A 72,089-nucleotide genomic window follows, 5' to 3' on the forward strand; every position below is an offset into this window, starting at 1 on the left:
TGTTGAATATATTCACAAGCAAAATCAGAATACTTTTAAAGGTAAAAACATACAACTTCAGAGAAACTACAGGGTGACGTTCTGGGCTGTATGCCCTCATACCGTGTCCCGTGAGGAGGCTTTCAGTAGTGACATCTGTGAAGCAACGGCCCAAGGGACTGATTTCTCAAAGTAGCCAGGTCCTTACTGACAGGAAATACAAATAAAACTTAAGGTCTTGACTCATTCTCTCGCGTTCTATCTTCAAAAATAAAGTAATTCTCTGGTTATATGTAGTCCTGTCTACTGACCAGAAGAATGTCAAGGCAGGAACTGGCCTGGTGTTTTGGGGGCAATGTTTAATGGTTAGAGGACAGCTGTGGCCAGAGAAGACCGCCGACTCACAGCTGAATGTGCGCCACATGCCGCAGAAACAGCGGAACTTCACCCAGAAGGTCAGAACCGACCCGCGGAAAACAACATGACGGTGACTGTGCGCGGCTCCCCCTTCCTCCAGTCGTGTGGTTATATCGTCCCCGCTCCTCGTCTCCTGTCTGTGGGCAGGACGGCGTATATGGTACCTTTCTGAGTTGCCTGCCAGTAATTACACCCCCCTTTAGAATCCCAGATCCACTAGGGACGCCTTCGCGACTCCAAAGGGGTCCCCTCATTCCATCCTGGGGGTAAACCCAAACTGCCTGCCGGCAGCAGCTACTTGTCAAATAGAAGTCAAGGGTCATTCCCTGAACAAACATCATCTGTGAAGAATAAAACAAAGCTGGCAATGAAATTATATGAGCCAAATTTCCAAAACTTTTTTTTAAACAATGGGCTAACCTCACAAGGTCATGTAAGAAATCATAATTTGTAAATCGAGTTGTCACTCAAACACATTTAATAATTAAATATAGTTAAATAGGATATGGGATCAAAAATGATCCTAGATGTTTAAGGATTAATCTCACTAATCCCACAGCTTGATGAGCCCGTCCCAGCCGCATGTGATGACTTTGGACGTCTCGTGAGGGTGCCACACTGCACCCACGCACACTTTATCGTGGGCTTTGAACCGACTGTAGAGCTTGGTAGTCTTCCAGTCCCAGATGTTTAATTTTCCATTTCCATCTCCTGAAATCACATAGCTACAAGGGAAAGAAAAATGAATTCAAATTATTCAAACACCTTAAACTAGTAGTGGATACGGCACAGAGAACGGAAACATAAAAAAGGCAATGTGAGCATCCCACGCTCGGAGCGAGGCTGAGCATAAAGCAGTCTATACACATCTATGGAGAAGGCCCCCTGCACTACCAACCCAAGTAAAAAATCACCTTTAACTTAGAAAACGGGGAGACCCAGAGCCACAACGAATGCTGTATCACAATCACTCTCTAGATGGTCAGAGCAGTATAGGGGGACCAGCACCAGACAGAGCCAGTGAACATACTGGGACCCATCCTACTGTAGTAGACTCGGCCACTTTAGAATCACTTTCTGGCTCCAGGGTCTTTTGAATATGTCTAAGCCTGACTCAGAAGTAGGAGCCTGAGGCCCAATTATCAAGCAAAACACACCTGGTCACAGGGATTTCTGAATCACCTGCACCCGTACAGTCTAGCTAAGAATGGGGGAATGAATGCAGAGGTTCACTCACAAAAAGGCTCCAGGTCTCACAAACCTGGTGTTGCCCAGAAATACTCTGCACCTGGATTTGAGGCCTCAGCACCGGAAAGCTGTAGTGAAGCCATGAACTTCAACAGCGCGGCCCAGAAGGAGTTCCTCTGGTGGTCACCCAGTCACATCGTACGGGGACCACAGCCCTCCCAGCCTGCTTGCTAGAGAGGCAGAGGAGAAACAGGGCCCCGACTATACACACAGGGACTCACCATCTGTTAAAGGCCACAGAAGGAGAGCTACTGAAGGACTCAGAAAGCAAATGTAGTTTTCATGACTTGTCCTGCTTTTTTACCTGGCATTTTGACAATCTGCACATTCTCATACAATCACTGCACACAGGAAAGTGACTTTAAAAGTGGAGTTATTTGCACAGCAGTTTATGTCATCACGTGTGACTGTGAAAATACATGAGAATCAAACTTACCTCATGTCTGGGGAGAAGTCCACCTGACAAGCATAGCCTGCTACCATATGGCCCTTAAAGATTTTTTTCTTATTTAATCTAAATCTGTTTTGTGCTCCAAAAATCAAGATTTGATTGTCCATTGATTGGCATGCTAGCCATTTCCCTGTAAATTCAATAAGTAAGATATTTTAGAGAAAGGCTGAAAAGCTTAAAAGACCTTTTATTTCAAATACATTCTTTTGTTCTCAACTACTATATAATAAAAGGAAAATGAACTCAACATACCAGTAAAGTGTTACAAATTTGCCACTGGCAAGAGGCATTTACATATAAAGTAATGGATTTTTCTCATACAATCCTATACCATCGAGCACTCTCCATATAAAAGCTATTTTTATTTAAGGATAAAAAGAAATTCTGAGTTCAGCGTTAATAGCCCTAAACTAAAATTTTATGAAATGCAATTGGTTTGTAGAATGGAAGACAGAAGAACCATAGGGAGGAAGAGATGCACCTACGTTAATTATGGAAAAAAGAAAGATTGACTCTAGGTAAGAAAACCTAGGATTATTCAGAAAAAAAGATATGATTAAAAAAAGATAGTAACTGTTTTTGAAAGGCCGCAGCGCCTCTATCTACCCGGGATTCCCCAGAGCCCTGGCGCCCCCACTGCAGCGTCTTCCCTTCCCACACCTGATGAACCGCAGACCCTGTGAGCTGAGCGAATGGCCCTACCGGTGCCCACAGGCCGTGCGGCTCAACGGCCGTGCTCAGCAGAGGCTTGCTGCTTGTGACGCGTGGTCTGAGGCACACTCCCCGAGCTGCAGATGCACAGGGACGCGTGACAGAGTACACACTATGGCGACTACCAAACCAGGACCCAGTGAGGGCGCTCTTCTTGACAAGACGCATCACGGTTCGCCCGTGGCAGATGTCTCCACAGAAGAGCCAGCTCTGTCCCTTCTGTGCTCCACACTCCCAGGGGCTGTGTACAGAGCTGCCACACACCAGACCCTCCTCGGTAACCCTCACGTGGAGCTGTGCCTATGTCCACAGGCTGCCGTCAGTGTCTGCAGCACAAACTACCTTGTGCTTACAAGGCAAGCGTCACTGCACAGAAAACAGCTTTAAATAGAGCTTTCTTATTTTTGTCTGAGAAAATCCTGTGCCATGCACTGGGGAGGTGTGCTCAGCATGGTGAGTCGGATGGAGATTTCCCATCCCCTGAAAGGAGTTCACAGGAAATCACTAAATGACTTGTTGAACACATTCTGTTGGAAGGAGAATTATTAAAACAAAACCAGTTCTCAGATGGAAGTAGATTCTTAGCTAACGTCAGTTGCAAATCAGTTTCTTTTTTTACTTTTTTAAAAAGCAAGAGAAAGGGTGTTGTGACTCACATAGGAAAACCAGTGGTTATTTCTGACGCTGGGAAGGTTGCCTTATACAAGCGTGGGACTGCGAGGCCCCCAGGAGGGAAAGGGCCGGAGCCCCTCCGGGCACAGAACTCGCCCGGGTGGCAGAGGCGCATCTGAGGCACCGTCCGTCCGCCGACTCACCGTTTGGAGACAAGGTCACCGCAGGCATCGAGTGCATGCTGGGCTCCGCTATGTACTTGAAATCCACAGGGATATCCCTGAAAACGAGACCAGGCATCAGGAGCGAGTCTGAAGAGACCTTCAGAGGAACCACCTCTGAAACAAGAGATACTCGTGACATTCTCAACTTGAATCTTCCACGGGACTTCCTGGAGGAGGGAGACCAGAGCGGCGTCCCGCTCCTTATTATGAATCCTTTGCTTCAAAAGAAACTTCCTGACGATTGTCGGTGGCACTGCTTTGGGTTTCTAACTCTATTTAAACTTTGGCATTTATGTTAAAAAAAGTCCTGCTACTAAAGTTCTTCAATAGTGAAGTCATCTGACTATGTACCGAGGTAGGCGGACGGCGTCTGAGGCAAGCTCCCGGGAGTGCCCTCGTCCTACCTGCCAGGCCGCCCTGGCTGGTCGGTCTGCCGTGGGCGGGTCTGGAGAGCCCCCAGCGGCACCAGGGGCGCCGGCGAGGCTGCGGGATCCGAGGGCAGGGCGGCTTCTGACGGGCGGGGGAGAGTAAGCGCTCGTACCTGGGCACCTTTTATTTTTTGTTTATGTGCAAAGTATTCCAAATGTGTATGGTGTGGAAGAAAAAGCACTTAAAAAACTCTCAAGTGAATGATACAAAGGATAAAACAAAAACAACAAAAACCTGCAACTGGTCACCTAAATCTAGATCCGTCAAAAGTTCTAAGTGCCTTCTCATTTTTAATATTCTCTGTGATAAAAAAATTCTTGAGTAATTCTGAAGGATTTCGGGCTTGTGGTATTTCATGAGAGGACAGAAGTATTTTTTACAGGGTGATGGGTAGGAAATGTAACCTGATGAATAACATAATATAATGGAGCACTTTCAATTTCAAACTATGGTTCAAGTTCCAAGACTTTGAATAACTGGAAAACAGTAATAGCAATAATAGTAACAACTCCAATAATAATGTGCTTTTAAGTAGAGATTTTTCTCTATCCATCTTACGAATCCATGCATTTTAAAAAACTACCAGGGTCTTGGTCAGAGGAAAACATTTTCAGGAACAACCTGGGGACAGTATCATTTATTAAATTCCCAGCCCTAGCTACCTCCACAGTATCGATGAGGCTGACATTCAGAATGACCCAAATGTACTGAAAAGAGCCTCAATCTGAAAAAGGTTCAACATTTTCTTCCTCCTCGTAATTATTATTAGTGGCTAATAATTTTACAACATGGATTAAAATCTAAGAGCATTTGCTAAATTAAATTAACCATAGTCCAGGGGCACATCAGTCAATGTTTTACTGCAAGGAAAACAAAAAGATTTAAACAGATCCCTTCTTTGAACAATTCCTGGCATAGTGAGTCTGGAACAGAAATGAGTCCCAACACTTTGTGAAATTCACTACTGCTCGTAAAAACGTCTGCTAGGCATCACTGATAAACACAACAGTATTTTCTAATTACAAATTGTAATTCAATATAATAAGCTAGTAACTATATCTTACAAATAATTTTCATTCGGGAATTAAAAAATCATTGGCAAAACAAACAAAAGCCTGTAAGATTTAAAGATAAAATGTAAACGGTAGTGTCAACCTGTAAAAATAAATAAATACTTTTGGGAAAAAACATGTCTATGACATCTCATGAATTTAGCTGATAGAATGCCCAGACCTCTCAGTGCCTAACTGGATTCTCATTCTCCTCTACAACTGCCTTAGTTTGCACAGCTTCCTTCGGTGTGTGTCCTCTCTCTGGGCAGGCACAGGGCACAGAGGTGGGCCGAGGCCCTGCTGGGAGGCCCCGGGGGCGACGACCCTCCTCCTGCCGGGGTGGGCTCCACGGGGTGCGCAGGGCCTCCCTCCCGCTCCCAGGCCAGCTGCCAGGATCCCGAGAACTGCTTTCAAGGATGGCGGGGGCGGCGGGGGGCCGGAGATGTTCCGCCCCCTACTCTTCTTTGCAGCAAGACCCCGCCTCCCATTCATTGCTTTCGGACAATCAAAGTGGCTACAAGTTGTCTTCTCTCCCCACCGGACCCTTCATTCACAGGACAAGGCACCCATGTGACTAAGAACTCAAGCTCCGGATGTTCCATGTAAGCCTGTTGGTACCTACATAGCAAAAACCTGTGGCACATACAGAGAGAGAAAGATAGAAACTGAAGCATGTACAACCTTTCTTAGTCTCCTCACCTACAAAATGGGAGGGTAAACATGCCTGTCTCCAAAGCCTGCTTTTGCACATTAAATTGAGAGAGTTCATGTAAGATGCTGAGCACGCCCCGCACACAGAGCAAGTTCCATAAACACAGCATCATTAATGACTATGACAATCATGACCTCCTGAGACATTGAGTGTGTGCTACGTGCAGGGCGCTGTACGGGTGCTGGGGACAGAGGGAGAGCCCAACCCTCAGTTCCTTCTCCTAAGTTTAGGAGCCTGCCAGGAAGAGGGGCACTAAGAAGCTGAGGGCGTGACGGAGAAGAGGCGCCTCACGTGAGGGCTGGTGGGAAGGCGCCAATGGCAGGCGAGGACTGATCTGAAGGGTAAAGGGTGCCGTCATTTACGAGACAGCACTGTGGCTCTTAAGACTATTTCTTACGCTCTGAAACGGAAAAACAACATGCTAACATCACCCCTTAATTTAATCAAAATACTTTGCAGACCGATGCTCTAATTTAGAAAACACACATATTTTCTTAAAGCCCTGTAACTGATGCATAATTTACGTTTCTTTTATTCCACATTTTAAAATGGAGCTGGAATATCATAAGATAGAAACATCCAAAAATTGAAGTATAATCAATCTGTCAAACATATGTAAACAAAACAAGTATATGTGTATTTATTTTCTGGAGTATTATGCAAATGGTCTAAGGGGGCTCATGTAAAATTTGGTGCCCGTATCAGATTCTCTGCGTGTAACATTTCTGAGGTAAGAAAGACCTTAGTTATAAGATGGTTTCAAATCATGGTCTTTTGGGGTGACATTAAGACTACATATAAGGTATAGTCAACTCTGTTAACTGGGGGCAACCTGAAGGGATGACGTGCTAAGTGTGGGAGAAACTGTGGTTAAGTCACCCAAATCTTCAATGGCCCACGTTTCCTGACCATGGTCAGGGACCTGCCCGGCTCCCCAAAGGGGCTCAAATGCAGGAGGAAACTACTGGCCGCAGCTCAAGGCTCCCCCCTCAGGACGGCTTCAGGGGTGGGGGACACACTTTCCCGGACAGGCCGCAGCTGCGGCTGAGCTTGGCCTCAGAAATGCCTGTAAGAACAGGCTGGGCTCCAGCCAAACATTCGTTTTAACCAAAACATTATTATGCATTTCTTTGTGGATAAATTATAAAATATGATCTATGGTAATGAGGTGAAACTAGCACTAGTATTTCTTGACTTACAAAAGTGTTTTTTTTTCTCTCTGTGAAAACAAGATTAGCCAACATATTCCAATTACATTTGTTTTCTACCACTATGGGCTACAGATGGCAGGCTACAAACGTGATGACATGGGGTGGTTTTCAGTATTAAATAATCATAATGTAGACATTTAAAAAGTTACGGGATTTTTCAGTCTTCTTTGGGCCGGCTCTGAGTTCGGGATCGCATACTCAACCCCGAGGGTGACTGACACAGTCTGTACATTTGTGCCTCCTGCTTCTCACCAGTGACTTTGAAAAGATGAGCAAAAAATACAATAAAATAATGCAAGACAGCATGATATAAACTTTTCACCATGGATGACAAATAACTCAACAAACATGTCCTTTAGAAAGGCCATCCAAAGCCCAAGAAAGGCAGCATGTTTAAATTTTTATTCCCATATTCTGGGCACTTCAAGAGTTAAAACAGTTCAGTGGGCAAGCCAGACATCAGAGATGCGAGAATATTCCGGTGGCCACATACGATCAGGCTTCTTTCAATGGCTTGCTTTATATAAACCAGACTTTCTGCTGACAGAAACTCACCATTCCCACACTCGGAGGCTCTTGTCGTCAGACGTGCTCACGAACCTCCTGTTCTCATCGACAAAGACGATGGTGTTGACAGCCCCCAAATGCCGGTCATATTCCTGCACGATTTCTCCACTTCGGATGTCCCACTGTTCATCAAACAAGAGAAAAGGTAAAGATAGAAATGGAGCAGTTTATGCAAACAAAGGTCATAATCACAGGAGGTGGAGAAGCACGAGATCCCCAACATCATGTTTTTATGAATTTGCTGCTTTCCACTAAGAACAGACCACCAACAGTCCCTAAGAGCAGCAACATCAGAGACATCACTGCTTATTCCATTCTGATGCAACCAGGCCACGTAATTCCACTGGACTTCCCTGAAAAGCCTTACCTGCACTATCTTCTTGTCAGACATTCCAGCCACAAAGAGATTTTGCTTGTCTTCATCGGGATTGAACTTGACACAGTAAGGCACTTTTCGGTTTGTAAATCTGGATACACATTGTCCTAGAACCAGACACCCAAGTTAAAGTAGGTGAAATGAATCTGACCACTTAAAGACGACCCTGGGATTAAGATCTAGAGGTCATCTGCTAGTAAATTTTGAGGAAAGAAAACCTGCTTATTTTTTACCGTTGACACTATTGTTCCTTTTCACATATTTTTAGTGATTTATAATGAAAGCTTTTTCAGAAGTAAGTCTGTGTCATCAGCTGCAGAACAGATAAAGCTCTCCAGGTGATTAGGACACGCAGCCAGGGAAGAGAACCACTGTTCAAGAGGTGAAGAGCTCGGCTCTGGCATTACAGAGACCCTGGTTCGAACCCAGTGTGGCCACTGACCGGCTGAATGACCCTGGAAAAGTGTCCTCTGTAAGCCTCAGGTTCCTCTATCGTAACAACAGTACTTATCTTACAGGGATATTTTAAGGATTGAATGAGATAACCATTTAAGCACTAATTATTAGTACAATGCCTGGTAAACAGCAGGTGTTTAATAAATACTAGCTATTATCTTTACCCTTATAACTCAGTAAAATGCAAGATGGTTCTCTATTAAATAAAATACTAGCCACAATGTACTCATGCAATTAACATGTCTGAATATATGAAACCAACTGGCCCATGGAAGTTTAGACCTACGTTTGAGTCAACTGGGCAATAAAATTCAATTCAGTCCATCAGACATTCACGGTGCTATCATGTGCAATGCAGTTTGACAGGGGACGTAGGGGAACAAGAAGACCAACTGAACAGTCTATGGAATATTTCGAATGTGCTTGTCTATCGGTGTGTTTGCTTTATGAATTGTGTTTATTGGGAACAAATGTGAACAAGCTACCTACCTAGCTGTGTGCCAACTTAAGACACTTCGTGACACCAGCTCGTAGTCAGTGGCGTGACCACCCGCAGCTGCAGGAGGCGCCTCTGGCCCAGAAGGCCACCCACACTTTTCCACTTGCAAGAGCCCATTCGTGCAACAGACACGTGCAGGATGCTCACCTGTCTCAGTGTCCCAGAGCTTCAGGTACCTGTCATAAGCTGCACTGAGGAACTGCGTCCCTGCTGTGCTAAAGCAGATGTCCCTGACAGCTTTGCTGTGGCCTAGGGGCGGAGACAACAGAAATGCAAATGAGGGCAGGCGTCTTCCCACAAAGCCTCGCCACCCTGAGAAAATCACTGAGCAGTGGGTTTCAAACTGCGCAGGGAGTTGGAGGGACTGCAGCCCCACCCCAACTTACTGGCTCAGAATCTGCACAACGTGTGGGCCTGGGAATGCAGGTGCATTCCCCCCACTGCCCCGTCAAAAAGTTCCTCAGGTGATTCTGATGCATGACATTTATGTAGGAACCCAGAATAGAGATCCAGCATTAAAAACGAAGCTTTGTCATGGCAACTCTTCGCAGTCACACACACGGCTGGCAGCCACCCCGCCAAGGGCCCGAGGAGAACAACGGGCCGGGTGTTGCCGGTGAGCTAGAAGCAACTGGTGACATGTAGGGAAACCAAAGCGGCCCTCACCTAAGGCTCGGAGGTGACAGCTCTTGTTCAATAACTGCACGTTTTTGTGATCACATTGCCAAATTTCATGGAAGTGGATTAAGAATCACAGAGACTAAGTCTTTTCGAAACAAACATTAACTTCTCTTTTAAGGTATCATTTTGACAATACATCAATTTTAAGTGCTTTACTTGGAAATTAGTCCTACCAGACCAAACAATTCCTCAGAAAGTCACGGAGACAAGACGTGGCTACATGGAAGCAGAAACTTTCCTATTTCCTACCACCCCACCATGACCGAGCCCAGAGAGCCCAAGGGTGCCAGCTGCACACAGCAGCCCTGATGCCCACCCCAGAGCTCGAGTCAGGCAGCAGGGGCCACGGCAGGTGTCCCAGGCAGAGCTGCCCCTTCTGAGGCAGGACATGCCACGTTTGCCATGGAAAAGCCACCTGCCAGTGCAGGGCAAAGGGCAGGGACCCCCCACACACTGCTGAGAGCCCGGGCAGCAAGGCCCTAAAATTGTAACAAAGCACAGAACACACTCCCACTTCAATCTATAAACAGAGCTACTACTAGTCACACAAATAGTGTCTCAATGTGGTACAGTCAGATCTGGAGAAGTAACGAGCCTTCACATGAAACCTGGCAAACACAAGAAACTATTCTCTACCAAAAGGGCAGTCTTCCAAAAAGCCATTCTCCTTTTGGCCTTCTTCCCTTGGAGGGGCTCGCGCCATCTCATCCTTTACAGGCTTCAGTTGCCGACCCCCAACCTCTCCTCGAGGCCCACCATCCGGACATTTTCATCTCACCAGCCTCAGCGGCTCCGGCTCCACAAGTCTGACCTCGCCGTCCCGTCAGTTCCCTCTCTGGCCCCACTGCCCATCCAGCCGGGAAATCACCCTGCACTCCTGCCTCACTCTTATCCCTCACATCCAGTCACCGAGTCCCGCTGACCTTAACCCTGTTCCTTTCCTCTCTGTTTCCACAGCTTGAGTCCAGGCTCTCGGTATCTTTAGTGCAGAGCAACGAAACAACCCCGTACTTCATTCCTGCCACGCTCAGTCCACGACGGCATCCTCCACGCTGCCGCCGTGACCTCTGCAAGCTTCCATTTGACATGCTGCTTTCCTGCCCTCCCAAGTCTCCAGGCAGCTTCGGCTCCATCCTGGCACGGCCAGAGCGGCCTTGACAGCAGAACAAGGGCCTCTGCACTGGCCTGCGCCTGCGTCCCTCCGCTGCCACCTCCCCGCACCTCCCCACCAGGGATTCTTAAGCGCACGTGGCCCCCAGGGCAGCGTGTCTCCACCGGCCCTGCCTCTGCTTCTGGTGCTCCCCTCCTGGCCCGCTCTCGGTCTGCACGGGGAGACTCGGTCCCTCCTGACCCAGCTGCAGTCTAGGAAGACGTTCCTTCATGTCAGTGTAGGAAGATTACTGTCAATGTTTTAGTTTAAAAGTCTTTTCAAACAGATTTATAGCCAGAGAGAAAAGAAGTATTACCAATAAATGTTCGCAGACAGCGCCTGTCTCCATAAACCTCCCACAGCTGGGGAAAAAACAACACAAAGAAATTTTAAGTTTAATACAAGACAAGACTGACATAATGGCAACTTCTGATTCACCAAAGCAGTCACATACCAGCTGTGTGTGTACACGGCTGTGTGTCAGGGAAACCGGCCGAAGGCACCACATATCACGACACACTGCTTGGTGCTGGTCTCTGTGTGCTACTATTTGGCGTGCATGCACACACACACACACACACACACACACACACACACTCAACTTTGAAATCGGATACTAATATCAAGAGAACTTACACAAGTGATTTTCATTTTCTTCTTGTTCTTTTCTATAGTTGACATATTTTCTACTATGGAAAGCTAATTATATAATATTATGAACTACTTTAAAATAATTAAATGTTATTAAAACTGCCATGTTTATAACATTTTGGTACTGGAAGGTTTTTTTGAACTTCCTGAAGTAGTAAGCATTATAGAAGCTATATGAAATGATGAGCTAGACTAAAAAATCAACAGGCTATTAATTCTCAACACGTTAGTGAATCAATACAATAGCTTCAAAGCTCCCTATGTTCTTGCCTGCGGCAAATATAGTCGTTGCCCTGTTGCCGGTGCTCTAAATTGGAAGCATTTCCTGGCCACCCAGGGCCAACAGGGTGGGGTCTCAGGCCCACAGCGTACCAGGAGGCCCCCCAGGGCCTGGTCCTTCGCCTGGACTATGTAGGCATGCTGTGCCTCTCAGATTCTAGAGTCCAAAAACCACAGACTTTAATTCTCAGCATATACGATGCCGATTCATTCTGTTCACTCTTCTCAGACACACTCTCCTCCCTCGGAGCCCCCACCGCCTCCTTCCTATGGAGGTTTGCTTTCTCCTGGAAAGCACGCACCTGTGCCTCTATGTAACCACTCCCGTCACAGTGACACGACCACCCTAGGGCAGGGGCAGCACCTTCATTATTTTTTATTCTCAACTCCTTGTTCATAATAGGACCTAATAAATGTTTATAGGAATGAACTAAAGTGAGTTCTACAGTTTCATAATTGGTCAAAGAATCTCAATTAGCACAGACTGGATACAGTGAAGGTCAAAGGAAACAGTTTTTACTCCAAACCGTTGGCTGTCATTTAAGCAGAGACGGATGCCTAAACGGTCTCATCAGAGAAGCTGCCTTTACAGACTGTCACACCCGTGAATTATTCACAGAGAACAGTCTTAATGACTCAACTTTTCGAGCCCCAAGAGTGCTGCAGGGTTGATGATCATGGGCCACCCTGACGGTCCCGGCACGGAGGACCCACGGAAGGTGAGAGCTCTTCTTTCAGGTGTTTAAAGGCTTTCCCCAGATTCAAGTGGACATGCAATGGCACCTGAGCTCTTTCTATCATGCTCCATAGCTGGACGTCATCTAAAAGGGGAGCTTCCCAAGACTATGAAGTAGGGGAAGAGGCTGGGAGCATTTCTGCCACTTGGTGCCTACTAACAGTTACAGGAAAAGGATGAATCATGTGATCTACTCTCTAAAAATGAGGTTTGCATCACAGGTCCGCCCCACTTCCTAAGGTTCTGAGGAACACACAAACTCCATCACGTGCCCAAAACCTCTATGAAAACACACTATTGCGAGTAAATATTTAAGTATCTAAAGCCGATGTGATTGATTACATTCTCATCAGCTCTCTAAGCTTACAAAGGGCCTGGCTGACGGGATCACAGGACCGTGTCTGAACCAGCGTGTTTGGGAGCAGCTCATAAACTGGACACTCCTGGGGCCTAAGAAAACAAAGAGCCTCTAATTGCCTAAGGAGGCCGAACTGCCTTAGCACCACGCAGGCAGACCGGGCGGAGCCTCTGGCTCTGCAGCCCTGCTCTGGGGCGGACAGACGGCTCACCTTGATCTTACAGTCCATGGAGCAGGAGAGCAGCAGATGGCCAGAGAGAGGAAACAGTCTGACGGCGCTGACGCCCTGTAAGAAGGTGTCAGTCAACAGTCAGAAGCAGTCTATGAATCAGCTAGAATGAAAGTCAGCTAACTAGGAAAGGACAGTTTTTTAAACAACCTAATTCACTGTTTTTCTTCATTCCAAAATCATGCCCCAGAAGAACCTTCACTAGCATTCCAAGAGCAGCCTACAGACTCTAAGCTTGTGATGGTCTATCTCTGAACCTCAGCACTGACCTCCTCGCCCAAGGGAAGCCTGGGTCCCGGCTGCTAGCACCCCGCCCCGGCTACTCCCTTGGCTCTTGACTAAGAGCCACGAATCTTCAGTTGGAATTGTGCGGATGACAAAGGACATCAACATGAAAAGTATTCAATATCTTGCCTCTGCAAAGGTTTAAGTATCACCACAGCTGTAAGCCAGGGACCATCTCATCTTCTCTGGGAGCCCCAAGAGCTCAGGCAAAATTACTGAGGCTCTGGAACCCATGAGAAGTCAACTGTGGCAGGAACCACCTTACGGGGTGAGGAAGCAAATTGTGAATGCCCCATCAGGGCCGATCCAGGGGACCTTCGTGGCTGGTCAGCCCACGACCGCGTGTGGGCAGAGCCAAAGCCCACCCCAGCTCATCACCAGCCTGCCCCCTGCTCTAACCTGCCCTCCCTGCACCTCTCCCAGACCTTCCCAGTGCCCCGCTCCGGCAGCTCGATCTTTATGTCGGCTTCACTACCACACAACGCGCAGGAACAGCCCATGGGCTACCTTTGTGTGTCCGGACCACACGTGGATCTGCTTTTTGGGAAGGTAGCACTTCTCGGGTGGCACAGACGAGCGCAGGTTCACACCAACGTCCTGAGGAATGTGGAGATAGGACCTGCCTTGATAGTCATACATTTCTTTAACTGAAACAAGGAAGCAAAGGGAAGCAGTGAACGACTCATGCTATGGTCGTGAAATTCTATCCTTAAAAGGATGACAGATGTTTTATTCATAGAGAGAGACATCATTCCACATCGAGGGTCAGACAATGACACTGATGGTGTTCAGAGCAAGACTGCGCTCGAGGTTCATGCCTGAAGTCACTGCTATTATTTACAATTAGAGGTAGTATTTTGGAATTCCTAAATACCCAGACGACATCGGACCCTTTAATAAGATCTGTACTTCTTTCGCTCAGCTACACATTTCAGTGATACATAAAAGAGCCTTCATGTGGTGGAATCACAGCGAGGGAAGAAAAAATTATACATGGGCTTAGTGAGTCACTGTCAAAGATCAGAAGCAGAATAGGGCAAGGGGGAGAGTTAGACAGAAATGTCAACTATCCTTCTCCCTCTTTCCTCTTCTATGCGCTTCTGGGCTCCTTCTCTTTTCCACTTTCAAGGCTAATTTTACAATGAAGTCACTTGTGGGAAGTAAATGACACGGTGCATATACAGCATTTAGCAGCAAGCCTGGCACAAAGTACGTGACAAATGTTGGCTGTTACCCTTGGCATGGCTGCAAGTCCCACGGTACCCAGGAGACTGGAGAGCCAACCTGAATACTTGATATGTGATATAACATCAGAACAAGCAATACTACCAAGACTGAATTATTTGATAATCACTAAATAATTTCACAGTTACAACTATTAATGAACCATGTACATTCGAGAATATTTATAACTTATTTTGGAATGTATTTCCTAAATAAGCATTTCCTTCCACATAGCAAAATTATGATAATCTTCTCCAATCTATTCATGAGAAAAACAAAGTTTAAAGAATAATTTAGTAACAGTTATGAACCGTGAGGATATCTGGAGAATATTTGGCTTGGGTTAAAAACAAAAGGTTAAAATAACTAGGGCCGTATTAATATACCACAAAGAGTCTGTTTTGCAGAAAGAACAGATTGTGGAACATTCTGGTTTCTTCTTTATCTACCTTTTTTTTATTCATTGGCACTTCAAAAAATTATCTGGGGCTATGTTTAATCCTGCTGTTTTCTCTCCTTTATTAGAACAGAGAAGAATTTGCTCTCCTTTCTTTGGGATGCAAACTGCCCAATATAATTATTCCTAATAAATGAATTATAACAACCGATTAATAAAGGCAGTTGATACTGTATGAATAGAAGAGAACACAGTAAATATCTGAAAGCTTATCAGAAAAGTAAAGAAGCATAAAAAATACATCACCATGTAAGATCGTCTTCTCGTCCCCAGGTCTCTCGTCTTCCTGTTTGCCTTTCTTCTGCCTCTTGGCTGTGATTTCATCCAATTCTCTTTGTTCTTCCTGAGGAAGTCAAGGAGTGAACACTGGAATGGGTGCCCCAGAACACTATCATGCCCAAAGTTGGTTATGAATTCTTTAGAACGAGTTCTATTTTTTGGTGAAGCAATAACTGCAAGTATGTGGCCCTGGATAACAACCTCAGCTATTTGACAGAGTACAAAATGGCACATAAACATACGCATACACTAGTTAATACTTTTAAAGGTATTTTATACAAAACCCATCCTTCTGGAAACCTAGAAATAAATCTAACATATTATGCTAATTATGCACATAAAAAGATGAAGCAGTTAGAAAATCTAATACCAGAAAGGAAAATGAATTTTAGTATAAATGTTCAGTAAACGGCTTCTACATAGTCATAAGGACAGAAGTGACGACTACAGATTTGTGACATCGCTTTTATAGGAGAAGCACCGCAGGGAAGGTGGGTATTGGTAAATCTTTATGATGACACAGAGGTCAGCAGATGACGTCTAAAGTGTAAGTAAAGTGCAGCACATGCATATAAGCTGAGACACAGCCAGCATGCCAGCCCCACGAAGACAGGAGTGTCTCGACCCTGCCCCCTGCTGTACCCCTCAGACCCGGAAGAGTGAGTGGCGGACCAGATGGCAGCGAGGGGCAGGGCAGGACTGTACAGGTTTCTTTATAAACTTCATGGTATTATTTTTTACAAAACAATACAGATATATTACCTTGTTAAAATCCTTAAGTAAATGAATAAATAAAATACACCATCAATCCTAAAAGGCTGATTTTATAGTCACTATCTGAATATCTGGTATCAGAAGGACAGCTCTATGGTAACTTAACAGCATTATCAAGGTGATTTTTATTAAAAATTGTTCAATATTGTATTTTAATAGAAAAGTATGAAAGAAAATAAATAAGAAAAAATATAAATAAAAACATCTGAAAGAAAAACAAAGAAATCTTTCTGTATTTTCTCAATCAACCAAGGGAGAGAAATTTTCTTAGTCATCTGGTTGTCCTAGAAAACCTCAAGATCAGTCACACAGCCTCCTTTCACGGTAACGGGGCTGCCCCCAACGGCCAGGGGGTGGCCAAGGCTTACTTCTGAAGGTCTGGCTGCATCTTTTTCATCCACGTATTTTGCCCATGGTCCCAAGAAGCCGTCAATATTAGAAGCATCATTTTCTTTGAACTTTTTCCTCTTTTCTGTTTTCTTCTGACCAGTTTCGAACACAGTTAAACCTATATTAAATATAAAAAAATTTCACAAATATGGATATTAAAAAAAAATAGCAGCATATATGAAATTTTACTTCATGTGGTTAAAAAACAGTGATTGTTCAAGTGACCAGAGGTTCACAAAAAACACAGAATAAAATCTAAGTGAATTTGTCAGATACATCAAGTCATGCTACACAAAAGCAGGGACTCAACCTTCTGCTCACAGTACCTTTCTATCACTGTAAATTTTGCAAATTATAGTATGTTTACAGAAAAGACCTAGCTATGTAATCCTAAAGTAGTATACAATCCTTTTAATGAATCATACACTTACATCACTGGATTTTACCACTTTCTGAAAGAAACCCAGCAATTTAATATTGCTAAATAATGATAAAGCTACCTTTGAAGCAAGAAAAAACTAAAATTTATCATTTAAAAACTAAATTAAATTAAATTACATTAAGTAATTGATATCCTTGATTCACTTGTCACAAAACAATAGAAATTAAACAAGGTTTCACAAGAATCTGGTATTTTTTCCAAGTGATCTCAATCCAAACTTCACCTGTAATATCATAAATCTTAAAGAGCAGACGCTGTCTGAGATTTGATTAGTTAGGAGGTGCCTCACAACGTGTGGGTGTTAAAAGAAGGGTTTATGGGAGTATGTAACATCATGATACGGCTTGCAGAGGTGTGGCTTACAGGTAAGTGCTTATCTATATTAATTCAGCTCAGTTTCGTTTAGACTGTGTTACAACAAAAGCTGGCTAAAATTCTATTTGAATAATAATCTAGCTCATATGCCAAAGGCAACTTGATAATATAGGGTCCACAGCTACTAAGTAGAAATGGGGGTTCCTTGTACAACCAGCCTTATTTTTTTTTTTTAGTTTTATCTGTTACTTGTTTTTTATTTCTTAAGTAGTAACTACATGTTCCTTGAAGAAATATATGAAAATACATAGGGCAAAAAAATTACTTGAAGGAAACCACAGTGTTTATGAATCCAGATTTATGTTGTGTATATCACTCCAATACATACACACAAATTTTGCACACACACATATGCATACAGTTCTAACTTTTTTTATACTAGGCTACATATATATTCATACTATGCATATTTCTGGGGAAGCTGCTGTCTACTAATAGGATTTAATGGATACCTCCTCATTATGGTAAAAATATTTACATTAATAATGTCTGCAGAAAATTTCATTAAGCCCATCTTATATTGTTGGACAGACTTTTTAAACTACTTAGTATTATTTTTTTAAATGTCCTGGCTTGAATATCCTAACACATACATCTTTGTGCATCTGTGCAACCCCTGCCTTAGGGTGGGCTCCTAGATGCGGCTCTGCAGGACCCGAACATGTACATTTTCAGAGCAACTGGCATATTGCTTCTCTAATGAGCATTTTATGGGTAAGTTTCCCAGGGGCTCATGAGCTTTGTGACAAGTCAGTACTTAAGAGTATGATGCTTTGTCTTATAAGCACAAACATCTTTTAACACATATCAAACTCAGCCTTCAAGGCAACCTTTCAATGACAAATCTCCACAGACATGCACAATGAAATTCTTTTTTGCTCTATAAAAGTGTAGCTTGACATTAGTGCTGAGAAATAAACTGCTAAAATTAGCTGTACATTAATCATAACCTGAGGGATCTCTACAAGGTTGGCATCATGCCAAGTACTCATAACAACTCACAATAAGAAGTGCCATGATTTTTTCCCCACAAGGTTGTCACCTAGTTAGGTCGCAAAAGCAAATTCTAAACCATAATAGTTCTAAACTATACTGCTTTGAACTTTTTCCCTTTATTGTCTCAACTAAAAAAAAAAAAAAAATCAGGTTAAAAAAATACTAGTTTTTTCCTACTGTCTAAAGTCAGTCTGTAATACAATTATAGGCATATTTATTTGATATTAAGTATTTCAAATAAATTACCTTGATTTTTTTCAGCTTCCTCTACAGAACCAATATATTTAGTAGACACCTGATGATTATCTAACGAAGGGTCTAATGCATAACCTGGAAGGAAAAAAGTACATATTAGTGACTCTATTTCTGCCACTTACATTTTATTATATAAATATATTCATTTCATATTTTCCTTCCCAGATGTTGAAAGTGTTTCTTTAATTTAGGACCAATCCTTCTTTCCTGAGTTATGTTTCTATTTAGAACAATTAACCCAGCTCCCAAGCTGGACCATGAAGGATTTCAGCAGAATTGGACGTGTCTTACAGGATTAATCCAGTGTGTTGACATTACATATAAGAGACTCTGTGGCCAAGGTATCACATTTTAGTCTTAAATTTTCTAAGAGCTTAAAAATGTATGTACATTACACATTTGGAAGTTTAAAAACTTTTCTTTTTGGTAAGAGATAATACATGGCAATATCAAATTATAATTTATCAATTATGTAAATAAATAATAAGAAAAAGAGAGTAAATTATATTAAAATGTAGCTACTATTATTTTGAAAGTACCTTTCTCAGTAAAGACAGTCTTCCCTCCTGATTTTAAAATGACTTATTTCTACTTCATATGCCACTATCTCCTTGGTACAAGAACTGACTGATACCTACTAGCACATACATACACTCCTTCAACCAGTGACAGCAGCTGCAGCTACACAGAACGAGGGCTCAGTGGCCTATTTGGGGGGGCTCAAGGAAAGAAAGTCTGTATTAACTTAAATCAGTTCTTCCTCAAGTGGGAGTGCCAGCCTGGTAAATGTTCGGTAAAGTCGGTTTTAGTAATACTTCAGGATATTCACAAAAGATAGCTAGTTCATTAATCGGTCTATGGCCTATGACCCACATGAGCAATCACAGAATATAGAAAAGTACTAGCCCATTTTTTCAAAGGGTACATCCTGGTGGATATAGTTAACATTTTAATTTTCTAGCTAAAGACTAATGGGAACTTCTTTTGGGGAACAGAAAAAGACTTGTCACAAAACATACTTTTCAAACAAGCTGAAGATGTAGACGCACAGCTCACCCTCATGATACGCTACAGAGAAACCACCTACTGGCTATTAGCTCCCTTGCATATAGGTGTTTCCAGTATTAAATCACGTTACTTGTCACAAGGGAGCTTGATCACCGAAAGGCAGCTTTGGACTAAGGTCTCTGAGATCACAGGTTCGAATCCCATGAGTTACTTTTATTTTTCACCTCTGATGTACAGAATAGTTTTCTGTAAAGGATCTTTTGAGAGTTCTTATAAGGCTCATACAAAACTGAAACCAACATACCCTAAGTTAAAGATCCCCATCTTACCCTAAAAATGTATGCAGAATGTACCTCCATCTGGAAGGTGATTTATAGCTATATAAATGGTGTTGCATTGTGTGTGCGGAGCGATGGAGTGGGGCGTGGGGAGGGAAGGGAGGGGGACCCCGGTCAGCACCACACCCAGTCCGGCCTGCCAGCCAGCCTTGTTTCTGAGGAGAGGAGCTAGTGCCGTCTTCCTTTCCGCATCCTCGGTGGTGAAATCTCTCCTGTCACTGTCACCATTACCACTGCTGGCCCCACCCCAGGTAGCTAGTGGGTAACAGCACTTTTTCCTTTTACAAAGTTAAAGAAGTTAACATTGAGCTCTACGCCCTACGGGAAGTCAGACAATGACAGAACAAGACACACCTCAGAATTCCAGTCCACTTAGTTTCCTACTATCCTACATCTCAGGTAAGTCAATAGATATGCATTTTAGTTCTGAAATTATCTCATCTAGCTTTCTGAAGCTTATTTCCCATTTTATCTTTTTAATGGAGTTAATGTCTACTTTATTTCTTTTTAGTCTTATTTGTCATGGCTCTGTATCAACTTTCTAATTAGGTCCTTAAGATTATTAACACTAATATCCCAGTAGGTAAATGAGATGAGATTATAAGCAATTTGCAAAAGAACAGTCACAAACATGGAAAAGCTTTCAGCCCCACTAGTAGTCCAAAATAATAAAATTAAAATAAAGAGGTACAGTATTTTATCAAAAAAACAGAGGAAAACCGATCATATGGATCCAGGACTTTCGTATGTGGTGGTGGCAGTGTAAGCTGAGAGAGTTCTTTTGGAAAGCAATGTGACAACATGTGACAAAAGTTCTAAAAACACTTATATTCTTAGACCTACTTCTAGGAATTCACCTTAAGAAAGTAATGAAAAAAAAACAACAACCCATGAAGTTTTATGCCCAAAGATACTCACTACCACTTTGCAAAAAGCATTTTACCGCAGTTTAACATATATATATATATATATATATATATACACCCACATTTTAAATAGTGAGAACCAGAGCCAATCTGAAATCCAAGACACAAGGAATGCTAACATGATGACGACATCTTCAGGAGAGTATTTTAAAAAATCATTTTAAAGTGGTTGATAAAGAGTTTCTAATACTGAAGTCAAAACCCCATTAATAACAACTATAGTGAAACTAACGTGTTTGTTTTAAATTCTATTTTAAACCCCCACAAACTGGAATAGAGAAAATTCTGGGCAAAATAACAAGAGGAAGAGAAGAAAGCTCCCTGAGAAGCGCGAACCGGGGCAGCCGGGGACGAGGCCGCGGGGAGACCAGGGCAGAGCGCCCAGCAGGCCACCGAGACGGGCGGCCAAGCACGGCGACTGCGGGCGGGGCGCCCGGCCGCCGAGTCGGTGAACGGGAGGCGCGGGGGGCGGTCCCCACGGCAGGGGCTCCGCACGCCGGCGCTGCGACGGGCTGAAGCTGCCACACACAGGAATTCTCCAGAAATGCTACGCTTAGATTCTAACGTCGCTACAACTATCTAAAAATGGGAAGAAAAGTAGGATCGGCGTGTGTTCTGCATCCCGGCGGCCACGCAGCGACGAGTATGGCAGTTCGCGTGAAGCTGGGTGCAGGGCCTCCTCTCCCCGACGCGAGGCAGCGCAGCGGAGAGGCGAGGCAGGCCTGCTGCCCGGGGGCTTTGGGAAGGAGACGGGCTGACGGGTCACTCACGACAGAAGAGTGGACAGGAGTCACTGCCCAAAGTCAGACAAGAACTTTCTTGTTAGCGAGGGTTAACGAAAGCTATTTGCTTAGTACCTGGGGGTAAAGAAAAAAAGAGACTGCTGGACCCGAGGTTGGCTAGTTCATTAATTTTAGTGCAAACAAATTGTTCTCAGTTCTAAGATTATCTATCACAAAGGAGACAGACCAGAATTTTCCTGGTCTTGCAACTGGCTGCTGGATTCCAGGCTGCCTGACACAGGGCAGTGCCATAGTCCTCTTTTATGCCTTCAACCTCTGTCCTAGCCCACCACCTCCTAACAGGGGAGGGAAAAGCCCAGCTGTTTAAAAAAAGCCTGATTTACAAACTCAGTTCTAAAACCAAAACTGAATAGTTTTAAACACTTACTCTTGCTATAATTTAAGAGGGAAAGTAGTTATCAGTACTAACGTGATTGGATTTTTTTGTTGTGTTTTACATTAAAGGAGACTTAAGCTATCTCTTACTGCTTAAGACCTTTCTAAAGTCTAAGAACACAAGCAAGGTCTTTAAAAGTCTTTTACTATAGGCTATAATGTAATGAATTCAGGCTGAGTGGAGCAGACCTTTTATGAGCTGCATATATGCTTCATTTCTAATGTGATCCCTTTTTCACGCCATGGGTATCATCATTTATGACCATTTTACTGGACCGGAAGCGTCACTGGCCCATTCAGATAGTTTTGGAGGTGTCCAGTCTGAGCGGTGACTCTCGGCACAGAGTCAACTCTAACCCTGTCATGGTGAAATATGACCCAATATCAGACAACTGTTGTACAACCAGTTCCCAAGAATATGTCATAAATAAACTAAGACTATCTGTACTAAACCTCTGAACTAATTTATACTAAATCAGTTTGCATCACTCACTAAAAATTAGAAAAAATTAACTTTCCAACATTAGAATAATTATGTAAATTATGATATAGGCAAACAGTGGACACTATGGAGCTCTTAAGAAGGATAAGCTTTGAGATTTATAAAGTAACACTGAAAAATGCTTATGATAGGGCACTAAATAAAATAGTGAGATACATAATTTTCAGTACAGAATGACTACAGCTCTGTAACACAAATATGCATACCTAACAGACTTGGAGAGATAAAGACCATAATCTAAGAGTAGGTATTTTAGTATAGTGGGATTATAGGTAAGCTTTTCTTCTCTGAATGTTAAAAATTTGTTTACATTATTTTTAATGAAAATAACTGTCATTAAAAAGCATCACTGAATACATATTTCGCATGATGCTGTTTCCTTTACCTTTTTAAAAAATCCTACCTCATGATAATGGAAGTTAATTGTAGACAGGACAGAAGAATTTGTTCAGAACTTAGAAAGACCTCCACTATAAGAACAGAAGGGGGAGCTGTTAGAATTGTAACTGCAAAGAAGACTAAAGAAAAAAGAGACAATGTTGCTGATGTCTAAAAACGTGACTATCAAAGTTTTCTTTATCAATTGCTCTTTTGGGAAAGAAACATCAGCATAAGTGACTCACTCATAAAGACCACGACTAGGACAGGCATAGAAACATACTTCGCTCGCCTGCCCCACCTGAGCTCTTCACAGCTGGTGATGAGTGTTAGTCAGTGGGCATGTGGACTAGAGACCAGTGGGCAAGCCAGCACCACACATGGGCAAACCCGGTACAAACGACCAGGACCCGTGATCTGGGAACCACCAACAAGCACATTATGAAGACCACCTTCTTTCAGAGGGGATTCCCGATCTTGTATGCGCATTAACTTTCTGAAACCCCACCACTGATAGGATGTAATGAATTTACACAACGAATTTGTGGCCATTCTATTTCCTGATGCCCCTGAGTGATCAACAAGAATATTTCAGAGGTAAGATTTGAGAAACAAAGTAAAATCAACCAGTGTAAGAAGATAGACAATGTAACCTCAACACTATCCTGTCATTTATCAACTTCTACAGCAACTTCCATATAATGGACCATCAATAACAAGCATTCATTACCAAGTACAACAGAGAATATTCTGTTTTTAAGACCACAGAATATTTCTAGTACTTAAAAATCATAGCAGATTTAGAATGACAGCTAAAATAGTAGTTCACCTTCCCATCTGTGTAAGTATTTACAGATGTGTATAAGAAAACACATTACCTGCCCTCCTACACTGTTGGTGGGAATGTCAATTGGTGCAGCCACTGTGGAAAGCAATATGAGGGAGGTTTCTCAAAAAACTAAAAATAGAAATACCATATGACCCAATAATTTCAATTCTAGGAATTTATCCAAAGAAAACAAAATCCCTGATTCAAAAAGATATATGCACCTCTAGTTTATCATCACATTATTTACAATAGTCAAGATATGGAAGCAATCAGAGTGTCCACCAATAGATAAATTTATGAAGATGTGATACATATACACAATGGAATATTACTCAGCCATAAAAAAGAAATCCTGTCACTTGCAAAAACATGGGTAGACCTAGAGGATATTATGCTCAGTGAAATAAGCCAGGCAGAGAAAGACACACATTATATGATTTCACTTACTTGTGGAATCTAAAAACAAAACAAAATAAAATGAACAAAATAGCAGCAGACTCACAGACACTGAGATGAGACTGGTAGTAACCATGGGGGAGGGGTTGGGATGGGTGGGTGGGGAGGGGGAGGATGATCAAGGGACACAAAAATCCTCAATCATGACATAAGTTGGTCATGGGGATAGTAGTACAGCATGGAGAATACAGTCAGTGATTCTGTAACATCTTCCTATGTTGACAGATTGTAACCGAACTAGTGGGGGTGAGGATTACATATTGTGGGTGACTGGTGAACCACTGCATTCACATGAAAACAACCTTAAGATTGTATATCAATTATATTTCAATTTTAAAAAAGCCCTACAAACTCATCTCCTTAGTTTAACTTTAATTGTTTAACTTTGACAGGCTGTGATTATTCTGAAAAAGAAAAATAGAAATGATTGGTGCAACTCAAAAAGAAGAAAAAGAAAGAACAAGGAAACACACCACTCATTTTGAAGGAATCCAGATTGCTAAATTTAAAAAGCAAGAAGGTAAAATAAATTTTCACACACACAAAGGTCACTTCTAATAAGGTCAAACTTGAAACTAAGTTTTATCACCTTACCGTATGTGGCAAAAGTTCTTCTTTGCTGTTCAAACATAAAATCATTGATATGAGCTGGTTCAGCATATCCAGAAAGCATATTTCTAGGGGCAGCCATCTGCTGCGTCCTAAAGGGATTTTCTGGTCCAAACTGCAATGTTATCAGAAGAAAAAAAGAAAAACTCAAATTCTGAGCGTAGAAAGCTAATAACTAGATCTTCGTACAATGTATTTGCAGCTCTAAGTCATCAGCGCAAGGACCCTCTTTGGGAACGCGCTCCTCTCACATGGTCAGTGCATCTGGGCAGCGGCCGATGAGCTGTCCTTCAGCCCCCCATGGGCAGCAGGAGAACCAGCTCACCCGAGCACAGGTGCGGATTCTCGGACCTAATCAATCAGAGCGAGCGACGCAGTGCCTCGGTCACACCAGCCACACTTCAGGAGTCCCGCAGCCCCGTGCGGCTGCTGGCCGCCCCGCCTCCGCCAGTGCTGGGAGCTCTGCTCGGCACCTGCTGTCGGTGACTGGGGGTTATTAGGGTTTCATCTAAACCTTGACTGGGGGATTTCTGGTTACTTTATATCCATAACGGCACATAATTTTTTCAAGAAAATACATGCTTCTCCTCCACTGGACAGTGAGTTCCGTAAGGTGGACTCAGAATCCAACAGTTACATAGTGCCTGGCCTGTACTAATCAGGAACTCACCAGGGTTTTAAAAGAAAGAATAAAATGAACCTCTCACTTTGGAAATAGTGGAATTAGGATATTTCTATTTGAACTCTGGAAGTTCTACTGTCATGATGAAATAATTGACATCAGAACATCTTGGGTCACTACCGTCAGAAACCACCTTTTCTATGACACACTTCCAGACCATAAACATAAATACTGACCTTCTCTTATTAAACAGAATGCTGCCTTCTCTAGATATCACCATTATACTACGCAAGAAACTCTCAATTTAAATGCTAGATTTGCCTTATGACTTTTCCTGCTTTAGAAGAAAACAAACCACTACACTATTCCTTCATACCGATAGCTTTCATTTCTGTTTGAAATGATTCAATTTTAAAATGTCTGATTTAGATATAAAACTTCCATTATTTATTCTAGGTTATAATAAAGGACATAGTGCAAGACTCTGCAGCCCATGTTAATTCTTCCTGGGCTGATGGTTGGGAACGTAGGGGAGAAAAAAATTCTAGAGTACTGACTGCTGGCAGTTACGGGTGACTTCATTCAGCCACGAGGTTTATTATAAACATAATGGACACCCATAAAATTAAGGATAGTAATTTAAAAGTCTCCTAGATGCTCCAGTTGCTCTAGTCTGTCAGCTGTCATTCACAAAGCAGCATCTGGTATTTCTGGGGGGCAGGAGATCTAAAAGGATTAAAAAAACCCATGTCTTTATTGTTATCCTGTTACACATAATAAACTAACAATCATTAGGTTTTTTTTTTTTCTTTTTGAGAGGGCATCTCTCATATTTATTGATCAAATGGTTGTTAACAACAATAACATTCTGTGTAGGGGGGTCAATGCTCAAGGCACAATCATTAATCCATCTCAAGCCTAATTCTCGTCAGTCTCCGGTCTTCTGAAGCATAACGAACAAGCAATCATTAGGTTTATACTTTCCAATTTAAAAAAGGAAACTACCTTTTCCATAGTCTTATTTTATTAAGATTTTACAAAAAGAGCAATTCTTCTTAAAGGTCATATATATCAAACCAGCTTCATCTTTTAAAGAAAAACTTTCAGAATTAAAGAATTGGTTTCTACATGAATACTGATCTGTATATTATAGCTCAGAGTGTTATCTTATATGTGGTGCTATACTTAACACAGTCTAAAGATTTAAAAGTGCTTATGTTCTATAGATATTTAAGCTGAGACAACAAAACCTTCTAAATGATGTAGAAAGCTGTGTAGTGGAAGATCCGTCTACTTCTGGCCCACCTCAGCTGCCTGCTTACTGGCAGCTATTAAAGCTGCCCTCAGAGACATTTAATGCCAGCAAGAAAGGCAGAGAATATTAGTCAGCAGAACTCGGCTCTTCCCACTCAAAAAATATCTCCTAGATGTTCCTGGTGTGCGAATATTCATCTCTTTTAATTCTGGGTTAACCATTAAAAAACAAAACAAAGCATATAAAAAACACAGAAAACTGATTTCCAAATACTTCTTTTAAACTTTTTGTAATTAAGAATAAATTTGTATTCAAGTGAACTTGGAAAATACATATTCAAGTTAATTAGGTATCAACATTTAATAGTTTTTAGCTAAGACAACACCCAAGCACACCATAGTCAGTTGTAATCTCTCATATAAACAAACATGTTTGCACATTAATTAAGATCACTACTACCCCCAAAATGTTTCCAAGGCAGCTAAGTATCTTTACATCTTTCACCTCAGTGAAGTGACTTATTTATGAAGTTGGAAGAAAAGCATTTTTAATTTGTTAAGACACTGGATGAAAAATCTAAGCGATCTGCAAATTATAAGGCAGTAGTTCTCAAAAGTCTTCAGTAGGTAGAGGGTGACAGTTGATGTCTTACAGTATATTGTGACATCATAGCAATTAAAATTTGTACGTACAAACTGACAATATGATATCATAACCATAAGTTCATGTAAGAAAACAAACAAGTTACTGAACTAATAATTACACTTTGATTGCTGGTACGTTTTTCATTAATATTTATTGTAGTTATCAGAGCTTAAACATTTATAGACAAAGGTTAAGGTGAGAAGAGTCTCTTGATTCTCTTAATTATTTTCTGCAAAGTTGGAAAAGATCACCACAATTCACTTTATCGTCACACCTCAATCTTACAGGACACAAGCACAGTTTAAATAGTAAACTAGTATTTCAGCAGTTCCGGTTCTGCGACCTGGGGCCTCAGTTGCCTCATCTATAAAAGAGCTGAGCTACATAATTTCTAAGGTTCACTCATTCTAACAATATTTATAGTAGCCCTTACTGCCAGATTTTTAACAGTTCCTGGAATTTTTTCCCTCAACTTTTATATGTTTTCTATTCCTAAAAGTACTATTATTTTAAGTCTGAAAAGCTTCCTGAGGCTTATGGGTTTTATATGAATCTAGAGAAGCTAACAAATACACTTTTCTCTAACTAGACCCAAAGATTTGAGTGAAATGAAGAAAACAAAGTGAAGAAGAATAGCCATTAGGTCGTCAGGTTCCACCTGTACTTCAAGGAAGCTTATCTGGACAGTGAGGTAGACGGTTAGGAGAGGAGCTCGGTCGGGAGGGAGGGACAGCATTTGATAAAATGAAATAGCCCAGTGGGTCAGCGGACTGACCCAGCAAAGCCAACGGCCTAAGGGCGCACCCTGGGAGCTGCACCACGGCCTTCCAGTTGGTCTTCCGGCTACAGGGCAGCTGCTAGGAGTGGTACCGACTTGAAGCCCCAAATGACGTCACCTGCTGGCAGTGTCACCTGACTGGATTCCCCGCTTCGACATGGGGTGCGAGGGCTCACTTCACAGGGCTGCAGTGGCGCTAAAGGAGATTTAGGAGACGCTGGAGTGCGTGGACACACGAACCCCTCAGCATGGCACCGGGCACACAGCAGTAAAGGCGGCTTCAGTCCATCACGCCTATTCCTGTTCCTGACCTCCCTGTAAGCCCTTCCTCACCCCTCCTGAAAACTCAGCTTTGACTATGCCACTGCCCCACCACAGGACCTGAGAACCCTGTCATCTGGGAAATCAAGACCAAACGCTTTGCTTTGGCCCCCACAGCCTGCACAGTGGTACCAAACCGCCACTGGAGTCTCACCTCCGTGTCCCTACCGGCAACGGCCAGGGCATCCTGCTCTTTGGGTCGTCTACGATTTCCCTCAAGCTGTTCTTTTCCACCTGGAATCTTTCCTCATAAAAGCTTTCCTAGTCTCAATGCCGATAATATATATATATATATATATATGTACCAATAAAGGTTACCATTTCATAGTATCCAAAATAAAAAAAAAAATAGACCTCAGCACTGACACAGGAACATCGTAGACCTCACCACTTCAAACCTTCTCATTTTCTGAATTCAGCAGACCTATTTTACTGGGGTACTTTTACATTTAAAAATCATGAAGCATATATGTAATATACAACCTCTCTTTAATGTGTCAGCTGAAATAGTGTCAAGGGATATGAGATGGCTTGTAGTTCGACAGGCTAGAAGGATTTAACAAATAATGGAATAAACTTTAAGATGTGCCACGGTCCTAGAGCATGAGAATGAGGTTTCTGCCCACTCACTGCACACCCAAGAACGGCTAGAGCTGTCTACACACACGGTACGCCGCGCTACGCATCTCAACTGGCATTTTTTAAGTGACTACAGAAACCTAAGCAGACAAGTTATATCAAAGAGCTGTATGACTCTGCTTTATTGAAAATAGGACAATGACTATCTGCTAAAATATGAAAAATATTAAAAAGCACCTCTTTCTCCACCAAGATGCATCTTTAAAGTGCTTTTCCAAGATCCTGCTTCTGAAGTTGCCTTTTTTGGTTTAATAATGACCATTTTTTGGCATCTCTATATTGTCAATCAAACATTCTTTCCCTCCTTTAAAGGCAAAATATCTAGAAATTTAATCTTTTCTACAGACTCTCCTAAATGGGTAATTTTCACTGTTCCTGGTTATTTTTTCTTCCTCATCTCCTTTTAATGCCTCCATTACCATTTGTCATCACGAGAAGAAGGAATCCATGAGACGTGCTCCTCAGAGTGGGCGACGAACCCTGCCTACATCAGAGCGGCGGCCACGTCAGTATGCACCTCTTTTTGGAGTTTAGCACGGGAACATTTGAAACTAGATGTTTCATAATATACTGTGCACTGATGATGCTAATAAACCAAATCTTTTTCCCCTTACAGTTAATTTGTAATAGTCCCTTATCAATGCCACGAGCACGATGTTAACTAAGTTCACATATAAGAATCAGATATTTTATGATTTCCTTTTTCAAGACACAGTTCCATGCTACCGGATAGTTTTATTTTGGCAAATAAGCATCAGTGGATTTCTTAAAGTATTCTCACAAAAGCATATAAATGATTTAAACTTTTGGAGAATAGAAGGATGTATTTTCTTTTTTTGATATATAATTGACATATAACGGGATATATATTTTTTGAAGTTAAATAGTATATATACTTTTGTGAGGAAACTTTCAAAAACTCTTCGTTTATTTGTCTCTGCATAATTTAAATACTTCGGCAAAAAGCAGAATCTTAAATATAACGTTTTCTCACCTCAGGAGCAAACATTGTCTCATAGGTGGGATTATACTGGACCTCCTTGACTGCAGGATCCAGGTGAACTCCGGTCTCCAAGTCTTCCTAAAAGAAAACCAAATGAACATTAGAGAGCTGACAAGTAACTATTTTAGAGGCTATATTAAGGTCTGACGAGCCCTTTTAATACTAATTTTATGATTATTACACTAGTGACACGAGATAAATAATTCTAATAATCGAAGTCTAATAAAAGTCATGTACAAGGCTATAGAGGTTAGAATGCATAACAAAAATTTCTTCCTTTCAAAATATCAACTTAATCCTGTCTGAACAACTTAAATATTTCTAAGTCTACTCAAAGCTGGGTACCAGTGCTGTCCCTACTTTACAGATGAGGGAACTCGGGCGCACAGCAGGCGCCCGAGGCAGGGTCTGAGTTCTGGCAGTCTTGACTCCAGAACCCGTGGGAACCGCTCCCCGGTGCTCACCCCAGAGTCATCAGAAGCACACCCTGAGGCCGAGGGCAGGGGCGGGCATGAGGGCACAACGGGGACTGAGGGCAGAGGCCCAGGAAACACCAACGCTGAAAGGGAGGGCAGAGGAATGGCGGGTGGACGGCAATCGGAAGCCAAAGGGAAAGTCACACGGAGGAACCATGGGAGCCTGACGTTCAAGTCAAGGGCAGAACCTGGAGCCTGGAAGGCCTGGGAGAGTAAGTGTCCCCAGGAAGCTGGGGCTGGGCTGCACTGGGCTGAGAAAATGAGTAAAGCGGAAGAGCTCTAAAGCGCTGAGCTGGAAAAAGAATGAAGATTCAGGAGGTGGCCAGAGGGGTGGAAGTTCGGGGAGTTTGTTCTGTTAAAACGGTAGGCGGATTCTAAGTACTCTTTCATTTCAGATGTCCATTAGTAAAGACTAAAATTCATAAACAAGTCACTAAAAACCTGTAAACGACTTCAGTTATATAACACTAGACTCGGGAGCATCTTCAATGCGAGGGCATTTTTGCACTCTCCCCACATTTGAGCTCCTGATCACCCCCATCGGGCTCTAATGGGCCTGGACTGCCGACTGCGGGCTGCTCTCCCCGCCTCTAGACACACCCACCAAGCTCTTGGCCACCTCGAGGCCTCGGTCTCCTTCACCTGGACACGCCTGCCGCACCTCGCGTACCACAAGGCTGCTTTTTCAGAGAGGCCTTCCCGGCCGAGTCATACTCCAGCCTTACTCCCCATCACAGAACTTCACTGTCCTCCAAGGCACTCAATCCGATCGGTACCCACTTCCCCTGCGCACATCCTCGCGGCTGCCCGTTGCACCAGAATGTCTGCTCCCTGCACGCAGATGTCTGGCTTTTGGCCTCCGTGTCTTCAGCCCTTGGAACAGTTCCCGGCATATAACGTGTTCAATAAACATTTGCTAAATGAACTGTATAACCCAATTCCTCCCTCCATCCCCTTCCTCGGCTGGGATCACGCAGTTTCTTAAATCCAAGGCCCCTTCTCGCTACACTGGCGCAGCGTCATCACGAGCGCTTTCACAAGTCGGGGCACTTGCATCGGAACCCGGCCCTGGGCTCCCAGGTCTGCAGCGCTTCACTTCACCTTCGCAACGGTCCTCCCGGGTACACGAGCCTTTTGGGGCGGCCTCCGCGCAGAGGAGCGGCGGCGGCGGGCGGCGGGCGCCCGGCACACGTTCACAGCGGGGCCGGGGCCGCAGCCTCGTCCCGCCTCCGCACAAGCCCAAGCCGGCGCCGCTCGCCCGGGGGGTCCCGAGTCGGCCCTGCGGTCTGCGCCGCCGCCCGCTCCGGGCCGCACCCGAATAGCGGCGCAGGCGTCCCCGCTCCCCACCTGTCCCCGCTGGCCGGCGGCGCGGGCGGAGCCGGGCAGCGCCGTCGGACCCTCGCTGCCGCCGCTGCTCGGCGCCGGCGAAGGAGGCACCCGCCCGCCCCGCCTCGGCTGCGCGCTTACCTTGACCGCCACCTCCGGGGCCGCGTCCACCGCCACCGCCAGAGCGGGCTTGGCCGACGGCGACTGGGACAGGTGCATGAGGGCGTCGGCGGCCGGCAGCGAGCACCGTCCGCCCTCACTGTCCGAGTCCGACTCGGACCCTGAGCCCGAACCGTAGGAAGCAGCCAGCGACGCGATCGCGGCCGACATGACGGCAACAGTCCTCCGCGGCGACCAGGCCCGGGAGGAAGGAGCGACTCCCAGGTCCTGACAGATCACCAGGAGATAGGTTATTTTCTTCCTTTCTAAAAAAACAACTAAATGCCTTGTGACATTTTAAAACACTCAGTTAATTCGAATTAGAATACGTACAACAGAGCTGAGAATTTGGAATATTTACTAGGGACACAGAATCATAACAGCTTACAACTTTCAGGACCTTTATGGCGCAATTCGAGACTACGAGTTCCGAAGATACTTGAAGCTTCGAGGCCACACTCCCGGCGTGCAACGCGGCGGGACTGGGCGAGGCACAGTGGGACTTGTAGTTTGGAGCGGGGGGCGGGGCGGGCCTCCCGTGGGCCACGCCCCCGAGCGGCTGGCTCGCTCAATTGGCTGTCCCCTCCCTCACTCCGGGGACAAGCATCGTTCTCTCCGGCCCCCTCCCCCAAATTGAAGACCGGGCACTACCATAAGCCGCAGGAGAAGGGGGAGAGCGCATTCCTTCTCCGACGGATGAGTGGGCGGGGGCTGCGTCGGCCGCCCGGCTGCATCTGGGCACCGAGAGCGCGGGAGCGCAGGGAGACGCTTAGCCTGGGAGACCTGCGCTGGCTGGGAGCGGCTCCCGGTGGGCATGGTGGGAGACGAGGCAACTGGCGTCCGCCGTCCCCCCTGCTTCGGGCGCGGGTCGCGGCGCCCGGCCGTGGAGCGTCGCGGGCGGGGAGGGGGCGGTGGGGGCGGCGGCTCGCGGTGTTGTTCGCTCGCGCGTCGAGCGCGCGGTCGGTCCGGAGATCGGCGGGCGCCGCAGGCGGCGTTCCCCGCAGCCCGGAGCCTCGGCCGCCGCCCGGAGCGGGCACCCCCCGGAGCCTGCCGCCCCTGGGGCTCTGGGCGGAGCCCTGGGAGCTGAGGGGACCGGCGGCCGCCGCCGGAGCATGAGGAAGGGGTAAGGCAGCCGCCCCCGCGCTGCCGGGAGCGCGTCCCTCGGGACTGTCGCCCGGGGACGGGATGCTGGAGGGGGACCCTCGGCGGCCGCCGCGTGGGGCTGCAGGGAGGGGCCGCCCCCGCCCCGCCTCGCCGGCTTTCCGGCCGCCCACCCGCCCCCCGAGATGGGCCGAGGGGGACGGCGGCCGGCGGGCGCGCCTGGCTCCCGGTTGCCCACGGCCGCTGTGGGCAGGGGAGGCTGCGGGGCTCCGCTAAGTGGCGGCGGCAAAGCCGCCGCTCGCGCTGCGGGCCGGAGGCTTCAGGAGGCTCGTGCGTGTGCGGGTTTGCGCCCAGCCGCCGGGTGCGGGCGGAGGTGCGGCGAGCGCGGGACCCCTTTCTTCGCCGGAGCAGCCGGGTAGCGGGGGGCCGCCTGGAGCAGTTGGGGAGCCGCTCGCTCGGCTCCGGGTGGGCAGCGCTCGCCCATTGTGCCGCCCAGATGAAGCTTCCCCTCTGCAGCATCCATTGCACCTTTCCCGTTCCCCTTCCCCTTGCTGCAGCGTGCCCCCTAGCTTCGGCGCCCGGGCGCCGTCCGCCCTCGCGGTGCTGGACCGGAACCCGGGCGGGGAAGCAGCCCTCCGACCCGACGTGCCCGACCTGTCCCGGAGCCGAGTAGTCGATCCCCAGCTAGACGAGGCGCTCTAAGACCACCCAGCCTCATGCTGTCGCTGTCTGTGTACATGTGCCCTGGATTATCACTTAATTTTGCCTTAGGTCTTAGATTCACCTATTAGCTAAGTCTTATTTCGGCCCTGTAATTGATGCAGTTGATTTCCTGGTTATTCAGCCCGTCTGATGTTGTTTAATTTGTATGGTAGGTAACTTTAATTTTTCTAATCGTTTGTTAGCTCTTCGTCATAATTACAAATGCAAGGTCTTTGAACTCTCAAGAACAGTTTTTTCCTTACGCTCTTTTAAGTTTATGTTAGGAAAAGTGTATTTATGTTGAATATTTGAATAAAGTACTTACTATGAATTTTCTCAAGTTTTCAATAAGAAAAGTTTTGTATTTATTTTAGAGTCACAGAATGTTCGATTGTTGCTGATAGCCTTCAGTTAAAGGAAGTATTTTCTATTTAAGGTGGGGTTTTAACTGCCATAATGAGCATTCCCTAATTTATCTAAGTTTTGCTTTTTATTTAGCTCCTTTCTTTGCGATGCCATGTATTAAATTCCTTGTCGTAGAATTTCTTCTCCTTTTTCTAACTTCTGTCTCCAAGGCTCTAATTTTGAAAGATGAAATAATTTTTGAAAATGGAAGAAACAACTGTTGGTTACTTGATTATAATGTCAAAAATTGTTTACATCTCATCATTTAAAAATAAGTGATTCATTACCAAAAGTGTTTTTCTTTTGCTAATCCTCCCTTTCCAGCTTTTCTTGTTTATGCTTGTTGCCACAACCCTCCTAATAAACGGAGTCACACACAGGCATTGCAGAGGCAGTTGTTTTAGGGCACAGTACTTGTTTTATGGCACTTGGAACTGGCGCACATATATTACTGGTGGTGTAGGATCCGTTGCTTGGGTGGGAAATGACCTTGTGATTTACACATTTGTGCCTTGGTTTCCTTGCATGTAAATGGAGATGCAACACTAAGTTGAATGCATAAATTCAGTAAAGAGGATTTCACAGTGCTTTTAAAGAAAATTTAAATATTTTAGATGATGAATGATGTAAATATTTCAGTGTAAAATGCAATGAAAAAAATCAGAATTTTCTGTGGCATGTTAGAATGCCTAATTTACATCGAATTTTGCCTTGGAAACATATGGCTCTAAATTGAATGTTTCTCATCCATCAAGCTTTTAATAACTGCAAAAATAATAGGTATTGTAGTTAATACCTGTATGTAGTTACAAATATAGGTATGGTTAATATTGAGGAAAAAGTCACATGACTTGGTAATATGCAAGTAGAATAATGAAATGTGTGAAAAATAAATATCCAGAAAACATTAAAGACTTTTATAATGAAACATTTTCAGATGACACAGTCCAAAATACGTAGTTGTGATCATTTGTACAGTATGATTTGGAGCTGCTTTGTTTATTATCCAGGTTTGTAAATAGCCATATATTCAGATTGTATTAATATTGTATAATTTTATATTACATATTGTTTTATTTTTGGAATAGTTTAAGATAACATTTCCAAGTGCTTAATTTTCATTATTACAATAGATAGTAGCTTTTGATGTCCTTACTGGAGGATTAACTCTGTTAATTTTCATAGTAGAAACTATTAAAATATCATATAACTTTTACCAAAACAGTGCTTTTGGATACTTTGTAGGGAAACTTCATAAAACTATTCAAATGTCTTTAAAATTACAATTATATAGTTTTTTTTTAGAATTAATTTGATTACTTAAAAAATCTTTTCTTAAATAGCCAACTGAAATCCAGTTGTCATGATCGCTAAGGTAAATGCAGTTACCTCAAGGTTTGCCTAGGCTCCTTGAAGGCAAGAGCTTACCTGATTGTTTATTGTCATAAGTCTAAACTTGCTAGTGTATGTTTAGCAAATAGTAGGGGCTTGATTTTTGTTGTTGGATAAATAAAATGAATGAGTGAAGAATATCCATTGATTTAATGTGCTGCATGGAAATTTTTTAAAATAAATGTATCATACATTTTAATTCATGAGACATAGTTTTTTATCTCAAGAGAAAAGAGAAAAATGTATTTGGAGGTTCTTTGAACTCCATTTACTTTTTTAGATACAGGTCCTTCACCCACCGCTTATCTGAACTAGTGCTAAATACTCTATAATGTATATACCATCATCCTCTCCTTTATGGAATGTTAACTTTCTTTTACCTCTTACAGGTCACTTCATGAACAATGTACATAAAGGTGCTTTTTTCCTTAAATTAGGTGAATGTAGAAATGTGTTTGGTTCTTTTTGACTTAAGTCAAAGGCTTGACTTAACCACAGTTTTCCAGTGAAATAATAATAAAAAGATGTATGTAAATTATATCCTGTGTTAAATGTGCCTGAGTACCTAATTTTAAAAATAAATGACTCCTGAGTGGAGCATTTATAAAATGAGGTATCTTATGTTTTTAGTTTATCACATTCAGTTTATAATTTTGAGTCTGTGTATTGCCGGTTCCTAACAGCATGAGATTGATTTTATTTTAAAACTTGCAAATGGTTTAGAACTTGGAATTTACTGTTTCAGAAAAGCATGCTTAGTAGTTAGATTCACGGACAGCCACCAAATTTAACCCATAATATACCTCAGTTATAGAATTAGGCCAATAATACTAGTTATAAAATTATGTTAATAATTAGTACAAGTATTATATTGGATATACCTATAATACTGTGTACAATCTTTCTATGGGAAAATCAACTCAGATTCTACCTTGAAGTGCAAGGAATTCATTTATCTTGAGTTAGACATGCCAGCGTTATTAGTTAGGTGCTTGTCCTCTAACCATGGACATGAAGAAGGGGATCTTCCTTAGTTCAGTGAGTGGTGCAGCCCTATGTCATCTGGGCAAGAGGTTGGAGAAAGAAACTTGGGGGAGCTGGGGTCGTCTGTGTGACATTGGGGAGGTCATTTTTACATCTCAAGGTCTTTGGCTTTCTCAGTTGTAAAATGAGAAGGTTGAAGTGGATGATCTCTGAGGTTCCCTTCAGTTACAAATAAAAGTCAAAGACACTTCCATGCTTCGTGTACCCCTACCTTATATTACTGCTCACGTGCTTTCTGTTAGGGAGTTACTCCTTTTTCGATCTATTTCTGAAAAGATTATATAAAGTCTTAATCTTTTTTCATGTGCCTATTCATGGAAACAAGACTTTATTTTTTAGGTTTTTAAAAAGTTTTTTGTTATGGTTGTTTGAATTTTTTTTTTTAACTCCTAGCACCACCTAGAAACAAATTTAAGATGATTCCCTTTGTTTTCCTCTTGAGTTTTTTATTGACAACCTATAAGTAAAGTCAAGGTAGATTTTATATATATTTTGGAGAAAGATCATATTGAGTGAATCTCCAGAGAAATTTTTTCTAAGGAAAATACTGGAACTAAGGTCATAGAGTGGATGTATTCAGAACTAAAGTTGTAGAGTCAGTGGCTGAAGGTAAAGAGATGGTATGTGGCTTGGGTGTGGGTTGTCAGATAATGTTTGGGTATCCTGTGTTTTCCTTTGCTGGATCTGGCGTCCTACCTGGGCACTTTGGGGCATGGTGGGAGAGTGGGTGTGGTGGGATTGGAGAGGGAGGAACTGGGCTTCTGGAGTCCTTGAGGACAGGGCCAGTTTTTTGGTTGGTTTTGCTTTGCTTCATTTTCGTGTGTCTAGTACTTGGTTTAAGCTAAGTGGCTAATTGAATGGATACAATTACTACAGAATAGCAGGTAATTCTCTTAGGAAGATGGAAAGATTAGGATGCTGTGGAAAAAGGGGTCATGAAACAGCTATGTTTGTCGTATAAATGGGAGTATTTTGGAGGTTTTTAGTTAATTTCTTATTTGGAGGCTCATATTCAAGAATACCAGGTGACATGTTCTAAGAGAAGTGACATTGCATGCTTGCTACATGTACAAGTCACTGCGTAAGTGGCATCATACTTATTATTTAATTGATGCCAAAGCCCTATAAGGATTGAAGGAAGAAGGAGGGTAACCAAAACAAGTCGCTCATTCTGCTCATCAGAAGCCTGGGTTTGCTGCGAACCACTTCTGTTCCCTTTCCGCAGTAGGTTTCTGCTGGATCAGCCACCTTAATAACTTGATAACAGTGATTCTGCCTGCCTGCTCCCCTTCCCCTCACCGCAATTGGTTGATCTACTGGTGATTACCTCCTGCCCATGCTAAGCCATTTATTCATTCGGCACTTAATTATTGAGAGCCAAGTAGGTGCTAGAAGGATGCAATGAAGAACAAAACAGGCTGATTCTATTGGAGTGAACAGTGTGGTAAGAGGGATAGTTACTAAACAGAAAGCCACATTTACAATTAGAAATTCTGGTGAGCACTATAAAGGAAAAGAACAGAGAACCTAATTTACCTTTTTAAAGGTAGGTCTTTTAAAAAGATCACTCTGGCTTGGAGGAGGCCAGGGAAATCAGTCACAATCCTGCCCACTTCTGTAGTTTATTGGTCCAGTTTTAGACACCTACACTAATCCAGGACATTCAGACCTTTTCCTGGGTCCTAAGTGCCCAGAGGATTGAATTGTTTTCTTCCCAGTGGCTGAAGATATAAGATATAAAACTAAGAAGTTATTAGTGGCCTTGTTTCTTGCCATGTGAACCAGAAAACCGGGGGCATCTGGAAGAAAGCAGACGCACAGTCTTGACTGTATCAAGTGTCTTTGTCCATGGTGCTGAGATTGGGTTCCAGGAGACTCCCTGGTATCTTTGTTGTAACTTGTCCTTTTTGCATAAACTGGTCGTAATTGTGTTCCTGGTACATGAGTCCTCCAATGGATTAAGTTTGTACAAAGTCGTATGGCTAATAAAAGCGGTTGAGATAGAATTTGAACTCAAATTTCACTGTTCCATTTTTTGCTACTACCCTGTTCTTCCAGAAACTAATGGTTCTAAAGGAATTCCAAGAAGGTAGATGTTGGGTGGGTGACAACTGTAGGATGATGATGGCAGTGATGCTTTCTTTGGGGTATATTTGACAGTGGTACAGTTTCCTGTCATTCTTCCTCCTCTTGAGTAACAGTTACGCAGATCTACTCTAATAAGTTAATATTTCTACATTGATGAACTCATTTGAAAAGAAAAAGGGCTTGTATGTCAAAGCATGGATTAATTTGTTTGATTCCTCTACCAAAAAATAGGAAGTCACACATTATGCTACAAAAGAAAGCTTTTTTGTTTCCCACTCTTTAGTAAGACATCCATTGTCTTATATCTGTCTCTTTTTTTTGTTAATATGTGCCAGAGTTAATGCCAGAGAATTGTAGAAAGGTTAAGAAAAAAAGGAAGGAACAGGAGAAGCATTTATATTTTAGCTGAAGATGCAAACCAGCGCTCATTTATCTTAGAAACCAAAGTAAAAGCTTTGTGTGTCGCATCATGATACATGGCTAGGAATTTTTTTTGGTTTTGTTGACATTTTCAAAGAACCTTCTTCTGGTTTCATTGGTTTTCTCTGTTGATTTCCTGTTTTTATTTTCATTGATTTCTCCTCTAATTTTTTTTTTTTTTTTGCTTGCTTTAGACTTATATTACTCTTCTTTCTCTAGTTCCCTAAAGTGTAAACTGAGATTATGGATTTCAGGTCTTCCTTCTTTCCTAATATATGCATTCAGTGCTATAAATTGTTAGTAATGCAGATACCCATTTTTTGCCATGCTGTCCCCTACAGAAAGATGATGACTAGAAGTTTCATGTGGGTGGGAATATTGGAAGGTGAAATGCCAGGAATAATTTGTGTTCACCTGGAGCTCTAGTTGAGAAGTTAAGTGAATCTAAGATTTCTTCTTTGCTGCTGAAATAGGTAACATAGGCATATGCCATATAGGAGAATAATGAACTATAAGGAAAATATAAAAGGGAAAAAAGCCACTAAATGCGCTTATCTCCTAAGTTAGTTTTGGCTTTAAAAACCATCATTCTTCTATAACCCTCTGATCTAAATACCATTAAGTTACTCTCTCCATGATCCCAATTACCTGGTTGTACTATTACTAGTATTGGTCTTAGATTTCTAATTCCATAGATTTTGTGGATATGAAAAATATATTGATGTAATCTGCTTCAAAAGTGATTATCAGTTTTTGATGATAGGAGTTTCTTATGACAATAATTTGGACCTCACCCCTACGTCTAATCCATAATCAGTCCTGTCTATTCTGCCTTCAAGTTGTATCTTGAATGACATGCTTCTCTGTCACCATCACCTAGCGCACATGACTACCTGATCGTTACCTGAACTACGTCAGTCACCTAACTTGATCTTCTAGCCGGTACATTAGAATGGCAGTCCTAAATGCCATTGCCCACCTCCCCAAGTCTCCAGAGAGCAATTAGAGCATCAGCCATTTCTGATTTTGTGGCAGGGTCCTACTTGATTGACCTCATCCCCTGGGAACACTCAGTCTCTGCCCCTTGGCCACTCTCACATGTGCTGGGGCTTCAACTTCTTCCCAGCTCAGCCTTGGTGTATGATGCATCTCCTGGGTAAAAACGAACACACACGTGTTCCTACTCCCCCGACCTCACTTGCCAGCTCCTAATAATTCTTTTGGTCTCAATTTAAATGTCATTTCCTTGAGGTAGATCTTTTCATGGAGCCCAGTATTTTTGCTTCATTGCATTTCCATAAGTATAAGTAGATACTGTCATCTGCTTAATCCATGGAAGACTATTTCTGCTCAGCTGTTCTTCTGCAGCACTTACTGGCACCATTGTGCTTGAGTCACTGGTGTTCCATAAATGGACCGCAGGATGAATGGGTGGATGGCAGTGTGTCAGGAGTGCCATTTTTCATATAAAGTGCAACATATTTATTTGGTAGGTGACTGTTGTTTTCAGAGGAATTACTTTGTAGTAATATGAAGAACACCCAATCTTGTTTTCCATATAGTTAATCTGCATTTGTGGTTTACATACCTCAAACGTCAAATGAACATCTCTTAAATCACTAAAAATAACCTTGGAGCTGTGCTTGTATAGTAACTTGTCAAGTATTTATGTAGTGATTATATTAATTGGAAAATACATATTTTCTTCGAGAATAACATGGAATCACATAATTACTGCTATTTAGTGGCTCTTACTACTAACTTAACTATACTGAATCTCATTTCTGTTCTATAGATGTCTAATGCTGTTTATTATTTCATTAGCATCTACTTGACTCTGACAGTAATGTCTATAATTGCAGAGTACATAGCTTATTTCTTCACTTCCTTTTTTACTTTAGTTCAAATAGCAGTGTGAGCAGTGTGTTCTTTTCAACCTTGGTCTATCAAATTTAATAATTTGCTATTTTGACTTAGATGAAAAATATACTTACCCTACCTATTTATTATTGGTAAAGATAGCACTGTTTTTAAGGCAGATTCTTTTCAGCATGAGCCAGAGCATCTCAAAGCAGCCACATAACTAAGAGGTGTTCATCATGATCGATAGATCGTGATCCTGTGGGTGCCTGATTAGGCTTTGCCATCTCTGTGTGTAGAATTTTAGAGATTAATGAGTAGTTTAAGAGGTTGTGGGTAGTTTTAAAATATATTGCTCACTAACAAAGGGAAGATTTGTTATTTTTACATATTCCTAAGGTGATTCTATAATAGCTTATATTGTTTCACTGCTAAGTTCAGTTATTTTCTATTTTACTTGTTTACTTAGGCTAATAAAACAGTTTGGGATAGATGAATATAGATTTTGGGAAGGTACTTTCTAGAAATTCTGTTTCTTTTAAACACTTTTAAACAATATCCTTTTTTATATATTTTAAACTAAATTGCTTTTTATTTAAAGACCTAGGGTTTTACATAATTAAAGTAAGTATTTTTTAAATTGGAGTTGATATATTTGTTAATGTGAAATTTTTATTTCATACATTCTTATTTAAGGAATATTTATACTATTCTAATCAATTATGTCTCAGAATTATAAAGCATTTTGTCATTTGCATAGAAATTTATTAGGAAAATTCTTTCCATAAAGAACAGCTCCATTTAAACATTCTTGTGCTAAAATTAAGTGTTATGTTGTTATGCATAATTAAGTGGCTTCTAATCTTAGGGAAGTGTAGGACATTTCTCTAAAGGTATTTACTCCCTCAAAAATTGTTAAAATATTTAAATTACTGAAATTTGTTTTTATTTAGAATAGTTATTTTAACCTTTAAGGTTATATAAAACTTTAATTTGAATAGTGCTTTCATGAAAATTGAAAATTAAATTTCTGTAATTTAACATAAAATTTTCCTTATTTAATATGGTCATTTTATAAATTAAGAAACACAAATTTAGATCATAGTTTAGTTGTTTCATTGACATATGAGTGAATATAGGAATTAATCACTTGTCATTGATGACATGATAAAATACTTTAAATTCTTATGCTTTTTAAATGTCCTCCCAATTTTTTCAGTATATTTATTGAAAAAAATCCATGCATAAGTGGACCCATGCAGTGCAAACCCTTGTTCAGGGGTCAGCTATCTACATATATGTGTGTGTGCACATATCCAAACTATAAATATGTATATATATTTGCATGTATGTGTGAATATATATAGTTTGGATCAACAGAAGACATTCTTAAAATAACCTAGAGTGCATATCAATAATATATAGTTAACAAAATATATTTTCAATTTAGTTCTATCAAACATTTTGCTATGGTTAGAGTTCAATAGTTTCATTTGCCTTACTGTTCAAAAACTTACTGTTCTAAAAGAGGCTTTCAATGGACTGGTTTAATAAACATGATGCCTATGCAGTATTTTATTTTTATTTTATAAATTTAAATAAATTTATAATTATAAATATAAATAAAATTAATTTTTAATTTTAAAATCTATATCAGGACTAAAATTAAAGCCATGAAAAGTTTTTTAAGTTAAGAAACAGATTTATTGATATTTTAGCTAAATTATTTTATCTTAAGAAATAATTTAGAGATCTTTCTCTTTAGGGGATTAGACTTTAATTTACATATTCTTTCAGTCTCTTGATGTTTGCCTCAGTAATGGACAGTTTAATTGCCAAAAACCTAAGAAAATATATGAATAAATCTAGGAGTTTAGTGTTTTACATCACTGGCAAACTCAATTACTTTTATAGCCACATGGGTTATACAATAGTTGGGAGATTTTTGTTGCTATGATAGTATCTTTAGATGTGACAAGACAGATCTAAACAGATTTAAACATTTTTTAATTAGTTATGTTTTAGCACTGTCTAATTTAGCTTTTTAAATAAAAGGTTTTCCCCCTCAGATAGGCAAGTTAGGCAATAGTGGATTAAAAGATGTTAAAATATATGCAATCTGTTCATTCTATGCAGTATTTTTTATTGTTTTTAAACAGAAAACATATTTGCAGTACTAAAAAATACTGAAATTAATTGATTTGGTTTTGCTTGCTGATTTAATTATTATAACTTGTTAGCCTGTAGGGTTTTTTCCCCCTTTCCTAATCTGACAGAGGACCACATAGTGAGGACAGTGTGGGGACCCCCCTGCCCAGTCAGGAATCAGGCAGACGAGGACACGGGTCGCTAGGCTTTACCTCACTGCTCGCCACTGACACTTGGGTGGCCAAGTCACATGCCTGACCATTAGGGTCACCAAGGGGCGAGAGGAGTGAAAGGAAAGGGGGAAGGGAGTGCTCCTCTCTAAAAAGCTTGTGAATTTTACCTAAAGGTACTATTTTAATCAGTTTTCTTTTGAGGTTAGGGTAATATTTTGAAGTGACTTATTTCAGTAGTCATAACTCACTGTAGGTAAGTGCCGGCAGTCCTCACTCTGCCCAGTAGCGTGGGACCAAAAAAAATGACCAAACCAGCTAAAACTGAACTTAGCGATTTTAATGGAAAACTTACAGTTGCTCTGTGATCTTTAAAAACTTCGTCAAAATATTAAATTCTGCTATATTGGTATAAATGTGTAGGTAGATGAAAAAATATTAGAATCATCATTTTAGCACAGTGTAGTATGAACATTGGAAGCAGTTCCAATCAGAGTGTTCTATTTCTTTGTAAAAATCTTACCCAGAGTATCTTGAAGAGTGCTTTGTCATCTTGTGTAAGTGGAGTGAGCCTTGGCAAAGTGTCTTACTCTTTTCTACTAAATTTGGGTCCGTTTCCAACATTTTATCCTTTGTACTTTGAATGTTGGGAAGCAACTCCAAGAGTTCCTTTAATGGGAAGCTTTTTGCTGGCATCGCTTCCTCCGGGACATCCTCCTTGTCACAGCTGTTTTCCTCACGCCTGTGCCTCGGCTGAATTCCGCTGCCTGCGTCTCTCCAGTCTCTCTGAGTGGTGGTAACGTTCCCCACCCTTAGCTAGTCTCTGTTACTCTACTTACACTTGAATTAAACTTTACTTACAGTGTTACCATTTTTCCTTACTTTGTTGCCCTTTCAGCTTTGTTGGCCAAGTCCCTCTTTCAGTTACCCATTTTGTGAAGTTTCCAGTGGATTTATTACTGGGAGGCAGGAGGTAAACGCAGCTACATGCTTGCTCTCTGTACCGACAATCAATCGCCAGAGGCTTTGTAAGGAAGTGACATGATTGGCTGCTGCTGCTGCTGCTGTCGTCTCTTATAGCATAGTGAGTGCTGCGTGGACTGAAGTGCTGGCAAAGAATTTCATAGTGTGCAGTTCCTCCCAGTTAAGGTCTGTGGTACGTGAAATTGGTGTTGTCGGGGAACTGGTGTTATTTAACTGAACAATGGTAGCTGAAATTTGTGCATGTGGGGAGTCTGGGAAGTGAGGACTGCCTGTAACTCAAAAGAAAGTTGAACTCCGACTGAATGAAAGTTTGGTCAGTTTTGATGAGATTGAGGGTACAGGTCTGCTTTGACTGTTTGACCTCCCAGCTCTTGAATGCCTGAAGCATTTACGTGGAAATGTAAAGTTGATGCTACTCTCCACAGCTCCGATCCTCGCAGGCACTTCGGTAGACACCATCTCTAGAACAAACCCCTTGTAGTCAGTACAAGCAATGGTTTTAGAAGAATAGTCAGTGATGATGAATTCACCACGAGGCAACTGACATCGGAAGTAAGGTTTCTTTTTTTTAATGTTAATGTTGACATTGTAATAATTGAAGATGGGAGAAGATTAACAAAATCAATTTTGATTCATTTAGTCAGGGGACTACATTTTTATTGTTTTTATACTAACAAATATTTTATTATTAAATGGAAAAGATAAGGTCTCAGTCTGTTGGTTGAAAGTGAATAATGTTAGTTTATTGTTTGATTTCCTACAGGTGAACTGTTACAGAGGTTGCTCTCAAGATGCCATTAGTGAAGAGAAACATCGATCCTAGGCACTTGTGCCACACAGCGCTGCCTAGAGGCATTAAGAATGAACTGGAATGTGTAACCAATATTTCCTTGGCAAATATAATTAGACAATTAAGTAGCCTAAGTAAGTATTTTTATATCACTTAAAAACAATACAAACCAGAATGTTACATGTTAGAGGATTAAGGTGTTTTTGTGATTAGTTTGTGGGGTCAGGGATGTTTGCTTGGAGTACAGAATTATCCTGAAAATGTAGTCATTTTAGTAAAATTAATGAGTTTTAGAACCATTTCTTCTTCCCCTAGCCTCCTCTGAGAAAGGGAAATAAGAACGGAATCTGTAGGAACAGTGACTTTAGATTTATGATGACTTTTTAAGAAACTGGAACAAGAGAGAATGTAAAATATCTTCCATATATTTTCAGAATCTGTTTTTGGCATACCTGAGACAGGTCCCCTCCTAGGCTTAGAGAATCTTGGATTCTCCCACTTGGCCCGAAATTCAGTTCTAGTGTAGAATCTGCTCATGGATGCTGATTTCAGATTAAAAGATGCATTATTTATATGTGCTTTTATATCATTATCTTCTCTAACTCTCAGCAGGTGAGTGGATACGGACCAGGCAGGTAGAGTGTTTCCCTTTTAGACATGAGCCCCGGCAGGAAGTGGGAGAGCTACATTTACAGCTGGGGCTTGTGTTATTTTCCCACTGTTGGAGTTGGGTTACTAGAGAGTTTAAATTTGTCACAAATAAGAAAAATTGATCAGGACAACACTTTTAAATGTTATTTGATATTTATCTCTGATCCCATTAAATGTTATGATATATGTTTCATTTTTGCTTAGGCAAATATGCTGAAGACATATTTGGGGAATTATTCAATGAAGCACATAGTTTTTCCTTCAGAGTTAACTCATTACAAGAACGTGTGGACCGTTTATCTGTCAGTGTTACACAACTTGATCCTAAAGAAGAAGAATGTAAGTTTATTCATGTTTTGTTTTCTTTCACATATATATTGTGGGTTAGGTGAGATGAGGGACATATTAAGAGCAGTATTGAACATGAACTTATTATACATCCTTTTCACCCATGACCTTTGGTGAACGTGTTGTGAATTACTTGTAAATGTCATTAGCATGACTCTTGGCTTTTCCTTTTGGCTTTTTTGTTTTTTACCTCTTCTTTTTGTATACAAAATACCTCTTAATTTTTTGACAGAATTTTTTTAGCCAGACTTTTTCCTCCATTCTCTTTATCGTTTCTTTACTCCCTTATAATTTATTTTGTATACTTTTGTTTTAGAAATAAAAATTATTTGAAAATTATCTGCAATTTTTAAGTTTGATTCTGTACAAATGTAATGCCTTTTAATATGCTTTTTTGTGTGCATATTGTTAAATTACTAAAATCTGATCTAGTTATTTGAATGTTACTCTCCCTTTCAAATGAACATTTCCAAAAAACCCAAATTGCCAGTATGTGGGACAAAAATGTTCCTTACTGAGTATTAAAGCAAGGGTGTCAGGGGAAAAAAACATATTATGGGCCAAAACAGTGGTAAAATATTTCACACCCTGATGGACTACGCTGAATGTTGATGTGTCTCAAACTTCTTTGTTTTGTTTTGTTTTTACCAAAAGAAATAGAACTACCAAGAACATACTTATCTACCCTTTTAATGTGAATCTCTCATAACTCTCTCTTCAAAATATTTTTTTGTTCAGTAACATTTTTTGTATAAACATTTTTGTATAAAAGTTATAAAATAGATCCAAATTTGAACAACAAAAATAAAAAAGGATATCACTGGAAAAAGTGAAAGTTGCAATGTAATGATAAATTTTTTAATGATTGAACCAACTTGTTTTGCTGTAACCTAATCTAATGCCTAAATACGGGGAGGCAAGTACTTAGCATGCTGAGTTTCTGCTGCTTGCGGAGGTGCACGCTCGCAGATCTGGATGTGAGAAAAAACAAATGCGGTACTTTTTCGTAGGACAACTTTATTGAGATGCAGTTCATCACCTTACAATATACCCATCTAAAGTTAAAGTGTATGATTCAGTAGTTTTTAGTATATTCACAGTTATGTAACAATTACCATAATGAACTTCAGAACATTTTCATCAGAGCAAAAAGAAATCCTGTAAGCTTTAGCAGCCACTCCCCAGGCCCCCTTCCCTGGCCTCTAGCGATCATGAATCCACTTTCTGTCTCTGTGGATTTGCCTGTTCCGGACATTTCGTATGAATGGACTCCTGTAATATGTGTTCATCTGTGACTGGCTTCTTGCACTTACTATCATGTTTTCAATATTGGTTCATGCTGTTGAGTGTGTTTGCATTTCCCTGATGACTAATGATGTTGAGCATCTTTTCATAGCGTTTAAGCCATTTGGAGGCAAGTCACCCGGCAGGATGTGATAGAGCTAGGATTTAAATTCAGGGCCTAAATGATGAGGGTTTAAGTCAGCTGTTTGTATATCTTCTTGGAGAAACATCTATTCAGGTCCTTTTCCCATTTTTAAATTGGATTATTTTTCTTTGAATTAGAAGAGCTCTATATGTTCTAAATCCAAGTCCCTCATCAGATACACGATTTGCAAATATGTTCTCCCATTCAGTGGATGGTTTTTCTTGATGGTATCCTCTGAAGCTTGTACATGTACATAAGTTATACTTCATGAAATTCTTGAAAATAAAATCATTGCTAGTGGTGAAGAATATCTTATGGTCATGCTTTCAAATATATGATTTACATCCAAGATTTCCTATTTAAATAAGTTAAACCTTTAAGTTATAAATAGGTCCATCTGGTAACACAGCTATATATACAGGTAGTTCTTACTTGTAACAGAAATAAAACATTTTTTTCAAAATACTGTTAAATTTCAACAAATAGCTTAGCACTCCTATGGAAATTGAAAAAAATACAGAGACTAGTAAATAACTTGAGATGTGTTTGAATGTTTAAAAAACAAGTGTGCCAATAACTACCATAATTGTGTATAGTTTCCTTTAAAATTATATGGAATATTGAGGAAGAATTCAGAATCTGAAAGCTGAACTACTTAATTTGAAATTCTTCTGGGAATGTTGGTTAAAGGAATTTTCAAAGTTATTTAACTTTAGATTTTTAAATTCAGAGTTCCAACAAAATAACATGAATACAATACTCAGTTACTAGATTATAATATCAATATTTAAAAATTACCATTAAGTAGTAAATAACAGTGAGAACTACCAGTGTAACTTAGAAAGTATGTAAAAAATGAGTTTTTAAACAAAGACCTGTACAATTAAGTTTAATTTAGTTATGCTTACATACTGTGTTGACTTACTGTGTTATATGATACTATTTAATGATATTGGATGTCACTGTTGGCACCTGGAAAGGTCTCTGTCACAGTAGTCTGTTAACAAATATGACAAATGATAAACGAGAGCAGGTAAAGACAGAAAAATGTGTATTTATAAGCTCTTTAAATTCTTACTCAGGAAGTTTTCGGATATTAAACACTCGGTTCGTCCTGCGTGCATGCTGTGGGAAGTGGGGCAGGAGAGCAGCAGGAACCAGTCCGTCCTTATGGTAGAAAGCAGAGGCCACTTCTGACGGGCCAGAGAAACAGCATGTGGTGTTGTGCATAAGGGTCGGCCTCGAGGGCAGACACATCTGGGTTTTCTATCTGGCTCTGCTGCTTATGAACCATTCTGCCTGGACCAGGAATATATTTCCTAGCCTTAGTTTTCTTATGTGTAAAAATGGAATAGTAATTCCTATAGCATTGAATTGTTGTAAAGATTAAATAAAAAAGTCCGTGAAAGCAGCCAGCACATGTGCTAGTAAGTATCTTTCATATTACTCTTTAGTGATAGTGAGAAAAATCAGATTCCTTTGCTGATTTTTAGTTTGGTGTTTTTAAGTGTGTTACCAGTCACACGGCAGTGGAATTGCTGAGAATGCAGTCATGGCGTGGCCATTGCACAGGTAGCCTCATTGCTCACCTGTACCAGAGATCCAGATATTCGTGTTGAGTTTCACTTCTGAGGATGATAGGGATACACTTGTAAAGGAAAAGAATAATTTAAGAATTGTGATTACCGTACTGACCTTGCTATGGTATAAGGCACTTTCTCTGTGTACTTAAAACCACATTAACTGTGTAAGAAATCATCTCCTTTTTTACTATCAGGAAATCATTCTAAGAGTCAAGCATGTAGCATTTTGGTACACCTCTTAGTTTAGCATGCTGCATAGTCCAAAAGGAAATGAGTAAATGAAGTTATTTTAAATCATCATGGGTGTGATGGGGCTGGGCTAGTTACTAGAGATAGCAATGTATGAGACAGTCCCACTCTTTAAGAGCTTATAGTTAAGTGGAGTTACTTAGAGTATGCAACAAAAGACAAGTGAAATAGACAATAATATTTGACATTATTTGAAAATACTTTCTCTACAGTAAAATTTGTTTTAACTTTATAGCATATGAGTATTTATAGTCTGTATAACCTAGAGGTCAGCAGTCTGCTTAGCCCAGAATGCCACCGTAACTACGTACTTCCTTCAGTGTTATTGGTATAGGCTAAATAAAAGTAATAAAGGGGATGGGAAAAAAAAGAGTATTGAGAAAAAGAAGAGAATGTAGGTTTGTAGGTATCAGCAGTTAGAGAAAAGGAAAAGGTATATTTGGTGGGAAATGAAGAGATACTGCGTATGTCCTTAGAGCCTTTTGAGCCTGAGATCAAAGGCCGCGATAAAGCCTGTCTGGTGGGAGCTCCAGGCCCAGGTAATGCAGGGGTGGTGAGAAAGCTTTTGAAATGGTTGCTGAGCTATGAGCCCCTGCAGTCGCAATCTCCTAAGCCATGCTTACACAAATACAACATATGAATTTGTCCTTATGTTAAATCATCTTAGTAAAATAAAACACATTCTTGATTTTTGTTTTAGTGTCTTTGCAAGATATAACGATGAGAAAAGCTTTCCGAAGTTCTACAATTCAAGATCAGCAGCTTTTTGACCGCAAGACCTTGCCTATTCCCTTACAGGAGACATACGATGTTTGTGAGCAGCCTCCACCTCTCAATATACTCACTCCTTATAGGTCAGTAGGCTAATAAATGAGAAGGCTGGTTATTTTTTGCTTTTTATTTTTTACTTTTATTTTCTTATTAGAATATATCATTTATATACAATCTTATGATGGTTTCAAATACACAACACAGTGGGCTGGTTGTTTATTTTAGACTTCAGCTTCAAATAGGTAGCATTCTACCTTCGAATGCCAAGTCCCAAACATTCTTTATTATTGGGCTTCTGACCAACACAGAGAATCGTCCTTATCCACCACCTTTAAAAAAGTAGCCGTATTCACTAGGTGACTCCCTAAGGTTCTGCCTACAAAAGACAACACTTATTCAAGGGAGATATTTTGACAAGTACTATTATGAAAAGCCAGTGGCAAACTTACTAATGTGAAGAGACAAGGAGTTGTTAATGTTTTTTTTAATTTTATTTCTAGTCAGATGGAAAATAAAGAGCTCAAAACTCTACCACACTAACAAATATCATTTTTGGTTGTTCTCGTCTGCTTTTGATCTGACTAAAGTTTTTACATGGTGAAAATGTAGTATCTATTTTTAAATTATTTTTTACCATTTAAAGTAAAATCTGGAATTATTCTAGCACACATAATATAGGTGGGTCATGATGGAGGGCAGGACAGCACGGAGAAGACAAGTAATGACTGTAGCATCTTACTGTACTGATGGATAGTGACTGCACTGGGGTGTATGGGAGGACTTGATACATGGGTGCATGTAATAAACACAATGTTGTTCATGTGAAACCTTCATAAGATTGTATATCAATGGTATCTTAATAAAAAAAAGTTTAAAAAATCTGGAATTCAAGCTTTCTTTGAAGTCCTTTCACATGATTTGTTAAATAGGTAATTTAAGATGCCCGATATATCCTGAAAAAGATGATATTTATAGTTATTTGAAACTATTTGTCAGTATGCAAATTATTGGATATTAATAACTATTGCCACTAAAATGACTATCAGGTAATTTTTTTTAGATTTGGTAAGATAATCCGAGTATTGGCACAAACCCTGTACAGTTTCTCTGTTTTGATGACTTTGTGCTTTTATGGTTTTATCTTTGGCAGAACCATTTGTAATTACTGGAATCTCCCTAAGGACTTTTAAAAGACTAGGTGTTCAGCACAACTTAAGTATGAAAATTGTCTGCTTCAGATTATTAATACCAATTCCAAAAACACACGGGTTTCCATTTTCCTTTATTTCCGGTCTGGTTTGTGTGAAGTGTTTGGTTGGTACAGTGTCTACTTTATTTAACCAATATTTCTTCACACTCTATATCTTACTAATGTAAGAGAAAAAACATTTTAGTAAGACTGTTCTCTTACTACTGTAAAGTACATTAAATGATTGTCTTACTAATGTATATTTTAATCGTTGTATTTCAGAGATGATGGTAAAGAAGGTTTGAAATTTTATACCAATCCTTCATATTTCTTTGATCTGTGGAAAGAAAAAATGTTGCAAGATACAGAGGATAAGAGGAAGGAAAAGAGGAAGCAGAAGGTATTACAAGAGATTCCAAAAACTGAAGTTAGTTTTCGTGGATTTGTGTTTTTGTTGCATACATGGAACTTTACTAACCCTGTACTGGGACAGTTTTAGTTTATTGGGTCCGTATGGTCAAATCCCGAAGCCTTTATGACCACACAGGCTAGCGGGGAGCAGGTGGGCCGTTGGGCGATGACAGCGCGGTGCGCCGAGCGCCCAGCAGGCCTGCGTGGGGGTCTGGGCCGCGCAGAGTAGCCCCCGCCGCGGGCAGAAGGCAGCGCCGGTGAACACTGCCCGCAAAGGTTCCGGCGAACATTGAAGGACAAGTAGGAAGGGGGCCGGGGAAGAGAAGGGCCTTCCGGTGAGAAGGAACAAAGGCGTGCTGTACAGATGCTGGTGAAGTGGACTAAGTGGTGTTTTCGTGCCACAGAGCGTATCCCAAATATTTTGGAAAGATTATTATATTCTCGCTAAATTCTCGTTACCTGTCTGCCGTGTTGTCATTTTCTGCTCTCTAATAAACTCCCCCGGATCTGCCTTGCTCTAGTTGATGGTGACTGTAACTGTGGGAGGAGGGAGCAGGGCTGGACTGGGGCAGGGTCACGAAGGAGGCGGAGCCCGTCCCCAGCATCGTCCATTTCTCCTGTAGCGACCTCTGCTTCCCCCTTCCACATGATGTCTTCACGTCGCCGTTCTCTGCCCTAGATGGTGCCCCAGTGTTCTGGCCACACGTTGCATGCTGGTGACTGGCAGCCCAGATGATGCCAGCCATCAGTGTTCTGTTTAACACATGCAGTGGTCTTAAGACTTCTGAGCGGAGTGCCAGGACGGGAACGCCTGTCCGCTCACTGCGGTCCCTGCCTTACGCCCGACTCTCCTCGTCACTGTTTTCTGCTTGGCCCTTGAGGCACTGGACTCTGTCACCCTATTCCAGGGCCTTCAGTGCCTCTTCACAGTTTGAAACACTTTTTATTTCATTTTTCAAGTACCCTGTTTTCTGTTGAGTGACATAGTTATTATGGATTAATTGGACAATTGGATTTTTTCTAATATATTGGCCCGCTAATTGGTCACTTTCCAGATAACATAACCTTAGTACATTTTCAAGTTTTGATTAGAGGAAGGCAGTGCCATTAATGGTAGAAATTTCACTCATTATAGCAAAACTAATAGATGTGAGAGGAGAGTTGGTGAATCCTTTGTTTATGTGTAAGGACTTAACCTCAGATATTGTTATTCAGATACACTATTTTATCTGGTGCATCAGTGCCAATCGGAGGTCAAAGAAACGTGGTGAGAAACTAGGATTACAAGCAAACTAGCGAAGATTTGACTCCGTGTGAATGAACTGTCTCTGTGTTAGCTTTACTGTTATATGATGATACTGTTTTTTTCAGTATCGATAGAATTTTGATGGTTGTGACTTCTTTTTAAAAACTTAGCACTTCAGCATTTGGCTTTATTTCAATACATCTGTTATAGCAGAAAAATCTAGATCGTCCTCATGAACCAGAAAAAGTGCCGAGAGCACCTCATGACCGGCGGAGAGAGTGGCAGAAGCTGGCCCAAGGCCCAGAGCTGGCCGAAGACGATGTTGCGCTCTTACATAAGCATATCGAAGTGGCTAATGGCCCCGCCTCTCATTTTGAAACAAGGTTTGTTTTTTTCACCAAATTAGTGCTGAAATACTGGCTTTATTCCTGATACCTGTGCCTCGAAGTTTTAAGTCCTGAGCTCGTGAACTGGCAGTCCCTGTGGTAAGTGTAGAGATGACTGAAAGCCCGCCCCTGTGAGCCCACAGGTCTGACCTTTGGCAGGTCGTTGTCATATCTGGACTTCGGTTCTGTCACCTATAGAGAGGTGGTTGGAATAGGTGAGCTTCAGGGTTGTCTTACTTTCATGGGAAGTCTCAGCGCCCTCTCAGTAGGACAGGTGGAGTCTTCTACAATTTCAAAATAGAGGAACGGGGTCTTGAATGTTTTTGAAGCATTATTGATTCACTACATATAAAATAAGAGAAGTTAAGAAAGGGTTATATTTTGTTCCTTCTCCTTCCTGACTTCTTTTCTGTGCCGCATCTTGCACCTCGGGACTTTCGCACAAAGTCCCTCGTTCCCTTTCCAGAAACACAGGTCTCTGACCTTCCTAGGTGCCAGGGGCCCTATCTCAGTGACACACTAGCTGAATAAGAATTACAGCGGCATCTGTGAAGAAATTTATTTGTGTATAGTTGATTGATTCTAGTACTATTTTATATATATATATACACACACACATATATAATAGTTGTTGCTTTTTTGAATGGAAAAGAGCTTAAAGTTTCTTTTGTATAATACAAGTAAATTGTTGGGCCATTTATGTGAAATATCTTAGTCTATTTAGGAGTAATATATATGTAAGATACTATTTATATGCATTACTGAAAGAAAAAGACTGAATGAATTGAGATTTTTAAAAAAATTAGTACTCTAAAAATGAACATTCATTTCTACTGTTCAGTAATTCAGATATTTTGCTGACTGATATAATTTCTAACTTAGTTTGTGCACATCTTTTAAATCCAACTTTGTTTCCAATATGCACTACAATCAGTAAATTTTCTTTCCATGGCTCAAGGTGTCTGAAATTTTGCTTAAATCTGATCTTAAGTCACATGTTGCCTTGTTACCCAGCTATTTTCTGATCACCCAAGCATCTTTGAAAACACCAAAAAGACAAAGACGGTGCAGTCAGCCGTCTCGGTGACACTGTTATCAGGCAGCCTTTGTCTCTGGCTGTAAGACGCCTGGAAGGCCTGTAGGTCTAAGAGAGCAGCAAAATGTCCTGGCAGCAGGCAAGTCTAGGTTTCATAGTCTAGCTTTTTGTCATTGGCATCTTGTAAAGAAAAAAATGAAATAGAGACAGATAGCATTGAAGACAATTTGCTAAAAGTTTATTATCTTGTTTATAAGATTCTATATGTAGTTTTTTTATCTTGTGAATTGATTTAGTATTATATTATAAAATGAAAAAAGCTGAAGACCATTATAATGAGCCTATATTAGCAAGGAAAGGTTGCATTGTGAGTAGCATTCTTTGTCTTAAAAGCGGGATGAAAGTAATAAATTTCTGAAAGAAGTTCTTAGAAAAGTGGTAAAATACTGACATTCAAAGGATTAACCTTAGCTATCTCATGTAGAACACTTTACTCCACCAATAATTGAAGAAAAACAAGATACCATAACTTTTTCTAGACCGCAGACATACGTGGATCGCATGGACGGCTCCTACTGCCTCACCGCCTTGCCGTTTAGTCAGATGAGTGAGCTGCTGACTAGAGCTGAAGAAAGAGTGCTGGTCAGACCCCATGAGCCCCCGCCGCCCCCACCCGTGCATGGGGCAGGAGACGCGAAACCCACGCCCACCTGCCTCAGGTATGCCGGGACAAGCGCGTGATGCTTTCTCTCTTGGGGCTTGGGAACTGTTTTCTTTAAAGGACCGGATAGTAAATATTAGGCTTTGGGGGCATCCAGTTTCTGTCACAACTATTCACCTTTGCCACGAAAGCAGCGGTAGACTGCACACAGACAAATGAATGTGTTTGTGTTTCAACAAAACTTTATAAAAACAAGGAGCAGGTCAGATTTGGCTTGTGGGATATAATTTGCCAGCCTCTGATAAGAGCTCACACATTCTTTGGTAAAATTTAGCTACTGAGAATTTAAAGTGTATTTCATTGTATTATAACTTTGTTATCAAGCATGTGGCTTGCAGTATATTAACAAAAATTAAGAATTTTTGGAATGTGATAAAGAACTAAAAGTGGTACTCAAAGATGTGATTGTAAGTGTTGGTTTACTATTGGGGAGAACACTCGAATTTAGGAGAGTAGGCAACTGCTCCTACTTATCTGTCAGAGACACTATTGGGAAGTTAATTTTGTCCATTGTTTTACAAATTATAAAATTTTAAATAGAGGTTAGTGTTAGAATTTTCAGTGTAAAACAATTTTCTATCACTGACTCTTGATTCCATCCTCAGGAAGAGAGACATTAGTTTTCTTTTTGTGGTTTGGAATTAGTTGTCATTGATTTAACTGAAACAATACATGATGAGTTTTAGTAGCATCAATGCATATACAGCGTTGCATTGGCCACAGGTATCGCTACAAATAGTCATTTGTTAAATGTTGAGTCACCAGAGAGACACCTGTCGCAGCATAAGATTGAACATTTTATTTATTAAAACAAGCACAAAATGTTCAAGTGGTGTGACAGTTGCATGAGAGGATGAGGCCTTTTAGAACATCACAAACCTAAGCCCCACCTGTCGGTTTCCTCATGGGTGTACTCTGAGCTCTCTGCATTTCAGCCACTGCTCAGGAGGGTTCAGCCTCCCGAGGACCATGTCATGCAGCTACCTGATGTAATGATTGACAGTCATTTATATTTCATGTGCTTAATTTTTTCTCTTAATAACTTGCTAGGATTTCTTTATCCTTTCAGTTCTGCTACAGGTTTGATAGAAAATCGCCCTCAGTCACCAGCTACAGGCAGGACACCAGTGTTCGTGAGCCCCACTCCCCCACCTCCTCCACCTCTCCCATCTGCCTTGTCGACTTCTTCACTAAGAGCGTCAATGACTTCGACGCCCCCCCCACCAGTGCCTCCTCCCCCTCCCCCTCCAGCCGCCGCTCTGCAGACCCCGGCAGTGCCGCCCCCTCCAGCTCCTCTTCAGATCGCCCCCGGAGTTCTTCACCCAGCTCCTCCCCCCGTCGCACCTCCTCTGGTACAGCCCTCCCCGCCGGTAGCTAGAGCTGCCCCAGTGTGTGAGGCTGTGCCAGCTCACCCACTCCCACAGGGCGAAGCCCAGGGGCTGCCCCCGCCCCCGCCCCCGCCCCCTCTGCCTCCCCCTGGCATCCGACCCTCATCACCTGTCACAGCTGCAGCTCTTGCTCACGCCCCCTCCGGGCTACATGCAGCTCCACCTAGTGCCCCAGGTCCCCAGGTCCCATTAATGCCCCCGTCGCCCCCGTCACTAGCTGTACCTGCTTCTGAGCCAAAGCGCCATCCATCAACGCTGCCTGTCATCAGCGACGCCAGGAGTGTCCTACTGGAAGCAATACGAAAAGGTGATTTTCTCAGAGGCCGTTAAAAGCATCACTACGGTCGTACTAGAACTTTCTAAATATTTGAGACAACAGTGTTTTTCCTCATTTATAAAATTTTAGGTGATTATGTTTTTGCACAAATAGTCTACAGAAAGTAAAGCTATGTTCAACTTGTAGTTTAAATCATTTTCCAGAAAATATATCACAATCATTTTATCACAGGGATTCGTAAAATGTTTGAGTGAGTGAGAAGTTAAAAATATCAGACTTGAAAGTTATAGAAAATTTAGTTAAAACCCTTTATGTTTAGTATGTATGTTAAACTCCTTTTACAATTGTATTTTCTTTAGTGTTTAAGGCTGTCCATTTGGTCTGTCAGAGATACTTGCTCTACCAGATGGCATTAAAAGATGCAGGTTCCTCTCTTAGTAACAAAGGGAAGACCTTTCATACTCTTCATTTATTCATCCATTTCCCAAGCACCTACTATCAGCCAGGCACTAACAGTATAGAATGAATAACAGTGCCTTTCCCTGAAGTACTGGGGAGAAAAAGCTGCAGGAAATACACTCAGCAATGTGTAATTTACCTGACGAGATGGGAAGGAAGAAATGTATCGCCTGCTAACTTTTTAGGGCATGATGAGTAGGGAGACACAGCAGACCATGACGACCGAGTGAACTGTAGATTCTACTAAGAAATCTGTTAAATTTACCAACTAATGTCATAGACAACATCCTGAAAGATTGTCTCAATAAATGTGGTTCCTTTAAATTCTTTCTAATAGATCTTGTTTTTTATTTTCCAACTAGTATTTGTGACGTGCGTTTGATTTTATTGCAGAAAGAGTAACAATATCTAGCACTTAGCATTTTGGTTTACAATGAATGGTTTGGATTTACTGTGCCAGGTATTCAGCTACGCAAAGTAGAAGAGCAGCGTGAACAGGAAGCTAAGCACGAACGCATCGAAAACGACGTTGCCACCATCCTGTCTCGCCGCATCGCTGTGGAGTACAGTGACTCGGAGGATGACTCGGAATTCGATGAGGTGGACTGGCTGGAGTAAGAAAGCGCGTTGGTAAAAACTGCGCTGAATGCACATGTCCTTTGTGGTGCTTGTCCTTTGAGAATGTTCGTCATTCCAGTGTTTTGCTTTCTTTTCCTTATGAAAAATAACCCTTTTCCTCCATGATTTTTGATTTCTAGGAAGAATATTAGCATACATTTCAAACTAAATGTTTGACAGTGGCTTATCTTTTTTATTTTTCCCTGAAAAGACATAATTTTCAAATAAACCACTAAGTATTAAGCATGGACAGCTGTTGTTAGAATAGCAAATTCAGTTTTTTGATATATCTTAATTGTGTGCTTTGTGACTTTTAATTTAAAGAAAGCAACTGAGATTTTGAGGGCAGCCGTATCTATAATGAGCCTTATTCCATTTCCTGATGTTTTAACAGAAGAAACACTGCCTTGATAGTAAGAATACACTCAGAAAGTACAGTAAGCTTGTAGTTCAAATTCTCTTAAAGGAATGCTTGAAATTTTTAACTTAATGTTTTATTGTTTTTAAAACTTGCCTTATTTGAATGTTTAGCAGTATTCCCTTCCCACTTATATATTGTGTGGTACAATTTTGCCTGCCTATAAGAATTTTAAAAATCTCCATGTGAAATACTCTGACATAAATATACATGTAACTTACATAACTGTTAAGAATAACAGTCTGGTTTAATAAATGGTTCATTTAAAGGTTCATAGGTGTTACTCTTTGAATAAAACTATTTCTAATAGTTTATCAAATAATTTAAGGTAGGCTTGAAAAGCATAGATAACATAAAAATTTTTTAATCCTTAAGCTATATATAGTTTCCTCTCAGTTGTACAGATTCATATTGTCTATTGTATAAGGTGACTTTTATGTCATTTTTTTTCTAAGGACACAAAATCAGTATTTTGAAACTTACTATGCTCTGAAATTAAAATCTGAACTTGCCGTCTAATAAGTTCAACCACCTTGACTTCAGTTTAACAGCGTTCTTGAAAGTACATTTTGCAGAGACAGAATGAGTTGTCATGTCTACACAGCCTGGATTCAGGGGTGGAGGGAAAGCAGCACTGAAACCAGGTGATCTCCTGTGAAGTTCTGGCAGTTTTGGTTACAGCAGTGATGCAGTCTTCATCTTTGCCCCTTTTGCAGTGCAATGTCCAGTTCTCCCATCAAGAGATGGGTTCTGTTATGAAATACCTCCCTTTATTCCCACTTGGAGGAAGTCCCACCCTTTCTTTAACCACCGACACCCATATTTTCATGAAATCCTTAGACCACAACTGAAGCTTATGCTCCTTTTCAGTTTCCGTAATTCTCTTATTATAAGCTTTCTTCAAGGACAGTTACATCATTTTCTGTCGCCATTAGTGCCTGTTTGAACTTGTCATACAGATTACTCAGAAGACAACAGGGGCCTTGTCTTAAGTAGGCAACTCAGAATGTCCTTTCTTATAAATAGGTTCAGAATACCTCTTTTTTGTTCTGTTCACAAGGGCTGTTAAAATATCATCTTTCTAGGCGCGGTTCCTGCTTTAAAAATTACCCCCTGCTAATCTCAGTAACACATCTAATAAGTTCAACTACCTTGACTTCAGTTTAACAGCATTCTTGAAAGTACATTTTGCAGAGACAGGCTAAAACTAGTCCTAATTTCATCAAAACACTGTGTATGTGTGTGTGTGCTAAAACTAGTCCTAATTTCATCAAAAGACTGTGTGTGTGTGTGTGTGTGTAATTTAAGAGATGGAAAATATAGGGTTGAGTCTTTTGGCCTGAGTGTGTGTGTGTGTGTGTGTGTGTGTGTGTGTGTGTGTGTGTGTGTGTAATTTAAGAGATGGAAAATATAGGGTTGACTCTTTTGTATGTGTGTGTGTGTGTAATTTAAGAGATGGAAAATATAGGGTTGACTATTTTGGCCTAAAGGTGTATGTTATTAATATTTATGGAGTCATTTCTTATGACAGAGCAAAATTTGGCAGTTGTCTTAATGTAATGGGAATTCTCAGGAATTACCTTTAAAACATCGTTTTACCCTTAACCTTGCCCTGAGAGTAGACATACTACTGCTGTTTGTATTTTCATTTTTACTCTACTGCATTTATCTTGACCCCAGATTTTTTTAAACTACCACCCTAAACTGAAGCAAGCATAAAACAATTCAGTTATAGCTCCTAAATGGTTCAAGAGATTAGTTTTGAAATTCATGATCTCTATATTATCTGCTTAATAAAAAAATGCAAATAAACTAATGCAAGGTATTAATCATGCAGTATCAGAATTTAAAGATGGCTTTGCTCTGTTGAACTAATGAAAATTAAATAGCAAATTGCAGCATTCCTAAGATTTGTCATATAACTGTAATTAATAGAAATCATTCTTCTGAAGCCAAACAGAACACATAAGACCCCATAACACAAAGAATAAGTCTTTTGCTCTCTTTATTCATCGCTCTATGAAGAACAGGTTTATCTATGTTCTCCGTGAGACCCGGCTGCAGTGCATCAGTGATCAGGGACCTCTGCTGCTTTCCAGGCCTGACAGCCAGGCTTTGAGTGAAAAATGAATACCAGCCTTGAATGAACATTCCAGGCACTTTTTTGTACTGAGTAGCTATCAGTTCCTTTTTCTCATTATTGTAAGGCCAGCTGCTCTGACTTTTTTTCCTTTAGGAAAAACATTGAAACAACAGAGCATGTATTGAAGTCATCTTTCTCAGGATATTTATGTTTCTCCTCTTTCCTATAATAGAAAAATTGCCTTAGTGGTAATGAGTTTGAAAATTTTATAGTATCCATATAACTGTGTTTCTTGTGAATGTGTATGTGTGATACTCAAAGACTTCCTGATAAATTCCGTCTCTGTCCTGCCTGCAGGCTAGCTCTCTAAATACTATTCTTGATACAGGGCACTGGTATCTCTGGGAATAATAAAATTTCCCATCCACTCTTTTGGCCTGGAAACAGTATAAAAGACACAAGAACCATCAAATCACAATTTGTCTTCTGTTGTAGCAGCTTCTAATATTACTTAAAAGTATCTATTTCATATTTACCTTTGGGGGCTATGAAATGTTACACCACTTTATATTTATTATTGTATTTCTTTTCATTTCGTCAACAAAAATTTGTTATGCCTGCAGAGTTACTGTGCTGGATATTGGGGCCATGGCAGTGAATAGATAAGAGCCCTACTTTCTGATAAAGTATACAGATAAACTAACAAAACACAGTGACTGCTATGCTAGGGAAGTGCACAGCGCAGAGACCAAGCCTAGCCTGTGAAGTTGGAAACAGCCTCCGAAAGCACCGAAAGCACGGTGCTTCACACCTGAGGCTGACCTAGGTAGAGGTGCAGGTGGGTGGTCTGCCACAAAGGAGGGGGCGTGTGACTGTCTGGCAGCGTTTGGTGCAAAGCAAGCAAGGAGCGAAGTAACCAGAAATAAATTAGGAAGGTAAACAGAAGCAAGTCAGGGACGGCCTCAGGAGGCAGACGGGCAATAAAACCGAGGAAGGGACATACCGGGACAGCATTTTGGAAAGATAATGGGCAGCTGCAGAGCGGTGAGTGAATTAGAGGGTAGTGAGCTTGGATGTCAAGAGACCAGTCAGGCTGATCCAACAGACAACAGAATATAGGAATGGGGGTAGCACAGGAGACAGCAGCAACATGGATCCAGGAGATACTTAGAATGTGGAATGCACTGCACTTACTACTTGGAGAGGAAGGAGTACAGGATAATGATCAGAGTCCTCATCACTGACGCAACGACCAGGAGAGGAGGGGTGGGTGTAGGAGGATGGGTGATGGTTGGGGACATGCAGCAGGGAAAGACCCACAGACGGGGTCGGAGGGAGGACTCAGTCTCACATGTGAGCAGAAACCTCTTCCACAGGACGGAGGGAAGGGACGGGTGTGTGAGCAGATGGAGCTAGAGGTCTGGTGCCAAAAAGTGGAGAAAGTTTTATTTTCTCTTTGAAGTTGACGGTGGCGCCCTGGGTGACTGGAGAGAAGGAGGAGTATGTGTAGTTTTAAAGTATAGAGTAGGTTTGAACTAGTGAAAAATGGGAGAACTTTCCCGGGAAATAAAAGGTTGTCAGACAATAGTGATAACACTGTTGAGATAGTGACCCCAGTTCACAGTCTGTGGTTTTTTTACTTTTTTTCCTTTAAGAAAAACACTGAAACAACAGAGCTGTTGTATCCCTCAGCTTGAAAAGTCTATACTGTTTGATTCCATTAATTTTGTTTTTTACTGCATATCAAAATGAAACCGGATTTTTAGACTTGATTCTTGGATTGGCTACTTTTCCACAGCTCTTTGGAAGTGAACTGTGCGTATCTTTACCCTTCGCCAATGTCCGGCATAGGATCTCAGTAAAAGAACCTGGGTAATGCAGTGCGAATTGCTTACCATTATCAAAAAACAATTCAGAGAAGAGCTTAATAACTAGGTACTAAGCCTTTCGTCTTGATGGCGAAGACCACCTCATTGCTTTTGCTTGGTGTTCAGTCTTTCTTACTGTGGAACATGCGTACGGGCAAGCCTGAAATTCCCGGCTCAGCTGTCTGCAGTGCCAGCACCAGCGTAGCCAGATCTGGGCCAAGAAACAGAATACTGTCATCACTTGAGGAAGTCTCCCTCCTGCACCCTCCTAGTACCACCCCTTCTGTCAATGCCAGACCGCAGGGTAACCACTGTTCTACTGTGTGGTGATCGGTTCCTGTTGTATGCAGACTTTCACCACCTATCCATGTATTCTGAATATAATAGTTTGAACTTTCTGTGAAAGGGATCTTTCAGTGTGTGCCTTTTTGTGTTTGACTTCTCTTTCTTAAAATTATCTTAGATTCACCCATGTTACATGTAAACTGTGCTTTGCCTACTCTCATTGTTTGGCAGTGATCCATGGTATAAATAAGCCACAGTTTATCCACTGTTGATGGATATTTGGTTTGCAGTTTGACGTTTTTACAGATAATACTGGTGTGAACATTTTTATGTTTTGTTTTGTGTTGGCATTTCTGTTAGTATACACCTAAAAGTGGAATTACTAAATCATAGGATATGCATATTTTTGCTTTGGGAGGCAATGGCCAATGGTTTTCCAAACAAGTTGTACCAAGTTACACTCCCAGCCCCAGTCTGAGAATCCCTGTTGCTCCACGTCCTTGCCAGCCTCTGCTATTATTCCAATTGTAGCTATTCCGGTGGGTCTGTGGTAGTGCCTCACTGTGGGGTATGTTTTCTTTTCCCTGATTACTAATAAGGTTGGGCATCTTTTTATGTGTTCAGTAGCCATATCTTCCCTCTTTCTGTCTTGTTTCCTCATGTTAGTGGTGCTCTTTAAAAATAAGTTACTCCTTTTCATGAGTCCCATTTCATCCATCTGTTCTAAGATTAGTGCTTTTGTGCCCTGTTTAAGAAACACTTCCCTCTGCCAGGTTCATCGACGCTTCTTCGGGATTGTCCTGCAGAAGCTTTGCTGTTCTTCCTTTCCCAGCTGGGTGTGTGGTCCATCCGGAGTTGACTGGTGTGCCACGTGAAGTCAGGGTTAAGTCTCATTGCGTTTTCATATGGATATCCAGTCACGACAGCACCACTTACTATAAAAACTGTTCTTTTCCCCACTGCTTGCAGGGCTATTTATCAAAAATACATAAACACAGACAAAAAATAAATATGTGTTTCTGTTGATTATGACCATATAATGATGAAAGTACAGATACACACAAATACGTGAGTCTGTCTGTGGACTTCATTTGGCTTTTCTGGCCTAGCCCTACACTGGTATGTTTTTAGTGGTCATAGCCTTCTAGGAAGTGTTGATATTCAAGAGAGGGAGCCCGTTCATATGGTTGTTTTCTTTAAAATTATCTTTACTGTTTTGGCCCTTCGCGTTTCTATACAAATCTTAGCATCAGATTGGCTGCTAACCGGTCGGACAGTGAGAGGCAGCAATGGCTAGATCTGCCGTGGCAAGTGTGAGCTTATTACACAGTGTTCATTCCTGCGGCATGGCCACTCTGTTCACGTGCCTCCACGCCAGTTTTCCTGGCCTAAGCGTAGCACACCTCCATCAGCCGAGCCCTGAAATGTCTCGGGAGCTCTGTGATTCTAAAGGACAGAACTTCAGACAGCTGCTCAGTGGTATCTCCTCTAACACAGCCAGAAATAAGGGCTTTTTCGTAAGCTCCCAAACCAAGCTGTCACCCGTAGACCTCAGCCGCTTATTGACAGCCCTCACGTTCTCATTATCCCTTTCGGAGCATCACAGCAACTTGGCGGTAACCAGGTAGCCCCACTGTCCTAGCATTTTTCTCCATTTCATTCAGATGTCTGAACTGTTACACACAGAAGGGCAGTCACCTACCCTTGGCAAAAGCTTTGCAGTCTGGCTGCTGGGGACTGCCCAGCCAGGGTGGCATTCCTCCCTGCCTACCAGGTCATGAGGAAGCCAGTCCCAAAGGTCCTCCCGCTTCTGCTCAGACTCCACATCTGCCGCCACCTTTTAGTGTCCTCTGGGTGCGCGTGCCAAGACAGGGTTAAGTGTGCAAGAGACTCGGGGAGTGCCTATGAAAGAGAAAGGGCAGGAGGCAGAGAAAGCACGCGGAGAGCCTTCGGATGGTGGAGGAGAGGAAGGAGGCATCCCAGACGGCAGGGCTCACCTCCGGCGAGCTGCGGCCAGGCCTGCGGGGGCCGTCAGGCCGGGGTTCCTGTCCGAGGGATGGGCCGGCGTTACTAACCCGCTGTGCTTAGTCGCTGGCTGGGAGCAGCACGAGGTGAACTGGCCTCGGCATGGGCACGACAGCAGGTCCAGGAAGACAGCAGCTGGTGCCTCGGTCGTCCTGCTTCCTGCGGTGAGAGGTCGGGACGGGGCTCCGAAGGTCGCCATAGACCCCTGGGCAGCATCGAGGGAGCGTCCGCCAGAGGCTCTCCTCCTGGGCTCTGCTGTCCGCCGGCGTCCTCTGCCAGTACCTCCCCGTTTCCATGACCGGACCGTTCGTCGGGTTCAAAGTCAGGTATGTAAACCCTCCAGTTCGTTCTGTTTTAAGATTGCTTTAGGTATTCTACTTCCTTTATATTCCCATGTCAGTTTTAGAATGAGCTTGTCAATTGTACAAAAAAATTTCTCTGAGAATTTTGAGTGGAATTGCTTTGAATCTATAGCTCAATTCAGCGCAGATCAACAATGCCGAGCCTTCCCATGAGGGAGCAGGGTCTTGGCTGTCCCCACCTACGTGAGTCCTCTTGGATTCATCTCAGCGGCAGTGTGCTCTTCAGTGTAGAAGTTTTGCATGTTTTCTGTTAAGCTTATTCCTCAAGTAATTCATATTTTTGACAGTATTTCATTTTTAAATTTCAATTTCCAGTTGTTTGCTGTTAGTATACAGCAGTGCAATTAATTTTTGTGTATTGACTGTGTGTCCTTCAAACTTGCTAAATTTACTTATTCTAATAATTTTGTGGAATCAATAAACATTTTTATGTAAACAATCTTATCATCTGTGAATAAAAACAATGCACTTCTTTTCTGATCTGTATGCCTTTTTTATCAGTTTTTCTTACTTTGTTACCCTGGCTAGGACTTCCATTGCAATATTGAATAGGATGTTTCCATTCTTAGGGAAAAGCATTCATTAGGAATGATGTCACCCTCACATACATTAGCTGCAGAGTTTTTGTAGATGACTTTTATCAGGTTGAGGGAGAACACTTCTAGTCCAAATTCGCTAAGAGTTTTTATCTTCTTTTGGAGTTGCGTTTTGTCAGATGCTTTTTCTTTATCTATTGAACTGATGTTTTTCCTTTCTTCTATTAATAATATGATAGATTACATTGATTAATTTTCAATGTAAACATTAAATCAACCTTGCTAGATCCTTTGCTTGACAATGATCCTTTTTAATTGTTAGATTTGATTGCTAATGTTCTGTTAAAAGTTTTTATGTCACTGTTCAGGAGGGTTAATAGTTTTCATTTCTGGAATGTCTTTGTCAGATTTTCACATCCAGGGTATGTGAGAGGGGCCTTACAAAAGTGTTCCCCCTTATGTTTTCTCAAAGAATGTATGTAGGACTGGTTTTTTTTTTTAATGTTTGATAAAATTCACCAGTGAAGCCATTGGGGCTTAGAGCTTTCTTTGTGAGTTGGTTTATTATTATAAAAATAAATTTAATAGCTACTGGATAATATTTCCAATTGCATCTGTTTCCTCTAAATTACTGAATTTATTGGCATAAAGTCATTCATAATGTGTCTTTATTATCCTTTTAAAATCCATGGTGGTATTGTTTCTTTTTACTTCTCTTCTTCTCTTACTTGGAATCCAAAGGGCTTTTGAATCTGTGGCTTGATATCTACCATCATTGGCATATTTGCAGTCTTTATTTCTTTAAAATGTTCTTTTTTTTTTCTTCTTTTTTTCCTCCTGAAACCCGGTTATCTACATGTTAGACTTTCTCACTGTCTCCTCTTTACCTCCTTTAATCTTGTTCTCTCTTTTCCATTCTTTGTTTATCTGTGTTTAACTTGGATATTTTCTTCTGGCCGCTTTTGTAATCACTTAATCTGTATCTAATCTGTTGTTACACCCATTGAATGGGGGCCTTATTTCTGTTATGTATTTATTATTTCTATAATTTCCAATTTTTAAAAGGTTTCCAGTTGCTTATCAGAACTTTTACATCTCCTTGAAAATAGTAAGGGTGGTTATTATATAGTTTGTGTCTGTAAGAAATCTGGGTAAATCACATGTACTCTATTTTAATGTGATATTTCTGTTGATGTTCTTGATGTCGTCTTCTCCCATCATGTACCTGGTCACAGGTGATTATAGGAGTAACTTGAAGGCGTTGTTACCACCTTGCAGAGAGGATCTGCCCTTGCCGCTCCAGCCAGCACTCACAGTGCCCCGTTTTGGGAGCGGAGCTACTTCAGAGCTGATGTGGTCCCCACACAGCCTGTGTGCTCCTGACCCGACCTTCCTCCTGGGGTGCAGCCCCTCGCGCTCCCAGCCTAAAGTGAGCAGGTTCACCCATCTTGCCCCACGGCCAGCCCCAGACTGCAGTTCCCCGCTCCCAGCACCGCAGGGTGTTAGAAGTACTGTTGTCTTCTCAGGAGTCATTAAACTCAGGTTAGGCCCTCAAGTTCCCCCGGATCTTGGCCTGGCAGTTCAGCTCTCGGGTGGTGCCAAGCATCTTTAGTAGTGTGCCTAGCTTTCCAGTTGTCCTCAGCAGGGCGGGAGACCCAAACTACCTAGCACCCCATTACCAGAAGAGGTTGGCCAGCCCAATCTCTTTTTTTTATTTTATCAACAAAAAGGAAATTAATGTGAAGTCAGTTTTTGGTACGTAGGAAAAGTACAAATTAATAACCAAATGTGTTTCCATCTTGAGCATGGGTTATATAAAATGCACAATTTCCAAATTTTAGCTGAGTTCTTTTAAGTTTGTTATTAAACTTTGCTGTGAAACTATATGCAGCTGCATTTTAAGACACATTAGGACAAAAAAGAGAACTGAACAATCCAGGTTATTTTTAACTAACAAAGGAAGTGTTCAGAAGCCTAGACACAGAGGCTCACATGAGCGGAGGCAGAGCGTCCCTGGGGTTTTCTGAAGAATGAGAAGCCTGTCAGCTGGCTTCCACTTTACTGCTCGGGGATTTATGGGACACTGTGAAGTCACACAACTCGTAAAAAACTGATGATAAATCAAAATTCCCTGTGGCACCTTGCTTTGAAGCATTCTTGCTTAAGAAAAGAATGTGTATGTTTGAAGCATTTATTTATACTTGTGATTTTATTTTAACTTTTTGGTGACTGGACTCTTTGTTCATTACAAACGGTGCCCTACCAGGTATCGCTCATAATACCTTTGCTAGAGGATCAAGACTAGGTCTTGCGCATCTTTCTACTTCCAGTTTTTGGTATAATACTATTGTTAAAATAACTGTTAGCAATTTAGGGTTCTGGAGAAATAAATCATTCTGGATCAGGCTCCTTTCCAGACAGTTAAGGGGTAAAGTTTTACATATTATAAAAGAGGCATTACTATTACTACCAGCACCACCGCCAGGCCCCATAACAACCATCTGAATTGTTTTTGTGCCAGGCACTGTCTGAAGCAGTTCACACTCTTTACCCCATTTAATCCTCCGAACAACAAAAAGAGTGGGGATCTGGTATTATCTCCATTTTGCAGAGGAAGGAGCTGAGGTTCAGAGAAGATGTGACCTGGCCCATGTCTCACAGCTTATAAGGAGTAAAGCCTGGATTGGAACCCAGGTCTGTCTAACTCCAAAACCCCTGTCCTTAATCACTATTACTCCTGAAAGCTACTGTGAGTTTTCCTACCTTTTTAAAAAGAATATTCTGGATGTCATTTCCATGTAAAAATGATACTAACATAGCACTTACCAGAATGTATAATAATTATTTGTTTATATTACCCTCTGCTTGTATTAGACTGAGTGTCTTGGGAACTGTGTCTTGTTTGCATTTTGTGTCCCAGCCATCAGTATAGTATAGGCCCTGGTTCATAGGCGGCCTGCAGTGTTTGTTAAAATAATAAATGAATGAGTGAATTGGTGTCATCATTGTCAGTGCTGGTACAGTGAGGTGCCTAAAAGCAGATACAGAAACGGAGATGTAGGTCATGGTGCAGGAAGCTGAAAGAGTAGTGTTTGCATCCGTCAGTGTTGGTGTCACAGCGACTTGTCAGCATGGCGGTGCCTCCCCCGCACAGTGAGTAAGCAGGTGACCTCTGGCAAGCCTCTGCCCGCTCCCCCGCCCGCTGCACTGTCAGGTCGTTGCCTGTGGCTTACCCAGTGGTCATGCAACTCGCTGATCATCAGATGCATCTACAGACTTTTTAGAGACTTCTTAACCATTGTCTCATCAAATGTATTTCTACCCTATTCTCCTTCTTGTCATCTTTGGGGATTCCAATTTTACATATTCTTGATGACGTGATACTGCCCTACAGCTCTCGGATGCTCTGTTCCATCGCCCCACACTCTCTTTTTTTCCCTTTGTGTTCCAGTTTGGGTGATTTCTGTTGCCTTGCCTTTGATTTCTTTGGCTGTGGGGGTCTGCTGATGACACAAGCATTCTGTGGCTCTCCCACCAAGCTGTTCCATTCCTTCTTTCATCATTTCCATCTCTGCCAAAACCCCCCCCCACCGTGCTCATGTGTGTTGTCCACCCTCCCCAGCAGAAGCTTCATCACAGTGATTGTCGTAAAATTCCCTGACAGTCCAACAGGAATGGGAACTGACAGTCTTTGTAATTGTGAGTGTGAAACATTATCACTTTATTTTTGTTTGTGCCTTTATTGACCATTTAAGTTTCTTCACCTATTGTCCATTAATATTCTTTGCCTGTTTTTCTAATGGAATATTTGTCCCTTTCATATATCCCACAACAATATGAACTGTAAATATCCTTCCCCACTTTGTGACTTGCCTTTCACTTTAGTATGATGAGTTTTACTCCACAGAAGTTTGAAGATTTAATGTGCAATCAAATTTATTGTTATTTTTCTTAATGGTTTACAATTTCTGTGGCTGGTTAAAGACATCTTTTTATACTCTGGGGTCATAAAAATATTTTCATATAATTTATTCTGAAAGCTTTAGAAGTTAGCTTTTTTCACATTAAGTCTTTAACTGTCTGGAATTTATTTTTCTTTAGGGAATGAGATAGGGAATCTGATAATCTGATAATCCTTTTTCTTTAAGAATAAAAAACTATTGTACAAGCCTCCCCATCTCCACTAAATTATAATGCCACAACGCATATATTACATTACCATATGTGAAGGGGTTGGTGGTATATTAATCTTTACAACAATATGTTTTCCTACTTACTATAGATTTCTAAGTATTAATTTCTGGTAGGCCAAGTTCCTTTTGATTTCTGAAAAATAATCTTGCTATTTTTGGTACTTTATTCTTCCAAACGAGCTTTAGGACCAACTCACAAATACCACGAATATTTTTTTGAGATTTTTACAGGAATTGTGTAGATTGCTGTCTGTGCGTAGATTGCATAGATGGAACAACCCGTGTCTCCAGGGAACAAGTGTCAAGCCCTCCAGAGAACCCCTTCCATGCTTGGGTGACAGTTACCGAGTCAGCCTACAAACCTCACAGTGCAGTGAGCAGACAGCTAGAAACTCCACAGGGTCCAAGCCTCCTGTGCCCAGGACCCTTGTGGACTTGGCCCTGTGTACCTTGGCTGGCTGCTCATTGGTAACCTTCATAATGAACTGTAATTATAAGTATGGCATTTTCTCGAGTTCTGAGTCATTCTAGCAAAGTATTGAAACTGGGGTGGATTGCAAAAACCTCTGACTTTGTGGCCAAGTTGGACAGAAGTGTGAGTAACCTGGAGGCCAGTACTCGCCACTGGCCTCTGAAGTGACGGCCGTCTTGAGGGCTAAGCCCTCCAACTTGTGGAATTGGACTAAGTCTGGGTTGCTAGTGTCAAAATGGAATTGAACTCTATGTAGGACAACTAGTTGGTGTGGGAGATTTGGCAAAGTAGTGTTGGAAGAGATCCCACGTATTTGATGTCAGAGGAAAACACCCGTCTCACATAATAACCCAGAAATAAAATGCTATGGATGTGGTGTGGGGGGCAGAGTGGGAGGGAGCCCCAGGGGTGCTCGTCAGAGGGGGGGATGGGGCAGGTGAAACGAGTGAAGGTGGTCAAAGGTACAAACGTCCGGTTATGAGAAAAGTAAGGCCTGGGGGTGTCGTGTACAGCATACTGACTACTGCAGAGAAATTAAAAATAAGACAGTGGAACTAAGTCCTAATATAGCAGCAAAAAGGTTAAATTCATCAAAGGCAGAGACTCTCAGAGTGGGTCAGAGACAAAATGTGATACAACATTACATTATCTATAAAAGATATTGATGACAGGAATGCAGAAAATTGACAATTAAAGTAGATTAAAATATATATACTAGGTAATTAGAAATGAAAAGGAAATTTGGATAACGCTAATATGTTATAAAATGAATTTAAGGCAGAAAATATCACAAAGGACAGAAAACAGACATTAAATATGCATGAAAGAAATCATAAGAAAAGATATACCCATTATGAGCATATATATACCTAATAAGAAAGAATCAAAATATTCTAACCAACTGAAAGAATGGCAGAGAGAAACAGATAATCCTGCAACTGTAACTGCAGAAACAGATTGACAACGTGGACAAAAAAGAAAAAAAGAGAGAGAGAAGCGGAGGCTCTCTAAGAAATAACAAAAAAAATTAAATGAAGATGTGTTTTCAAGCGTGCATGAAACATTTACAGAAATAGATTGTATCTTAGGAAACAAATTCATAATGACGAAATTCATAAACTAACAAGAAAAATAGAACTAAATTCTTTTTGTTGGGAAACAAATAACATGCTAGTAAACAACCTCTGAGTTGCAGAGAAAATCATGAAAAAATTTAAGGGATATCAGAACTACAATGAACACTACACACCCAACTGGGAGTCAGTTGAAGATGTCAGGATAACGTCTAGCTTTAAACACATTTATCAGGAAACAAGGAATATTAATAAAAATGAAGTGGGCGATCAACAAGGGAATTTGGGAAGTAGTAAGAGAGCAAAAAGAAAGGAGGATATCATTATGAGCTCAGAAATCAGTAAAACAGTGAACAAAAAGCAGTTGACAGGATTAACAAAAATTGCTTTTCAAGTATTGATAAGAAAGATCTCTGGCAAAACTGATGAAGCAAAAAAGAGAGAACATAAACATTCAAAAATACAAGAAAGAAAGGGAAAGAACACAACAGGAAGATGAAGAGAGTGGAAGAGCACACGCACGCCTATCTGACAATAAATGTGAAAGCCTGGATGAAAGAAACATTCACAGGAAAAATGAAATGTTACAATTGGTACAGGAAAAAAATAGGGCTTGAGCTAAATCAATAAGTATTGAACAATACTTAGGAAAGGAGGTCGAAGACCTACCTCCCAGAAAATGCCAGGCTCAGCAAGCCTCACAGGTGAATTTCACCAGACTTTCAAGGAACAGGTACTCCTGTCTTTCACAAGTTGACCCAGAAAATAGGAAAAATGAAAACTGCCTCATTCATTTTTATGAACTTAGTCTCATCTTGATTTCAAACACGGAAGATAAAGAAAATTATAGATTCATTTCACTGTGAACATGGATACATAAGATATATATTTACTGAATACATCATTTTATTTAAACATAATACACCAAAATCAAGTGAGGTTTATTCCTGGAATA

At 41.4% G+C, this 72,089-nt stretch overlaps 2 protein-coding genes across 11 annotated transcripts; one reads left to right on the plus strand and one right to left on the minus strand.

Moving 5' to 3' along the window:
- Positions 1-851: 851 nt before the first annotated feature.
- CDC40 (cell division cycle 40) lies at positions 852-32,177 on the minus strand. 2 transcript variants are annotated; one of them, XM_017667142.3, is made up of 15 exons: positions 31,936-32,176; positions 29,984-30,070; positions 24,715-24,844; positions 18,497-18,580; positions 16,416-16,555; positions 15,241-15,337; positions 13,821-13,960; positions 13,011-13,085; positions 11,092-11,137; positions 9,092-9,193; positions 7,981-8,096; positions 7,602-7,735; positions 3,622-3,698; positions 2,081-2,225; positions 852-1,121 (listed from the first exon to the last, which is right to left on the minus strand). In XM_017667142.3, exons 1-15 carry the CDS (start codon positions 32,122-32,124, stop codon positions 944-946), a joined length of 1,740 nt encoding a protein of 579 aa, XP_017522631.2. In that variant the 5' UTR covers positions 32,125-32,176; the 3' UTR covers positions 852-943. The 2 variants fall into 2 exon arrangements, with proteins under 2 accessions (XP_017522631.2, XP_073076889.1); XM_073220788.1 differs by lacking the exon at positions 2,081-2,225 and having other exon boundaries at positions 978-1,121; positions 31,936-32,177.
- On the plus strand, positions 32,101-58,509 carry WASF1 (WASP family member 1). 9 transcript variants are annotated; one of them, XM_073220789.1, is made up of 11 exons: positions 32,501-32,761; positions 44,182-44,439; positions 44,693-44,819; positions 45,031-45,191; positions 45,913-46,047; positions 50,018-50,171; positions 51,560-51,704; positions 53,148-53,317; positions 54,896-55,075; positions 56,147-56,772; positions 57,662-58,509. In XM_073220789.1, exons 4-11 carry the CDS (start codon positions 45,059-45,061, stop codon positions 57,817-57,819), a joined length of 1,701 nt encoding a protein of 566 aa, XP_073076890.1. In that variant the 5' UTR covers positions 32,501-32,761; positions 44,182-44,439; positions 44,693-44,819; positions 45,031-45,058; the 3' UTR covers positions 57,820-58,509. The 9 variants fall into 9 exon arrangements, with proteins under 9 accessions (XP_073076895.1, XP_073076890.1, XP_073076892.1 ...); XM_073220791.1 differs by lacking the exon at positions 44,182-44,439; XM_073220792.1 differs by lacking the exon at positions 32,501-32,761 and having other exon boundaries at positions 44,414-44,432.
- The last annotated feature ends 13,580 nt before the right edge of the window (positions 58,510-72,089 follow it).

This window comes from Manis javanica, chromosome 13 (genome assembly GCF_040802235.1).
Source record: "Manis javanica isolate MJ-LG chromosome 13, MJ_LKY, whole genome shotgun sequence".
NCBI classification, from domain to species: Eukaryota; Metazoa; Chordata; class Mammalia; order Pholidota; family Manidae; genus Manis; species Manis javanica.

Coding starts and splice junctions, on each gene's coding strand:
- CDC40 (XM_017667142.3), bottom strand. CDS start 32,124: ATGTCGGCCGCGATCGCGTCGCTGGCTGCTTCCTACGGTTCGGGCTCA. Junction 9,194..11,091: donor CTGTCTGCGAACATTTATTG/GTAATACTTCTT, acceptor CTCCGCCCCTAG/GCCACAGCAAAGCTGTCAGG. Junction 1,122..2,080: donor GACTTCTCCCCAGACATGAG/GTAAGTTTGATT, acceptor TTTCCCTTGTAG/CTATGTGATTTCAGGAGATG.
- WASF1 (XM_073220794.1), top strand. CDS start 45,059: ATGCCATTAGTGAAGAGAAACATCGATCCTAGGCACTTGTGCCACACA. Junction 50,172..51,559: donor AATATACTCACTCCTTATAG/GTCAGTAGGCTA, acceptor GTTGTATTTCAG/AGATGATGGTAAAGAAGGTT. Junction 55,076..56,146: donor CCCACGCCCACCTGCCTCAG/GTATGCCGGGAC, acceptor TTATCCTTTCAG/TTCTGCTACAGGTTTGATAG.